This window comes from Peromyscus eremicus, chromosome 3 (genome assembly GCF_949786415.1).
Source record: "Peromyscus eremicus chromosome 3, PerEre_H2_v1, whole genome shotgun sequence".
Lineage (NCBI taxonomy): Eukaryota > Metazoa > Chordata > Mammalia > Rodentia > Cricetidae > Peromyscus > Peromyscus eremicus.
The window spans coordinates 148649786-148721536 of NC_081418.1; the positions used below are offsets into that span (position 1 = coordinate 148649786).

Below are 71751 nucleotides of genomic sequence, written 5' to 3' on the forward strand. Positions count from 1 at the left end.
CCAAGTGTGTACCGTGGCACATGGATGGATGGTCACACACACACACACACACACACACACACACACACACACAAATAAATAAATACATGTTTAAAAAGAAATTGTATCTGCTATATAGTAGACACTAAAGATACCCAATGTATGGGGAACATGCTGCTTGAGACTCGGGCTGAGTCCCCAGTATCAACCTCTGCTCCCAGGCAGTGACAGGCCTTCAGAAGAGGGTGGCTGCTGCTGTTGCTGCTTAGGTGACACTCTAAACTGTTTTTCTTACTCAGATACTTTGGAGACAAGCCTGGGGACAGTGAGCAGATTTTTTTTTTTTTTTTTTTTTTTTTTTGTTGGTTTTTGGTTTTTCATCGAGACAGGGTTTCTCTGTGTAGCTTTGCACCTTTCCTGGAACTCATTTGGTAGCCCAGGCTGGCCTCAAACTCACAGAGATCCGCTTGCCTCTGCCTCCCGAGTGCTGGGATTAAAGGCATGCGCCACCACCGCCCGGCTTAGCAGGTTCTTAACCTTGCACAAACAGCTGTTATTTTTTAACATTTTGTTAATAAAATCTGGGGGAATTTTCTTTTTCTTTCTTTCTTTTTTCCCCCGAGACAGGGTTTCTCTGTATAACAGCCCTGGCTGTCCTAGAACTCACTCTGTAGACCAGGCTGGCCTCAAACTCACTGAGATCTGCCCATGTCTGCCTCCTGAGTGCTGAGATTAAAGACGTGTGCCACCACCATCTGCTTGGAAGAATTTTCTTTTCTTTTTTTTTCTTTTCTCTAGGAAGAATTTTCTAATCATTGAAATCTACTACTGATATGAGCATGGGGAGGAGAGCAGGGGCCTGTGGGCACAGACCTTTTTTGTTATCCTAGATGCTCTGGAGCCAGAGGCAGGAGGATTGAAAAGTCAGCGCTAACATGGGCTACAGAGCAAATTCAAAACTAGACTGGATAACTTCAGGAGGCCCCGTCTCCCACTGACAAGTTAAAGGGACAGGGAGGGCTTGTCAGTTAGTTGTGAAATGCAGATCCCCAGAACCGGAAAAGCCCTCCATGGTGCTTCCTATGAGCCCAGAACTCAGGCTGTGTGTGGAGACAGGAAAGGAATTCGTGGTCATCTCTGGCTACACTGGGCTTTCCAGGCCAGCCTGGGCTACGGAAGCCTTATCTAAAAGAAGCAAGGAAGGTAAAGGCTGGCTAATCTGGGTAAAGGGTGACGTGTCTTTAGGGGAGGGAGGAATGGGGAGAAAAGAGAGTCACAGGATTAGAAGTTCAAGGTCATTTTAGCTACTCAGGGAGTTTGAGGCAAACTTGGGCTATAGGAGTTCTAAAAATAAAAAACAAACAAAAACAACCAAGGCAGGCTGGGCAGTGGTGTCCCACACAGTTAACCTCAGCACTTAGGAGGCAGAGGCAGGTGGATCATTGAGTTTGAGGCCAGCCTGGTCGACGGAGTGAGTTCCAGGACAGCCAGGGCTACACAGAGAAACCCTATCTCAAAAACAAACGAACAAAAAAACCAAAAAAAAAAAAAAAAAAAAAAAAAAAACAGAAAAATCGAAACAAACCCAAAAAACAAAACAAATCAAACAAAAGCCAAGGCAAACCTAATCAGACAAGGTGGTGAGACAAGCCTGTGATGTTAGCACTTTCTGGGGGAGGGGACCAAAAGTTTAAGGTCAGGACTGGAGAGATGGCTCAATGGTTAAGAGTATGCTGTATTGCTTTTACAGAAGACCCGAGTTCAATTCCTACATCCACACTGGGTGACTCACAACTGCCTGTACCTCCAGCTCCAGGAGGATTCGACACCCTGTTCTGGACTCCACAAGCACCTGTACTCAAATTAAATAAAACCTTTAAAATGAGAATTCAAGGTATTTTCAGCTATCAAATTCAAGGTCATTTTGAGTCACATATGCCTCTGTCTCAAACAACAACAACACTCCAGTTCCAGGGGATTTGATACCCTCTTCTGGCCTCTGTGGATACCATATATAAATGTGATGCATAGATATACACACAGGCAAAATACCAGGACACATAAAATAAAACAAATAACAACAAAAATTAAACAACCTGGGCATGTAGCGTACATCTTTAATGGAGGCCAGCCTGGTCTACATGTCAGGTTCCAGGCTAGCCTGCCAGTGGTATATAGCGAGACCCTGTTTTAAAAAAATGAAAAGAAAAATTAAATGAGAGATAGAGATAGGCAGACAGAAAGAAGGACAGGCAGACAGACAGATAGAGGGAAACAGGGAGAAGTTCAACACTACACTCAGGACAAAAATTCTGCCTATACATATAACCTTTTTATATGACCTCTTTTTTCTGTTTGTTTTTTTTTGAGACAAGGTTTCTTCTCTGTGTAACAGTCCTGTCTGTCCTGGAACTCCACCAGGCCTGTGCCACCACAGCCCGGCTTAATATGACCTCTTAATGGGGTTCCGGTGGATGTAGTCTCAAAGTAGTCAGGTTATGCTGATGGACTTCAACTCCAAAACTATAATCATATGAAAGATGGCTCAGAATTTTTGTCATTGTTTCTAGCTTTAACATCTGTAAGATGCTGTCTTTCCTCATGCATATTTCCTTTCAACGCCAAGTCACTCAGGGGATGAGGTCATCCTGGAACTATTGATCTTGCTCACTGGGGCAGTATCCACGCAGAAACTAAATAAAGGGACATCAGACCAAGGTGCAAAATGTAACCCAGCTGCCAATTTTAGAGAACTTTTAGAAGCATCTAATTTGCAGTGTGGCAGGAATCCCAGTTTACAGCCGAAGTAGGTCTGTCGCTCTGTGGTCAGCACGCCTGGGCTTGTCTGGTGACCTGCTGAGGCAAGACTGAGAGACACGCTGACTGATACAGGCTGGAGGCTGCTTCTTAGAACAGGACTCATTTTGGTTAAGAGGCAACGAGAGAAGCTGTGTAAGAAAGACTTAGTCACTCAATGGAGAGTCATAAATGCAGCTTGGGGTAGCTGTGACTCAAATCTGTCGCAAGTCTAGGCCCATGAAAACCTATCCGAGTCTCTAAAGGAAACAGAACTCAGAGCAAAAGCATAAAGAACAGTTTCACAGAAAGCCTGGTACACTGGGCACAGCAGCCCACTCCAGGTTTCTCCTAACAGTGCTGGTTAACACAGTTATCTCAATTTCTCCAGAGTGTATCTTGGCTTTGCCTGTTTGGTTTGCCTTTCAGATCATGGTAGGTTGGTGCCTAGAACAGCAGTCAAGTGTAGGAAGGCAATGGGATGGAGCGTTAGGAGACTTTCCACACCCTTCACCCCAAGGGTCCCACAGTGTCTTAACTTAGGTGCGAGGGGTAGGAGAATCAGTGAGATCCAAGCCAGTGATACTAACTGGACCCCATTTGTACTGTGGTTGGTGTGTTTGAATACAGTGTCTAATCCTATGTATCTTATGAAGTGGTGTGCTCTGGGGCAATTGATAATTATGCTTGTTAGAAGTTTGGGGTCACAAAGCAAGGGACCACCATTGTAACCGCAGGGACTGGATTAGGCAACCACCTTTGATCAAGAGGGTGTGCTCATGAGGTCAAGCACAAGGAGACAAGAAGTACATTTGGTTTTTATTCTAACTCAGGTAGTGGCTGTGGCTTTTCCTCATTGGCTGGGGTCTGACCTCACTATCTTTTTCATCTGGCTAGTCTGAAAAAGATTCACGACACAGGACTGAGGAAGGCAGTCACTGCACCCAGGAGGAAAGGATGACTGTTCCAGGCCATCAAATTCCTGGAATAGAGCTTCATACAAACGCACGTCTTATTGGGTGAGGAGGATTAAAATATTCACATAAAGTTCTTAGAAGGTGGGGGAGAGAAAAAGATTTGAATTTTCTCTGTCAGCCACAATGAATCCTGATCTTCCATGTGGGACAGAGCAACTGGCACATACTGTATGCATTTCAATCTAATTCTGGTAATTGTTGGCATACAATCCAAGACGATAACACATTCCTGATTCATCTGGAAGAACAACTTCGAAGGTTAGTGTTTAGGGTTAGCACTCTGCACTGTAGAAGCATTTAGAAACCATAAGTGTTCCCTATTACTATTTTATTTTTTGCTTTCCCTTGAGGCAATATTTTTTGAGGATGTTTCCTTCCACTGGAGGAACACTTTTGGCGTGAACACATTACATATAATAGGATCCAAAGGTTAGGACTGCGGCCATAGTAATGGGGTATTTGTGGTGATGTAGGCGTTTACCTTGTGGCCCACACTAGTTGGCCTTAAAATTGCAGTAATCCTCCTGTCTCACACTTGAGTGCAGCAGATACCTTGGTAGGCTACTTGTTACTTCTGTTTTTTTTGTTGTTGTTGTTTTTCGAGACAGGGTTTCTCTGTGTAGCTTTGTGCCTTTCCTGGAACTCGCTTTGGAGACCAGGCTGGCCTCGAACTCACAGAGATCCGCTTGCCTCTGCCTCCGGAGTGCTGGGATTAAAGGCGTGCGCCACCACCGCCCGGCTTTTTTTTTTTTTTTAAATTAGCACAGTGAATTCTAGAAAAGTGAAAGGGCTCTACCCTACCTGAGAGCTGTCCGGGGCGTGTGGGAGGAGCTAAGAATGTCGGAGGGAATGCTCATTGTCTTTGAGAATGCCTCCCTTCTCCAGAGCACTAGGAGATGTGCCTTCCTCATACTGTTAATGAAAATTTTGGGAAGGTGCAGTGTATCCCTTAAAGTCCTTCGGCATGAACGAAAGGGACTCTCGGCCCAGCAAGGGGAAGAGCCTTTCCCCTAGTTTGCGTGGTAATCTTTCCTTCCAGGCTTTCTTTCCTCTTCTTCACACCCTCCCGTTGTTTTTGAGACAGGGTTTCACTGTGTATCAGTGCCAACCTAGAACTCACTCTGCAGATCAGGCTGGTCTCAGAGACCCTCCCGCCTCTCCCACCCCAGGGCTGGGATTAAAGGCACACCCATTTGAGGTCAGTGTTCTGCCTGCAGGTACGGATGTGCACCACCCACGTGACCGATGACCGAGCCCAGGAGAGGGCGTCGGCTCTTCTGGGCAGTGCATTTAGACAGTTGTGAGCCGCCATGTGGGTGCTGGGAACCGAGTGCCGAGTCCTCCGGAGGAGCGGCCGCAGCGCTTAGTGGCGGGACCATCGCTCTACCCCCAAGAAGTCACCGAAAATCTTATCAGCGGCTCCTGAACTCGATCCCTGCCGGCTTCGTCGGAGCTGCCCTTCCTGGAACGCTGGGACACCGGGACAGGTAAGCAGGCCGGGCTGAGGGTGAGGCCTGGGGCACCGTGTTGTGGACGCGGGCTCGATCCCTCAAACAAACCAAACCAAACCAAACCAAACACTGCCGGGCTATGGTGGCGCACACACGCCTTTAATCCCAGCACTCGGGAGGCAGAGGCAGGTGGATCTCTGTGAGTTCGAGGCCAGCCTGGGCTACCAAGTGAGTTCCAGGAAAGGCGCCGAAGCTACACAGAGAAACCCTGTCTCGAAAAACCAAACCAGACCAACCCCAAACTGATTTATTTCACTTTCTGCACGTTTTCGTGGGCTGTCTTTGAGTAAGGCAAGCGCTCAGACGGCCAGACACTTGCTCCATTTATGGCTCCCTTCTTCAGGTCACTCGCCCCAGACTCTCTGAGAGGGTGGTTTTCTCTAGAGAAGTACGGGGCTGTGAAAAATCCCCCACTGGCTTCGGGTTTCGGTGGCTCGTCCCGCCGCCACCGGGCTGGGGAAGGCGTGGGAAGGCCGCGAGAAACTCCGAGGGGCCCGGGCGGGCAGGGGGCGGGGCCGCCGCGGGGCCGCCGCGCAGGCGCGCTGCCGCCTCCGCGTGAGTGCGCGCGTTCCGGCGCGTGTCCCCGCGCGGGCTCCGTAGCGCGTGTGCCGCCTGACGCAGCCCCGCGGGCCCTCCTCCCGCTCTGCGGCGGCCGCGGCCGAGAGGAGTTCGGGGCGGGCGTGCGGGCGAGGGCGGGGGGAGGCGAGGCGGCGCGCCGCGAGAGGAGGCGGCGGCGGCGGCGGCGGCGGCGGCGAGAGGAGGCGGAGGAGCAGCAGGCGCCGCCATGGCCGCGGCGCTCACCGACATGGCCGACCTGGAGGAGCTCTCCCGCCTCAGCCCGCTGCCCCCCGGCAGCCCCGGGCCCGCGGCGCGGGGCCGGGCCGAGCCGCCCGAGGAGGAGGAGGACGACGACGACGACGAGGCGGAGGCGGAGGCGGTGGCCGCGCTGCTGCTGAACGGCGGAGCGGGCGGCGGCGGCGCGGGGGGCGGCGAGGCGGAGACCATGTCGGAGCCGAGCCCCGAGAGCGCCAGCCAGGCGGGCGGGGACGAGGACGACGAGGAGGAGGACGACGAGGACGGCGGCAGCAGCAGCGGCGGCGCCGAGGAGGAGAGCAGCGCCGAGAGCCTGGTGGGCAGCAGCAGCGGCGGCTGCAGCGGCGACGAGACGCGCTCGCTGAGCCCCGGCGCGGCGAGCAGCAGCAGCGGCGATGGGGACGGGAAGGAGGGCCTGGAGGAGCCCAAGGGACCGCGGGGCGGCCCGGGCGGCCCGGGCAGTGGCGGCGGGAGTAGCAGCAGTAGCGTGGTGTCGAGCGGCGGCGACGAGGGCTATGGCACCGGGGGAGGCGGGAGCAGCGCGACCTCCGGGGGCCGGCGGGGCAGCCTGGAGATGTCGTCCGACGGGGAACCGCTGAGCCGCATGGACTCGGAGGACAGGTCAGTGCGCCGCCAAGGGGGCTCCTCCGGGACCTGACCCGTCGAGGGGACTCGGGGGACCCCTTCCTGACTCTCTCTCTCGAGGGGACTCTGCGTGGATCCCGTCTAGGGGGCTCCTCCCGGACCCCATCGAGGCGGCTCCCTTGCCCGATCCCCTCCCACCTCCTGGACCCATGGCCCAGCCTGGGGCCCTCGTTGCGGCGATCCTTCGTCCTATCTAGACTCCCCGGCTCCGCCGGGGGGTCCAAGGGGACTTTCTCGCCGCAGTCCTTTCCGTCCCGTGCCCCTCCTTCCCCACTCCGCTCGCCCTGGGAACGTCTTCGTCGCGATCTCCCTTGCCCCCTGACACTGGGACCCCAGACCCGGAATACTTTCCCTCCGCGATCTCCCGCCCCCTGAATTCTCGGCCCCTCCCCCAGATCTCAACTCGGAAATCCCTGGCGGCCGCCGCGCCCCTCTCTCGCCACTGAGCGGCTTCCAACTCCTCACCATCCCCCTCAACTCTCCTTTCCCCACCCTCCTTCCCTCGGCGCGGCTCTCCTTTTGGATCGAAGGACGACTCTACCCCGGAGACAGCCCCCCAAAGTGGTCCAGATGCCCCAGCCGAGCTCCAGAGGCCCTTGATGTACACCTCGGTACACAAGGTTAGCTTCGTGCATCGGTGTTCAGGAACACTTGTCAGAACTGTAATTGACAAGTGTTTTCCAATATGGCTGGTCTCCTGGATCCCACAGAACTAACTTGTGCAGGGAGGAGACCCCAACCCTGGCTTTTCTTTACTTTTAAAAAGACTGTTGGTTTGTTATATGTAGTGACTGCTCCCCAAATCCCCCATGTATGTCAGTTGTATCATCTCTAAGGGGATTTGAATCTTGGTCATCAAATCTGAGCGAAAGTTTAAAACACAGAAAAACCATTGTGAAAAGGAACAGTGTGAGTTGATGCCCTTTACAGTAACTTCGCCGAATCAGAAAGAATTGGAGTCACAAGATGCAGCCACGGACGTTTTAAAAAATTAGGATGTGGCTTTTAAAACGGCACTACATAGTGATACTTTAATGTGGGAGTCATGTCCCCCTTGATGATTTTTTTTTTTTAAAGTCACGTATAAGGGAGGTGTCTGGAGGAATTAGCTCTTTAAGTAACAATGCACTACCATTTTTCTAGATAGAATATTTAAGAAATGCAGTATGCTTCGGTTGCTGCTCTAATTTTTGATTGCTTTGTAGAATTTCATAATCGAAGTGGTCGATTTTTAATATACTTTTAAAAGAATCTCATGTTCATTATGTTCCTAAAGTACATTAGCTTGCTCATCTGCTAGTGTTTTGATGAGGGATTTATAAGTCCATAGTGATTTCTCTCCTTAGGTTGTATTTTGGGGGCCTGGGGGCATTGTCTGGCTAATAACATTAACCCAGTGGCTGTCACTTGAGAATAGAATCTTTTCTACCTACCTTAGCCTCTTGAATACTGGGTTCAAACCCACCAGCATGCCTGGATTTTGATTTGATTTTAAGTTTAAGCATTCTGAAGTCTTCAGGAATTCTGGTTGCTAACTAATAAAGATGAACATGTTATAGTTAATGATACGGGAATATTCTGAAAAAAATTTCAGGAATTCTTTTTGACACTTTAAAACCTAGACAAGTAAATACTTGTTCTCTCTCCTCCAACATTCTTTACAACGGGGTTTCACTCTGTAGCCCAGGATAGTCTGGAATTCACAAAAATCCTTAGTCTCCCAAATGCACGAACCACCATAGATGTAGCTCAAGAAATGGATCTTGAATGGGTGTAAAACAGACTGCTCCTTAGGAAAACATAGAAAATTGTGCTGAACTGGGTGGATGTAGTTGGAGATAGCATCTTCAAAAAAAATTAGAAGCTTATGTGGGGCAGCCTATTTTGGGGGTTGCTCTCTGCTGCAGGAAGCTGTTACTCGGTAAAAACTTGTCTGCCCTTGAGAAACACTAGTTGATTCAAAACTACACAATGAAGCATGTGCTATTATTCACTGTTGTGTATGTTTCATTGATGACATCTACCATCTCTTCTTTGCTTTTAGTGCACACATGTGCACATTCATGTTTCCATGTTCCCATTTCATTCTCACATTTATGATGCACAAGAGGGGTTATTTTAACTTCATTTAGCAGATGGGGAAGCAAATTGAGTGTCTCACTGAAAACAGTATTTGTGAAGATGCAGCTGGATGTGAAACAAGGTTCGCAATGCTTTCTCCCTCACAAGAGTTGGAGTAATTCACTTTTTTAGATTTTAAGGAAGAGATTTTTTTGGTTTGCAGTTCTGGGGCGGGGAGGGTGATACGACTCATCATGGCAGGGAATACAAGGCAGCGTGCAGGGAAGGCATTGGGGCGTGAGAGGAACCTGGTCACAATATGTTCACACTATGAGATTGGGTCTGAGAAGAGCCTGTGGCTTGGTTTTTTTAGACAAGGTCTCTGTAGTTCTGGCTGTCTTGGAACTCTCTATGCAGACCAGGCCGGCCTCAAACTCAGTGTCTTTCCACTGGACAACACTTGGCTGAGAGAAAGCCTGGATTGGGTCACACGGACTGCTAGACCTTAGAGATGTTCCCGAGGGAGCTGTCCACCCATAATTTGTGGGAGGTGGGAATAAAGTCCATCATGGCTCAGGAAGGTGTGGCTGGAGTGGCTTACAGTGCTGGCCTAAACAAGTGGTGTTATAGTGTCTTAGGTGTCGCTGCCCTCCCCATTACTTCCTTTCAGGAGACAGGGAATTTCTGCTTAAGTTTCATTTGGTATTGTGAATATCCAATTTTGTTATAACTCAGTGAAGAGTAACATTGCCATCAAAAGACCAGATAAGGTTAAAACAATAATCAAACATACTTCCTTTTTCAACATTGGTGGGTGTGGGTGTGGGTGTGTATGTATGCATGCATGTATACCATAACACCGCACTTGTGGACTTTAAGGAGGTCTTGCCAGTTCTCTCCTTCCATCTTGTATGATCTGTGGGAATCAAACTCAGGTCAGCTGGCTTTCAGCAAATTCATTTACCTCCTGAGCTACCTCATTGACCATTCTTACTTTCATAATGCTTTTAAGCATTGGTGACTGAAAAAAAATGCTATTGTGGTGATCATTTCAGGGTAGTAGCTTTATCACCTGTGTGAGGAATCCTTACTAGTGAAATTGGATTGTAGCCTTGATGGTTTTGAAATACAAGCTGTTGGCTTTGAGTTTTATATTTCAGAGTTGGTTTAAGTTTGGAAAAGATCCACTTTGGTTTTGACAGTCTGACTGGTTTAGACTGGCCTGGTGTTCACTGTGTAACCTAGGCACTTAGTCTCCAACTCATGGCAGTTTTCCTGCTTTAACTTTAGTCTCCTAAATGTTGGGATTACAGGTGAGCTATCATGCTGCCTTGCATCCAAAGTTCTTGATTTCCTCTTTAGATTGCACCAATCTGTGGACTCATAGTTGATTTCATGGAAGGGAGTTTTGTAATGGATGGAAAGGTATGATAGTTTAAAAATTATTTTAAAAGGTCGAGACTTGTGGTATCAAGTCCTACCACACATGGCTCAGCGAACCTGATTAATCAAAAGTGAAAAATGTTAGATTTTATACTTTGCCTGTCACATTTGTTATGGTTGAAGTTGCAGTGGAGAATTTGATGGTAGTGCATCAAATGGACCGTAAGTGCCATTTCAGCATGGGCCACTTAGGCAGTTTGGCAGGAGCTTCAGTTAGCTCAGGGCCTCAACACTTCCATAGGACAGTTTGTATGGCATCAGTGTGGACTCGATAGTTTTACCTAGATTGGTCTGGGAAGGAGCAGAGGGGAAGCCACAGAGCTCTTTGACCCAGATAGACCTCTGATAAGTGTTTTATTTAGTTTATGTATTGGTGTTTTGTCTGCAGTTATGTCTGTACATGTGCGTGCTTGGTGCAATTGGAAGCTCTGGAACTAGAGTTTTAGATGGTTATGAGACACCATGTGGTTTTGGGAATTGAATCCAGGTCCTGTGGAAGAATAGCTCTTGTTCTTACCAACCGAGTGATCTGCAGCTCCTCTAAGCTTTTTCTGTTTCTATTTTAGTCTCTGATACATTTAATTGCTTGTTCACTTATGAGTGAAACAAGCTTTTAAACCCTCAAAACCCTACAGGTTACCTGGGGAGTGTGGTGCCGTCCTGTAATCTCATCACTGATAGGCAGAAGCAGGAAGATCATGACCAGCAAGTATGAGGTTGGCTTACCTTATCCTACATGAGTTCCAGGTCAGCCAAGGCTTATATCCAGATCTTGTCTCAAAGCAGTCACCTCAAACCAACCCCCCCCCCCCAATGAAACCAAATGCAAACATAACAGTTACTGCTTTTCTGGCCACTTTGGGGTGTGTATGTGCTTTGGGGTGGCCTGGAACTTACTCTTTAGCTCAGGCTACCCTTGAACCCATGTTAATCCACCTGCCTTGGCCTCCCTTATGCTGGAATCACAGGCATGAGCCACCACTCCCTTACATTTTTCCACTACATTTGTTTGTTTGTTTATTTTGGGGTGTGTGTGTGTGTGTGTGTGTGTGTGTGTGTGTGTGTGTTGAAATCAGAGGACAGCTTGTGGGAGTTGGGTTTTTCCTTCCATCATGTTAGTACTTGGGATTGAACTCATTATCTGGATCCAGTTCTGGATCCCCTGAAACTGACGTGTTATAGGCAGTTGTGAGACACCAACAAATGTGGGTGATGGGACTCGAACCTGGATCATTTTCACTGCCGAGCCATCTCTCCAGTCCCCTACCCTCTTTTTTTTTTTTTTTTTTTTTTTTTTTTAAAGCCAAGGTCTCATCTAGTCAAAGCTAACCTGGAACTTACTTTGTAGACTAGGCTGGCCTCAAACAAATTGGGTGCTGGGATCATAGGCATGATCACTTACACTTGGCAGCAGTTTTTAAAGGGAATTTCTTTTCTTCTTGCTGCTTTTTTGTATGTGTATTTGTGTGTGGAGATCAGATGACAGCTTGTAGGAGTCAGTTCTCTCCTTTAACTTTCATGTGGTTGGGGGATTGAACTCAGGTATCCAGGCTTTGGGAGCAAGTGCCTTTACCCCCTAAGCCATGTCACTGGCCTGGCAGCAGATAATCATATCATCCCCCACCCCCCAGACAGTGTTTCTCTCTGTAGCCCTGTCTGTCCAGGAACTCCATTTCTAGACCAGGTTAGCCTAGAATTCACATAGATCTGACTCTTTTTTTTTTTTTTTTAATGTCAATTTGGATTACATTTTTTTTTCTGGAATTTATAAAAATAATTTTGTTTTTGTTGTTTGTGTATTTGGGTCTGTGTGAGTGTAGGTGCTGAGAGGCCAGGGACATCGGATCCCTTGGAGTTTCTTGTGGACCAGTCACTCGCTTGGGTCCTATGCAAGAGCTGTCTTCAGCCCCCTGGAAATGTTTTTAACAAAGTCAGAGGTCACACTTTATTGTATAATTGTGTTAAAGTTAGGTGTTTACTCAGTTAGTCTGAGCATGATTGTGATCGCTTCTGTCTCCAGCTAGATGAGAACTGGATGGAGTCATGTGAAGGGCTGTGTTACTTCAGAAACAAACCCAGTGTGAAATGTGGAGTGAGAGTGGCCATAGAATAAAGTAGCTTGCTTGTTTTCCACAGACTGCATTTCATCATTGTTGCATAAAGTCCCTTTTGACCAATTTAGTGAATGCTGCTGGGTCTTGGGGAGAAAAATCCTTTGTCTTTCTCTAGAGAAGTCATTGTGGGGATAGACAGTAAACTTTTTTTTTAATTTTGATTAGAAAAACCCATTTTGACTGTTTGGTTTACTGTGATAATGAGTTGTAATTAGGGTAATAATAGTAATACTGTCTTGGTTTTGGTTAATGATTTTTAATGTGCCTCTAATTTATTGTGATCAGCTGTGTGACAGAGTCATGTCTTTTACTTACCTTAAGCTATCTCCAACCCCTCATCCCGAGTTTTTAATCTTTTTTTTTTTTTGAGATGGGGTCTCCCGCTATGTACCTCTGGCTGGTTTGGAACTGACAGGGATCTGTCTGCCTTTGTCTCCCAAGTGCTGATATTAAAGGCTTGCACCTTTGCCTAGCTAGAGCAATCCTTCTAGTAAGTGGCAGTATTATAGGTGGAAAGAGAACCACCTGTTATTGTTTACAGTTAAATTCAATCTTTTGTATGATCTTAAGATCATCAACAATTTGCAAAATAGGTTACTCTTTATTACTCACAAAGTTGAAGGTTTTCTAGACATGGCTCATCCTTTTGTAATTTCAGAGCCAGCCTGGGACACATAGCAAGACCATGAGTCAAAAACAACCCAACCGAACCCAACCAGAAACTTAAGGTTATAGTGTTCACTATGATCCTATTAAATTCTCTTAGAGCTATAATTTTTCCCTCCATTTTAAGCAGTTTTCATCCCATGTGTATGGTCATATGTTTGTGTTTTTTGTTTCTCTCTCCTCTCCCTTTTGTTTGCTCAAACTAGCCTGGAATTGACTGTGGTTCAAGCTGCTGTCCCCAGCTGAGATTCCCTCAGGTAACTTGAGGTTGTGTCCAGTAGACAGCAGAAGCTAACTAGGAGACTACCCTTGAACTTTGTACAATCTTCCTGCCTCCCTCTGAAGCTCAGGGTTCCCAGGTGTGAGCCATGCTCCTGGCATCTTGAGACCGACCACTTAGTGCTGCTAGGTCAAAACTTCTGGGGATTCTCCTCCTCTGAGGGATACAGACATGTCACACCAGGTGACTGGCCCATGGTCTATCCTGAGAAAAATGGGAATTTTGGAATACTTGTTCTATAGGCTATAGAAGTACCATACTTGCATGAGTCCTCAGGTTCTGTCCCTAACTCCCTACAGCCATGAGGGGTTTGTAATAATTACATGACTTGAAGAGGTCCTAAAGATCCTGTTTTTCTTTCTTTTTTTTTTTTTTCCCCTCCGGTTTTTCAAGACAGAGTTTCTCTGTGTAGCTTTGTGCCTTTCCTGGAACTCGCTTTGGAGACCTGGCTGGCCTCGAACTCACAGAGGTCCGCCTGGCTCTGCCTCCCGAGTGCTGGGATTAAAGGTGTGTGCCACCACCGCCTGGCAAGATCCTGTTTTTCATTAATAAGGGGAAGAGCCTGATCTGGTAGAGATTAGGGAAGTTTTTATGGGAAGCCTCGAATCAGAACCTTCATTTCTTGAAGGGTTGGGAGTGTGCATTCTCTTAGTTCATGGTACCTTAATCCTTTTCTGTTACGAGCTAAGAGCTCAGTGGTTTCCAGCCCTTTAATAGAAAAGTGCTGTTATCACAGTAGTGGACATTTTGATGTCTGTTGTTGAGAAAATAGAATTTAAAAACAATTTACAGGGTACAATGCTGCAGTTAGAATAAATTCTGGTGTTCTCTACTGCCCAGCAGGGCAATTATTGTAAATAACAGAATAGCTAGGAGAGTTTTGGGTGTACTACAACAGATGATAAATGTTTAATGTTATGGGATGTTCATTAGCCTAGTTTACTCATCATCCATTTTACAGTTATTGAAACATCACTTTACCTATTGTACAGACAGCTATGTATTGATCAAAATTTAAACAAAAATTAAGAATTTCTAGTAGTGGTTGAAATTTTTTCCTTAGATGAAATTTTATATATACACATAAAAGTTAAAATGATATTTGATTAGAATTGATTGGGGAGGCAGTCTTTAGACTTGTTTATGTTACGTTTTAATTTATTTCATGTGCATGTAGGCATGCGTGTCAAGGCATGGGTGTGGAGGTCAGAACAGCTTTGCAGGCGTCTGTTCTCTTTCATGGTAGGTCTTGAGCATGCTGAACAGAGTGCCTCCTCACTGAGCTGTACCCCTCTTAGTTCTCATTGTTGGTTTGTTTGGTTTTTGAGACTGTCTCAGACTATAACCCAGGTTGGCCATGAACTCACGGTGATCCTCTGCTCAGCCTCTTAGTGTGGGGATCAGAGATGTAAACTACCATGTCCAGTTCCAAAGTGAGTGTGTTCTTTTGCAGCTGAGGGTGATCTTGCTTTCGTATCTTTCTGCCTTCACCTGCCAAGTACTGAGATTATAGGCATACCACCATGCCTGTTTTATGTAGCTTGAGTTTTCCTGCCTGGCTCACGGTCAGGGCAAATCTCTCTCACCCGCCAGTCCCACAGCCACTCAGACCCAACCAAGTAAACACGGAGACTTATATTGGTTACAAACTGTATGGCCGTGGCAGGCTTCTTGCTAACTGTTCTTACAGCTTAAATTAGTCCATTTCCATTAATCTATACCTTGCCACATGGCTCGTGGCTTACCGGGATCTTCACATGCTGCTTGTCATGGTGGCGGCTGGCAGTGTCTCCCTCCCCCAGCTTCCTGTTCTCTCAATTCTCCTCTCCGTTAGTCCCACCTATACTTCCTGCCTGGCCACTGGCCAATCAGTGATTTATTTATTGACCAATCAGCAACACATTTGACATACAGACCATCCCACAGCAGTTTTATATGGTGCTAGAGGTTGAACCCAGGAGTTCTGTGCATGCTAGGTAAGCCATCTTAGTGTGCCCCTAGCTCTTTTTTTTTCTTTTTCCTCTCCAAACTAGGCTTCACTTTGAAGCCCTGGCTCTCCCGGAACTCACTCTGTAGACCAGGTTGGCCTCGAACTCACAGAGATCCTTCTGTCTCTGTCCCAAGTGCTAGGATTAAAGGTGTATGCCACCACTCTTCTTTCTTTTTCTTAAAAAATTATTACATTTTATTTTGTGAATGTGCCTGTGTGTGTGTGTGTGTACACGCGTGTGTACGCATGTGTGTATTGTGTGCATTCACATAACACATTTGTGTATGCATGCATATGTACTAGCATACTTGGGTGTGTGGGCACGAATGTGGAGGGAGGTCAGAGTGACAACTTGCTGGAGTTGGTTCTCTCTACCACGTGGGTCCTGGGATTGAACTCAGGTCATCAGGTTTGGTGACAAGTGCTTCTATAACCATTTTGAGCTTTTTCATAATAAAAATGTGAGGAACCAGGTGTGATGGTGTAACTGGAATCCTAGCACTTAGAGGAGGGGCATAAGTTCAAGGCCTGGGCCAATAAGACCATCTCAAAACAAAACCAAACCAGTTACCACTACCCACAAACTGAAAACATACATCTTAAAAGTTGTGACTAGGCTGGGTATGGTAGTATACACCTGTAATTCTGAGGCAGAAGAGCTTGAGCTACCTAGCAAGATCTCACAAAGGAAAATGGATGGGCATTTCAGTCTTTTTGTTGGATAGAGATTAAAATGAAAGTGTAATCAGCACCAGCCTGGGTAGCATGACAAGACTGTCTCAGTTGGGGGGTGGAGGCTGTCAAGGTGGCTCAGCAGGTGAAAGTGCCTCCCCCAAGCTGATGATCCGAGCTGGTGGGAGGACAGAAACAACCCTGCAAGTTGTGTCTCCCCCAAATAAATGTATATTGTTTCTATCAATACCTTCATTGTAGTACCTGCCATTCAGAGATCTGGAAACTCAAGCAAGTTCCTGAGAAGTCACTTCAAAAGCCATAGAATATCTGGGAGTTATGGGCGTGGAACTCAGCCTGAAAAACAACAAAACCAAAAAAACATGCTACAGGCACAAAATGAGTGGTAAATAAATCTCCATCCCTAGAGGCAAAAGCCAGTTAATTTCAACACCAGGGAGACTGAGACAGGATGGCCTCTGAGTTACAGGTCAGATTGGTTGCAGAGTGCGACCTTGTATCAGAAAACAAAAACAAAATTTACCCCCCCCCCCCCCCCCCACGGTTTCTCTGTGTAGCCATGACTGTCCTGGCTGGAACTTGCTCTATAGACCATGCTGGCCTGGAACTCAGAGATCCACCTGCCTCTGCCTCCCAAAGTGCTGAGATTAATGGTGCGCTCCACTGATGCCTGGCAAAAATCAAAATTTAAAAAGGGACTGAAAACCAATGCTCTTAAGAGCATTGGTTTGTACTCTTAGAGGACCTGGTTCAGTTCTCAGGACCAACATGGTAACTTACAACCACCTATAACTCCAGTTCCCTCCACTAGTGTCCTTGGGCACCAAGTGGTGCACAGACAGGCAAAAAGTAAAAAATAAAAAACTTGCATACAGTAAAAAAAAAAAAAAAAGAAAGAAAAAAGAAAAAAAGAAAAGGTGTGATGGCACACTTAATCCAGCACTTGGGAGGCAGAGACAGGAGTATCTTTGATTTATCGGGCCAGCCTGGTCTACATGGACAACCAGGACTATATAGAGAGACCCTGTCTCAAAAAAATAAAGGTGTAAAAAATAAAAGGACGAATGTTCATGGTAGGCAGTGCCAGTTACCCAGCACTAGTTGGGTGCAGGCCAAAGAGTCATGAAAAGTTTAATTTTAAGGTCATGCTGTACTACATATTGATCTGATAGCTAGCCTGGTTTACAGGTGACCAGGAAAAAGGCCAAAATTGCTACCGCTCACCTCCATCTGATTTCGCTGGTCAGTGCCGACAGGCAGAAATCACTCAGCTGGAGCCCCCTAGGATGCATTTCTGCAGGTGTAATGGATGCCTTCCCTATAGATTAAAAAATCTTTAGGGCTTGGTTATCTGCCATACCATCCTTGTCTTGGTACCCAGGTGTCAAAGCAGAGAATGAGTCCCTGGAAGGCCTTCAGCATTGTGGAGAGCTGCCCTGCTGTACCCACAGTGCTTGGGGTCACAGGACTCCTTGCAGTTCATGGAAGTGAACCTGACGGCACCCTTAAAAATGTCAGCAATGGGTACTGGTATTGGTAGAAATCCAGGCTGAGCTGGTGGGCTGGGCCACACAGCTCTTCCCCCTGCTCCATTTCCAGCTTCTGTCAGTGGGTGAATGGAGCCTCAATTCCCTCCTTTTGGTCAGGTTTGGCTAGTGCCTTGCATGCCTCCTGATCAGGAGGGTCCATCTGGGAGTGTGTCTGCCTCCTAGGTCTTAAGGCCTTGAGGACTCAGGATGTGGGAGGTTCAGGGGATGCTGAAGGCCTTCTCTCCTGACTGCAGCTTAGTTCAGGAGTTTCAGTAAGTGCAGTTTTTAAAATTCCATTTTCTTAGTTTGCTCAAGGACCAGAGAAGATTTATTTAGGTTTTGATAACTTCAGTTCTCGTTCTCTCTCTCTCTCTCTCTCTCTCTCTCTCTCTCTCTCTCTCTGCGCGCGCATGCGTGTGCAGGGTTTTGACTTGTAGGGTCTAGCTTATGCTAAGAAATGTTCTCCCATTACTTATGCGTCCAGACCCTGTTGACTCCTTTAAGATTTATTCACAGTGGATCTCATTCTCACTCTCCCAAAGCTGTCCTCAAATTCTTGCAGTCCTGCTTCAGCCTCCCAAGTGCTAGGATTGTGGTTAGTACCCATGGCACCTAGCTTTGTATTTGATTTTGAGGCCATGTTGTGTTTTTACCTTGTACTTCATTGCCAGCTAGTTTCAAAGCAATGCAGTTGAATGGAGAAATTTGTTTGGTCAGTATACATTATTTGTATAGATCAGAATATCGTATGTAATTCAGTATTTGTAAGATCATACTTAACGTTGGTAAATTTCTAGGAGTAACAGCCTTTTTCTTCTCTTGTAGCATAAGCAGTACTCTAATGGACGTAGACAGCACAATTTCCAGTGGGCGTTCAACTCCAGCAATGATGAATGGACAAGGGAGCACTACTTCTTCAAGCAAACACATTGCCTATAATTGTTGTTGGGACCAGTGCCAGGCGTGCTTCAACTCTAGCCCAGACCTGGCAGACCACATCCGTTCCATACACGTAGATGGTCAGCGTGGAGGGGTTGGTTTTACCATTTTTTTTCATTCTGTTTTGGTTGTATTCATTTATAATTAATTGCTAGTAGAATTTTATTTTTCTCTTCATGAAAGGAATTGGGAATTCCCCCTCATTTTCTATTCTCTTCCTGTCTGCTTGCTAGGATTATATGAAAGTAGGATATATAATTTTTTGGGTTTCAGTTTGCTCCTAGATAATATTTTGAAGAAATGAGCCCTTTAAAGCTGTAGTTCTTAGAAATATAAATTGACACAGTGAGTTCCCAGGTTCTGGCACTGAAGGGGAAAGCATCTGGGAATGGGCAGCATCCCTGTGACTCTTGGTCGAAGCCTCAGTTACCATGACGGACTTGGCCAGCCTCAGAGATGATGCCAGGGTTGGTACATGTGGCTCCTGTAATGCAAAGGGAGCTCATCATCTATGATCAATGACTGGACATCTTTTCTAGGGTCAGAAGTTCATGTAAGAAGATGTTCTGATTGGTCAGTGTTAACCTATATACCCTTGCAGAGTTGGCTTAGTAAAAGGCTCACTTTGGAGCCTTGCCTGGAGCTCATTTAATTTTGTCGTCTAATATCTTGTGATGTAATATCTAGAGCCAACCAAGTTAGGTCAGTCAAAGTACATCAACTATTGTTTTGTTTTCATGTAGGGTCTTACTCTGTAGCCCAGGATAGCCTTCCTGAGTAATTATTTATTCTTAACTGTATCTAGTTGACCATAGTTAGTACATTTTTCAGAAACTAATATTACCTTGTAAATACAGATAATACTAGGCCATGCCTTCACTGTTTTTGTTTGTTTGAGACAGGGTTTCATTCATTGTGTATCTCTGGCTGGCCTAGAGCCTGCTAATATCTTCAGGTAATCTGGTTAAAATTGCCGAAGATAGTTTAAGCGAGTTAAACTTTCTGGAGTCAGATTGCTACTTAAAATACTGGATGCAGTATGTAGCTGTGAGAGAATGCTTGGGTAGGATGCAGGAGACTGACCCTGTGTTGAATCACAGGGACTAGAATAGGCAACTGTGGAAGTGTTTTTTTATCATTTTGATCAGTGGGGTTGCCTTTCAACTTTCCTTTAAAGCTGGGCACAGTGGCACACATCTTTAATCCCAGCATTTGGGAGACAGGCAGACTGATTTCTGAGTTTGAGGCCTGCCTGGTCTACATAATGTGTTCTGAGACAGCCAGAACTACACATAGTGATACCCTATCAAAAACAAAACAAAACAACAACAACAAACCCCACCAATCAAAATATCTTTAAGAAATAATTGTCTTTAAAATGATGCAATATGTCAGCAGTCTTTTCTTATACCTGAGGAATAATTGGATGTCTTAAGTTTCGTATGTCTGAGTAGCCAGTCAATCAAGTAGCATACTTCCACTTGGTCTACTGGTGAACTCTGTTCACCTTACGTCTTTCACTGGAGTGAAATCCAGTCCCCCATCCAGTAAAGCAGATACTAGTATCTTACCATATTTTAACCATATTGGTTTCCTGTTACAGATATGCCCTTTTTAAGACACAAGTCTCACTGTGTAGCCCAGGCTCTCCTTAATTTACAATCCTGCCTTAACTTTATGCTCAAATTGCAGTTGGGTACCACCATACTGCCTTTTGTGAGCTTGTGCCTGATGCTACTTACATTCTACTGTGGCATAAGCTTTTTTGGCACTTGACTTAGCTACTATATATAGGATTAGGATCAATGTTTACATAGAGATCACTTGGCATTTCGTAGTAGGTTTGAGAGAATTGAATCTTGGATCCTATGAATTAAATTGGCACACATCCTATGTGAATATTCTCAGCTATTTAAAGGCATGTAGAAAAAAATGAAGTTAGACTAAGTTTCCTTTTTATGGAACAAAGTTGAAGTTTATCATTAAAAAGTTCTGTGTGCTGGTGAAATGGCTCAGGGGTGAAGGGGCTTGCTCAACAAAGTTGTCCTGTGTCGTCCTCATGAGTGTTGTGTCTCAGAAGCCCACATACCACACAATAATAATTTAAACAGGGCTGGAGAGATGGCTCAGTGGTTAAGAACACTGACTGCTCTTGTGAAGGACCTGGGTTTAGTTCCCAGCACTACATGGTGGCCCACAGCCATGCATAATGCCTTCTTCTGACCTCTGAGGGTACCAGGCATGCACATGGTGCACATACATATATGAAGGTAAAACATTAATGCACATAAGATAAAAGTAAATAAAATCTAAAAAATAAACAATAGTTTCGTGTGTGTGTGTGTGTGTGTGTGTGTGTGTGTGTGTGTGTGTGTATTTTTCTTTGAGACAGGCTTTCTCTGTGTGGCCTTTCCTAGAACTCACTCTGTAGCCTAGGCTGGCCTCGAACTCACAGTGATCTGCCTGTCTCTGCCTCCCAAGTACTGGGACTAAAGGCGTGCGCCACCACCGCCTGGCTAATAATAATAATTTAAAGAGTTTTGGGACTGGAGAGTTGGCTTAGTGTGTAAGAGTGTTTGTTGCTTTTCCAGTGGACCTAGGTTTGATCCCCAAGACACATATAGTGTTCATACCCATCAATAACTCCACTTTCAGAGGATCCAGCACCCTCTTCTGACTACAGGAACTGGATGTGCAAGTGGTACACAGACATATGCATAGAGAAAACACTTACACACGTAAAATAAACCTAAAAAACAGCAGTTTTAGTATAGACTTAAACACATGCAGTAAAGAAGAGAAGTAGTGACCAATCATGAGCCTAACTACCTGTGTACAAATCCAAAGATTTTGGGCAAAGGTAGAAGGGCTGACTCTGCAAAATTATCTTCATGCTTGTCAAACACACACACACACACACACACACACACAGAGGGAGAGCAAGAGCGGGAGAGAGGGAGGGAATAAAAGTTAAAGCAGGCTGGGCGGTGGTGGCACACGCCTTTAGTCCCAGCACTCGGGAGGCAGAGCCAGGCGGATCTCTTTGAGTTCGAGGCTAGCCTGGGCTACCAAGTGAGTTCCAGGAAAGGCGCAAAGCTACACAGAGAAACCCTGTCTCAAAAAACCAAAAAAAAAAAAAAAAAAAAGTTAAAGCAGGAACAGAGGTAGAGTTCCTTAAAGAAACAGTACATACTACTTGGGTGTGGACTTCCAATAAGGAGGGGAAGGGAAAAAGGAATATAGATATAGATATGGGAGAAGGCTTGAGGTTTTTTTTTTTTTTAATATTTATTTATCGTGTATACAGAGTTGCCTACAGGCCAGAAGAGGGCACCTGATCTCATTATAGATGGTTGTGAGCCACCATGTGGTTACTGGGAATGGAACTCAGGACCTCTGGAAGAACAGCCAGTTCTCTTAACCTGAGCCATCTCTCCAGCCCCAAGGCCTGAGTTTCTTAACAGTAGCCATATATATAAATTTTAGTGACTCAAGATATTTCATTTTTATTTATTTATTATTATTATTAGTTTGTTTGTTTTGAGACAGGATTTCTCCTTGGCTGTCCTGGAACTTTCTGTGAGATCAGGGTGGCCTTAAACTCAAAGAGATCCACCTGCTTCTGCCTCCTGAATGCTAAGATTAAAGATGTACACCACCACTGCCTGGCTTTTTTTTTTTTTTTTTTTTTTTTTTTTAAGATTTATTTTATATATGTGTGAGTGTTTGGCCTGAAAGTATGTATGTGTACCATGTGTTGAGAACAGAATTCAGGTCTTCTGCAGGAGCCAAAAAACACTCTTACCTCTTGAGCCATCTCTGTAGCTCTCTCATTAGATGGAACTTTCTAAATTATGTTCACTTGATATATCATTTGATGGCAGTTGTTGGTACAGGTGTCTTAATGGTATTACAGAGCTTGTCATGAAACCTTGGAATTTCTATAATCTAAGTAAAATGAACCTGACTCGGTATATTACTTTATTGTAGATAAGACTATTAAACAGTCAATCCATGTGAGTCTATTTAATGGGTAACAATTTATTATTAAGATACAAATTGAGGAAATACACTCACAAGTACAGATTGGAGTAGAGAGTTGAAGTCATCTTCTGATCTGACCAGGAGTAAATCCACATCGCAGGCAGTAGCAAGAAGAAGGCATGTGACCCTTCTCCCTTCCCTTGTTAAGAGGTAACCATACCAACAGCAGGAAGCACTGCCTCCTTTGGCCATGTAGTCCAAGGTCATGGGTGGAGCAAATACCACTACATTTCCCCTTTCTGTCTAAATAAGAAGGTTCTAAACTTAATGCAGATTGTATACAATAACAATAATTGTCAAGTATTGTCCAGGAAAAACAAAGGGTAATGTTATAAACAAAAGTGGAACTACAACCAACAAGAATAACATCAAACAAGAAAGACATGCTAAATGTCCAGAACATGGATAAATGGCAAATTATGGAGATTATTCCAATAGCTGTCCTGTCTTTGAAGATTCTAAGTCTATTACTAATATGTTCTAGCTAAGATAAGAGAAGATTGTAACCATAACTATCTAGTCTTCAACTCCATCAAAAACCTGAGAAGCAAAATAATGATACCTGAGAAAACGGAAAATGCAAGCAGCAATTTCCGAAATTCTTGCGAGGATAGAGACAGCTGGCAGCTTGGACAGTCACCTAAAAGTTACTCAACACCGTTGGGGCATCTAATTTGGCTACAGGATATCTGACAGACCATTTTCAGAAGCAGGAATTTTGAAAGACCGTCTTACCCTGCCTTGGCAAGGTTTAGTAGTCGCTTTTCCTTGTGTCCTGCTTGTCCTGAAATGACAGTGTTCATACTGTCAGCAGTTGAGGCAAGGGCAGTTCTTTGCCCAGCAGGCCATTTTGTGCCAAGAAGACAACAAACTTCCAAATGGAAATGTCTTCGATGCCTGTCTTCCTCTTTGAAGTAAATTGGTGCTGCCAGGAGCAGACGTGTCTCATTGTCCAGAAAGTCTTAAGTTTTAAAAACATTTTAAATGCCGTATTCTGTAAGTCTTTGAAGTGTCTGAAGATTACCTACCTAATTGAAATATACCTTTATATACCTAAAAAACTTAACTAACATGACTAGGTTTGATTATCCTAGATGACTATTAATCTGTATTTCTTAATTATATATTAACAATTTTTTTTAAAGATTTATTTATTTATTATGTATACAGTGTTCTGCCTGCATGAATCCCTACAGGCCCAACGAGGGAACCAGATCGCATTACAAATGGTTTTCAGCCACCATGTGGTTGCTGGGGATTGAACTCAGGACCTTTGGAAGAACAGCCAGTGCTCTTAACCTCTGAGCCATCTCTCCAGCCCTATATATTACAATTTTAAATGAGCTATATAGATATAATAGTAGAAATATACATACATTATAACAAAGTTAAATTTGTAATAAACTGAAATCTATAGAAATGTGAAACATTTTAAACAAGTTGTTGCTCTTTAAAAGTAGATTCAATAATCTACCCTTTCATCCTATCATATCTATAATATCCCCTTTTCTTCTTTAGAAAGAGATTGTGTTTATAATCAACCCCCTTTAAATAAAAAAGCATTTATAAACAATATTTTGGGAATTTGGGTGTAACTTCTCATGCTACTTCCTACTGATTTGGGGCGCTGACAATCTTGTGGGGATCCTGAGAAAATGAAGAATTATAGTTAAATCTTGGATGTAGTAGTCTGTGAGGCTTTATCAACCTTTCAGGGGGTCTTGGTTGATCAAACCATATTAGCCTGGAAGCAATCCACAGGTTCTCATCTTCTGTGGAAACAAAAGCAGAACCTCTTTTCCAAAGCAACATATCCTTAGACACAAATTTTGAAGTCATGATACCTTTACAATATACATATTGGTTTAACTCAGCAGCCTTTACAATCAGATGTCTCTCTCCAGTTAAAAATCCCAAAGACAAGGGGTTGGGGATTTAGCTCAGCAGTAGAGCGCTTGCTTAAGGCCTTGGGTTCGGTCTTCAATTCTGGAGGGAAAAATATTAAAAAAAGAAAACAACAAAAATCCCAAAGACAACACAATCCAGACTGTGTAATTTCCATCTTTATGTGGCTTATTATATTTTTTATAAGACTTTATTTTTATGACTATCTATATCCTTTCTCTTTCTCTCAAGCCTACATACTTTTTCACACACAGTGTAAACTGTTCAGAGTTTTATTCTATCTGAATCTGTTTTATTGTGAATCTATAATCCTTCTCTGACCAGGAGAGATTTTAAACTGTTAAGCTAACTGTTAAGCTGCTTGGTGACTTTGGCTGTTGACCTCCCCCACCCCCCACCCCAAACTTCCCAACATGGTGGAGGTATGTTTACTACCAGCTCTGGGATCCATGCTCACGGCTGAGTCTGGGAAGCAGTGGGTTTATGCCTCCACCCAGCATCGTGTAGCCCCAACACTTTTTTTTTGTACTAGCAAAAGTTAAATCCACCATACAGTATGCTGCATGGCTTGGAAACACCTTCGTGTACCGTGGCAAGAATCAGCCATACTGTAGGTAAAGCCCACACACTGTGAACCCACCACCATACTATAGCTCAAGCCCGCATGCCATGGTGCCTCTGTATCACGGCTTGCCTAAGAGAACCAACTAGGAAGCTTCTCTTGGCTCCATTTTAGAACCCTTTTTAAAAGCTTTCTCAAGTTTTGGATGATAATTCTTGTCCATTACATTGGATGCCACTTACGATCAATCCATGTGAATCTATTAAATGGGTAACAGAATTTATTAAGATATAAATTGAAGAAATACACTCACGAATACAGAATGGAGTAGACAGCTGAAGTAGTCCTCGGATCTGACCAGGAGGGAATCCCAGGAAGGGGCAGGGAGAAAAAGGCATGTGACCCTTCTCCCTTCCCTTGTAAGAGGTCACCTACAATGGCAGGAAGAACAGCCTCCTTTGGGCCCTATAGCCCAAAGTCATGAGCAGAGCAAATACCACTACATAAAATCTTCCTAATGCTACAACTCTAATACAGTTCCTCATATTGTGGTGACCCCCAACCATATGTATGTAAATAGCTAATATTCAGTCCCCAACCTACAGATTGGGAACCAGTGCTACCATGGTTTTTACAATGTAGAATCCTTGTCCAGAATGTGAAAGGCACTAGGTTTAATCCTCAACACCATCCTACCCCACCCCACCCTTTGTCCTGTTGCCAAAAAAAGGAGTGATCCTGTTTTGACCAAAAAAGATGTACTGATCTTTGAGGAATTGTTAGCTGCTATGCCAAATGAAAGGATTAAAGAAATGTAGAAATGTACATCATGGTTTTGCATACCAGTCATTGGTGTATAAGCCTTTATTTATTTGTTTGTTTGTTTGTTTGTTTTTTAAGACAGGGTTTCTCTGTGTAGCTTTGGAGCCTGTCCTGGAACTCACTCTGTAGCCCAGGCTGGCCTCGAACTCACAGAGATCTGCCTGCCTCTGTGGGATTAAAGGCGTGCGCCACCACCACCCGGCAGACATTTTTTTTTTTAAAGATTTATTTATTATGTATATATACAATGTTCTGCTTTGCATGTATTTCTGCAGGCCAGAAGAGGGAGCCAGATCTCATTACAGATGGTTGTGAGCCACCATGCGGGTGCTGGGAATTGAACTCAGGACCTCTGGAAGAACAGCCAGTGTTCTTAACATCTGAGCTATCGCTCCAGCCCATAAGCTTTTTTTTTCCTTTAAAAATGGGGTTTTACTATGTTTTGTGCTCTCTGAGAATGTTCTGTGACTATCCTTCAGAGAGAGAGAGAGAGAGAGAGAAAGAGAGAGAGAGAGCGAGAGAGCGAGCGAGCGAGAGAGCGAGAGCGTACGCTGTACATCTCCTTGGCCCCTCACAAATGTCGTGATCTGGCACCATGAAGCCCAGGCTGGTCTCAAACTCTTTGCAGTTATTCTTCCTCAGCCTGTTTAGTTCTGGAATCAAGTCTTGGTCTGGTTGAGTTTTTGTCTTGAAGAATGAATACTTGTTGGTTGAAATAATATGTTTTGCAATGACCTTTTTAAGGGTAACATAAACCATTTTAACTATTTAATTTTATGTATGTGTTTTGTCTTCATGTAAGTCTGTGAATCACATGTGTGCAGTGTCCCATGGATACTAGAAGAAGGCATCTATCCCCTGAGACTCTGGGGGGTTACAGATGATTGTGAGCCACCAAGTGGGTGCTAGGAATTGAGCCCAGGTACTCTGGAAGAGCCCTCAGTGTTCTTTGGTTGTTGATTGATTGGTTGGTTTTGTTTTGTTTTGTTTTCTTTTGAAACAGAAATTCTCTGTGTAGCCCTGGCTGTCCTGGAACTCACTCTGTAGACCAGGCTGGCCTCCCGAATGCTGGGATTAAAGGCATGAGCCATAACTGCCGTTTCCCAGTGTTCTGGGGAGCCACGTCTCCAGCCTCAGGAAACTTATTTAACTGTTTTAAAGTGTTTAATTCAGTGGCACCCTGTAAATTTTACACCATTGTGTAGTTTTCATTATCTGTCTCTATGGCTTTTCCATTATCTCAAGATGCAATCTGGACCCCTTGAGATCACCCCCTTATCAGTGGATAGCTGTTTTGGTGACCACTTTCTGTATCAAAGTTGTCTACATATCTTCTACAAGGACTTCTGTTTTCTCCCAGTGCTGGAACTAGAACCTAGGTCTTTGTGCATGCTTGACAAGAAACTTGACACTGAGCCTATAGCCTCATAAGAGTACACGGGGAATATCTGACTTTGATTGCCTAATGATGTTTTTAGATTTCTTGTTTCTTTAAATATTAAAATGCCATCATGAAACAGAAAAAGATGAGTTTTATTGGAGCAGTAAGTTAGCAGGATCTAAATACTAAATTATCACCTGTTCTTTTTTTTCTCTTCCTCTGTAATCCTTACCCTGGGAGAAGTAAGAGCCCATGGATAGTGTAGAGACATCTCCACCTCTACCAGCTTCAAGTTGTCTGTATTGTCATGTCCATGTGAGATTTAATTTTAGTTGGCTGTTGAACAGTAGCTTTTCCTTACGTTTTCTTTTTAAAAAATGTTTTTAAGCCGGGCATTGGTGATGCATACTTTTGATCCCAGCATGTGGGAGGCAGAGGAGGTGGATCTCTGAGTTTGAGGCCGGCCTGTGAGTTCCAGAACAGTCAGAGCTGTTACACAGAGAAACCCTGTCTCCCAAACAAAACCCCCCAAAATTAAAGATTTATTTTATTTGTATGGATATTTTGCTTATGTATCTGTGTATATTTTTTGCATGCCTATGATGGCTGTTACCCCCTTGTGGATGCTGGGAACTAAAAACAGGTCCTCTGCAAGAGTAGCAAGTATTCTTAACTGCTGAGCCATCTTTCCAACCCCCTTAAAATGATTATTTTTATGTGTTTTGCTGTTGCACTCTGTGCATGCCTGGTGCCTGCAGAGACTGGAGATATAGACAGCCGTGAGCTGCCATTTGAGTGCTGGGAATTGAACTCTGTCTTCTGGAAGAGTTCTTAACCAGTGCTCTTAACTGCTGAGCCATCTGTTTAGCACCCGTCCTGACCTTTTCATATGCAAGTGTGGTTGAGCATATGAGAGATTAAATTACTTAAACAATAAATTATGAGTATACTTTAGAGAGTTATGAGGCAACCTGAGTGTTATATAATCCTAGCACTCAGGCTGAGGTAGGGATATATAGGCTGCCCTGGACTATTAGTATCAAAGAATAACCACAATGATTAAAAAAACTAAACAAAACAAAACATGAGTGTTCTGTATAATTAAAAAAAGCGGTAAAACTTTTGTATTACATATAATAAAATTACATATAACAAAAATAAATTTATGTACAGACATAAAGTGTCTGTACTTTGGATTCTCTATAGTGGCATGGGTGTTTTTTGAGATAGTGGCCTTGAACTTTTTGGTTAATCATGCTGTCCTTGACTTTGTGTCACTTTCTTCCCTTCTTGTCTCCTGAATTCTGAGAATATAGGCATGTATAGTTGGTTACTATATTTGTTTTGTCCAGTATTCCCTAATAATACATAAGCTTTTCCATATCACATGAGACTGGACTGTGAATTTATTAAAATAGCTAAACCTTAATTGATTTATAGGTTGAATATGGTGAGGCTAACCTTTAATCCCAGCACTGGGGAGGCAGTGAGAGTTGGATCTTTGTGAATGTGAGGTCAGCCTTGTCTGCATAGCAAGTTCCAGCCAAGGCTACATAGTGAGACCCTGCTTCAGAACAACAACCACAGAAAAATAAAATCATTTTATACTAGAAGTGTTTCTAAAAATCAAGTATAAAAATGTTTTTCAAGGTCAGAAATAGTGGCATTTGCCTGCTCGGGAGGCTGAGACAGGATGATGCCTAGTTAGGTTCTAAGGTTACATGTGAGATCTTACCTCAAAACCAAATAACTGGGGCTGGAGAGGGGTCTCAGTGATTGAGAGCACAGGCTGCTCTTCCGGAGGACTCAGGTTCTGGTCCTAGCACTTAACTTGGCGGCTAGCGTCTGTCTGTAAAACTCCAGGTTCAAGGGCATACAGTGCTCATTTCTGCCCTCCAAAGGCAGTATATAGATGTGGTGCACAGACAGATTCAGGCGAAATACATAAACGTTTAAAAAAGAGTATTAAAAAAAATAACAAAGCAAACCATAGCCACGTGTGAACAGCTACAATTGTGTATCCAAAGTCTTAGGTTCTGCCTTGTCCTTTTCTTTTGTGTCTCATTCTTCTCCCTCTTCCCCTCTCCTGATTCCTTGTTTTGAGACAGGGTCCCTCTAAAAGCCCTACATTTCCTTTAATTAAGAGTAGTCACTGCCGGGCGGTGGTGGCGCTCGCCTTTAATCCCAGCACTTGGGAGGCAGAGCCAGGCGGATCTCTGTGAGTTCCAGGCCAGCCTGGGCTACCAAGTGAGTTCCAGGAAAAGGCGCAAAGCTACACAGAGAAACCCTGTTTTGGGGAAGGAAAAAAAAAAAGTCACTTGAGATTTTAGATTAATAGAGCAGATCTGTAAAAATCTTGCCACATGAGAACTTGACTTAGGAGGATCATGGAGGTCAGCCTGGCTACATTGAGGATACTTATCTCAAACAACCAAGCCATCCAAGCAATTTTTTTATTTTTTATTTTTTTGGTTTTTCGAGACAGGGTTTCCCTGTGTAGGTAGCTTTGTACCTTTCCTGGATCTCGCTCTTAGACCAGGCCAGCCTCGAACTCACAAAGATCGGCCTGCCTCTGCCTCCCAGGTGCTGGGATTAAAGGTGTATGCCACCACCGCCCGGCTCTATCCAAACAATTTTGAGATAGGGTTTCAGTATGTAGACCAGGCTGGCCTTAAATTCACAGATCTACCTGCTTCTGCCTCTTCAGTGATGGGTTTAAAGGCATGTCACTCACTATATACCCAGTAGATTTATTTTCTTTAAGTAACCTTTTAAATATCTGTTTAAATATGTTTATATGAAATTTATCCACTGTTTATTGTGTGTGTGTGTACAGGCGGGGGAGTGTAGAGATCAGATAGCAGTTTGCCAGAATTGGCTTTTCCACTATGTGTGTCTGGGATTGAACTCGGGTTTTCAGGCTTGGCAGCAAGTGCCTTTACCTACTGAGCCACCTCACCAATCGAAAAGTAATCTTGGAAACATTTTTGTGGTGGGTGTATTGAATGGGAGTCCTCTGTGATTTATTTCTTGAACTTTGATTGTAGCCCAAGCAGGCTTTGTACTCATCTTCCTGCTTCATCTTGCTGAACAGCTGCAATTACAGGTCTGCTCTGCCAGGCCGGTTTAATAGCTTTTAAAACTTGGACTATGAAACATAGGGTGAATATAGGATGAATATGCAAGGACCAGAATCAGTGAGGAGGAAGAGGAAGTGTTTTTAAAATGCAGTGTCTGCCTAACTGACATTATGTGCATTACCATTGGCTAGGTCATTTAGATGGTCAACAGTGATGCTGCCTTGTTAGAATAAGTTCTGTTTTGAGATCAGATCTTATGTAGCCCAGGCTGGCCTCAGATTTGCTCTGTAGCCAAGGATGACTTTGAATTTCAAATCCCCTTGCTTCTATTTCTCAGTTGCTGAGATTACAGGCATGGGTCATTATGCCTAGTTTCTCCAGGTTTTGTGAATGTTAGGCAAGTACTCTACCAACTGCTGGGTCACACAGCAGTCCCAGACCTTGCAATATCTGCTAAGGAGCTGGAGTTAGGCTTGTGTCACTAGGTCCAGCTTGCATTAGAATTGGCACTCAACTCCATCTGAGAAAACCAAAAGCCAGAGTGGATCACAGAGTCCATTTTGACTTCTGTTATTAGTTCATAGACAGAGATGCTTGCTGCACACTGGATGTTAAATTCATGCTGATTCCCAAGAAGGATAGAAGAAAATGTCACATTCCCTGAAGCCACCAAGTAGATGCTGTGAATTTAAGGCCGGTCTCAGTGAGAGTGCCAGTGTTCTTGGATACTGAACTGTCTTTCCAGCCTGTGTTTTATGTTTTTGTTTATTTTCTTGGTGCTCCCTGGGATTCAGCCCTAGGCTTTGTGCATTATCTCTGCAGAGCTGCATTCTCAGCCCTTAATGGATTTTCTTCAGTCTGCATATATTTTTGGTGTGTTCTATATGTATGGCTCTGTAGTACGGAGTGATTATGTATGTAATTGTTCTTAGGAAGAAGATTCTCAAAAGTAGCTTTGTTTTTGTTTTGAGGCAAGGTGTGCCAGTTCTTTCAGGGGAAGACTGCAGTGTGTGGGACAGTTGCCAGTGTTTGGAATACTCAGAAATTGCACTGAGTAAGGGAAGAGTAGGCTGCTAGTGCTGGACATTTCCAGACTTAGTCAGATTTGGTTTCCTGAGGCTGAGAATGTACTTCTTACAGTGATAGATCAGTCTTCATCCCTTAACTCTTGTATTCGCTTCAGAAGAAAGATAGCTGAAAATATTCTCAATGGGAAGAACAGTCTAAGAATACAGAATGTTAATAAAAATAAGCATGTGAGAACAGGAATCCATGAGTAGAAACACTTGATAACAAAATTTTTATTTCTTATAAAAGTTGAACACCTTTAATCCCAGCACTTGGGAGACAGAGCCAGACGAATCTCTGTAAGTTTAAGGCTAGCCTGGTCTACAGAGTGAGATCCAGGACAGGCACCAAAAGCTACACAGAGAAACCTTGTCTTGAAAAACAAAACAAAACAAAAAACAACCCAGAAAGTTGAATGTGACTTATGTAAAGTGTAATTTTTGACTTGTTCTTTTGATGTTAAAAGCTTATCTACTAGTTAATGTCTATTGACCATTTTCATATTTTCCTAGTATTGAGAAGTAGCAAATTCTTTATATCTTCATCTTGAGGAGTCTGTTAGTTTCTTACTGAGGGAAAAGGACCTAGCATTGAGAGTAGGGCAGAACTACTCCCTATTGGGAAACTAGAGTTGAATTGTTATTGAGTGCATAGTCAGTGGCTTTTTATCAGTTGAAGATTTTCATGATATTTGAAATTATGAGTGACCGGAGTCTTTACTGAGATAAATGATGACCCTTGTTCTCCTTTTAACAGGTGTTTGTTTGCTTGTGGAAAGGTTGTAAGGTGTATAACACCCCGTCAACCAGTCAGAGTTGGTTACAGCGGCACATGCTGACACACAGTGGAGACAAACCTTTTAAGGTATGTGTGAGCGAGCCTTATAAGGCCACACTGGGAACTCATCTCCCTTCTTTTTATATAGGTAAGGGCTCACTGTAATCTTAGTTCTTGTGATCCTGGAATTCCTAATGTAGGCCAAGCTGGCTTTGACGTTGGCAACCCTGCTGCCTTGGCCTCCAGTTTTTGGGATTACAGGCTGAGCCACCATGCCTGGCTGATCTGTATAATGAGCATGTTTTGACCCTTCTAAACATTTCTTTTCAGTGCTGAGGTACAAACACAGGGTTCTGCAAGCATTTTCCCACAGACTTGTCCCCAGTGTGTTCTAAAGAATGAAAAAGATCCCTTTGTTTTAACATTTTTATTGATGCTTAGATACCAAAAGTAGCTGGAGATAAAGGTAATAAAATTCAGTTTGAAGAACAGCAAATTCACTGTTAGGTGAGGATCCTTTAAAACAGCAAATGCGGTAGAGGTGCAAGCCTTTTTTTTTTTTTTTTTTTTTTTTTTGGTTTTTCCAGACAGGGTTTCTCTGTGTAGCTTGCAAGCCTTTTTTAATTCCAGCACTTGGGAGGCAAAGCCAGGTGGATCTCTGAGTTCAAGGCCAACCTGGTCTACAGAGTGAGATCCAGGACAGGCACCAAAACTACACAGAGAAACCCTGTCTCGAAAAAACAAACAAACAAACAAACCCCTACTATAAAACAGCAAATGCCAGATAATGTTAAGCCATGTATATAGCCAATTCCACCTTGTGGTCTGACTGTTGTCTCTTGTCTCTCTGTCAGAGGCATAAGCCTTATTAGCAAGGTAATACTAATATGGAATAAAGAAACTATAGAATATAAATGGATTTTTTAAAATTCAGTTTTGAGATTGAAAGTCATTGTCAAAAAGATGTGTTCTAGGAAATCTTTTTATTTTTCTCTTGGGACAGGGTTTCATTATAGCCCTAGCTGTCCTTGAACTCATTCTGTAGACCAGGCTGGCCTCTTAACTCACAGATATCCTCCTGTCTCTGCCTGGGATTAAAGGTATGCACCACTACCACCTGGCATGTTCTGGGATATCTTTAAAGAGTTAAGTTTCTAGAAGAATTCTTTTGACTTTTGAAATATAACAAAATACTTTGTTTTCTAATTATGGCATGCATATGTCACAGAATTTAAAGGATCACTATTAAGAAGTTCAATAATTGTTAAAACCATAATGAAAGTGAGTATCATGCAAGAAATTTCCTTTGAGTTTTGTCAAAGAATGTAGTCATTCTTGAGTTATTTTAAAAAGAGAAACATGAATAAGTTGAAGGTATTAGAAACATTCAGAGACAGAGGCACATGTCTACAGGCCTGGGGAATTGGGAAGAAGAAGCAGAAGTATTGTGTGTGAAACTAGGAATTTGAAGCTGGTCTGGGCAACATGGTGAGGACCCCTCCTCCTGTCCTGGCTGTGTTATCTTTAGGAATCTTGTTCCACTCTGCTGATTCTGTACTGTCTTCTTCCTGCATATATAATTACTAGTATTGTTTCATTAATGTCTCAAAAATTCAGCTTTTTTAATTTTTTTTTTTTTTTTTTTTTAAATGGAAGAACAGGTAAATGCGATTCCTTCCCTCCTCCTCCTTTACTTCTTGTGAGTGGGTCTTGCTGTATAGTCCATTGACCTGAAACTCGCAATATAGTCCAGGCTACTCTCAAAACTCCTGCCTCAGCCTCAGTGTCAATAACAGACATGTACTCCATGCCTTGCCCTTACAGAAAATTGAGTATGAACTATATATATATATATTTTTTTTTTTGGTTTTCGAGACAGGGTTTCTCTGTGTAGCTTTGTGCCTTTCCTGGAACTCACTTGGTAGCCCAGGCTGGCCTCGAACTCACAGAGATCCGCCTGGCTCTGCCTCCCGAGTGCTGGGATTAAAGGCGTGCGCCACCACCGCCCGGCCTATATTATGTTTTTCTTCTGAGCTGTTTTAAATACAGTGTTCTAATTTGTGCTGTAACAAATTATCCTATTAATATCCTATATTAAGTTAATGTATGTCTCTTTTGATTGGGAAATGTTTACTTATTTATTAATAGCATATATATTTTTTAATGGTCTTACCATATAACTGACTGGCATGAAACTTGGTATGTAGACTAAGCTCGCCTTGAACTCACAAGAGATCTGATTGGCATGTGCCACCATGCCCAACTCCCACTGGAGATAGGCAAGGTGCTGTTTTTATTTTTATTTATTTATTTTATTTATTTTTTCTTTGGTTTTTTGAGACAGGGTTTCTCTGTATAACAACAGCTCTGGCTGAGCTGGAATTCACTTTGTAGACCAGGCTTGCCTCGAATTCACTGAACTCTGTCTGCCTCTGCCTCCCAAGGTCTGGGATTAAATGCATGAAAGGGACACACACTACCATGACCTGGCTAAGGTACTGTTTTTAAAGGTGTTAGGAATGTGTTATAGAGTATAACTTGGAAGTTTTTCTGTGTTACAGAAATCTGTATTTTCGTTATTATAATATATTCTCTTTTGATTGAGTTCAGCTTGATAATTAAACACATGTATATAGCATGTACTCATCAAATCAAGCTCTCTTTTCCTGGTCCTTCCTTAGGAATTATATAAATGAGTAAAACAGTGCTATCTAAATAGTGCATATAACAGGCACTGTGAAGAAAAGTGAATAAGGAAAAAGAGATTTTCCGCTTTAGGAAATTGGCCTTTTAAAAAATTGTTATTATTTTGTATTTTATGAGATAGTCTCCATGTAGAGCAGGCTGACCTTAACTCAGAAATCTGTCTGCTTCTGCTTCCTGAGTGCTAGGATTAAAGGTGTGTGCCACCACATCCCCCCACCCCCACCCCGGTGTGTGTGTGTGTGTGTGTGTGTGTGTGTGTGTGTGTGTGTAAAATCAGTGAACCTGAGTGCAGTTGCCCTTGGAGACCAGAAGGAGTTGGATTTCCACAGGAGCTCTAGCTACAGATGTTGAGAGTGGAATTCCACTCTCTTAACCACCCAACTCTGTTCCCTTTCTGCGTCTGACTGTCACCTGTCCTAGGTCACTGTCCTATGCTGGTGTCTGCTAACGTGCCACAGTTGTGTGAGCCCTCGGCTTTCTTTCAGTCATTTTCTTTTCTTTGACTCAGTCAGTCATTGGTAAGATTAATCGAAACTTTATGAAGCAGCATTTTTTTTTCTTTCTGTAAAATTGTTGTGTTAGGTTCCACAGAAGGGTTAAACGACAGTGTTTCTGTTTGTTCCTGTTTCTCATTGTCTGTAGATTGTTTCTGATCTTTACTTGCTATTAATTAAGCTGCCTATGGACATCTTCTACCCACCTTTGGATTATACACATGCACTTGGTTTTTTTTTTTGTTTGTTTGTTTTTTTGTTTTTTTGCTACACAGTATCTTGATATTACCAGCATTTGTGATTTGGCTAAGAAGTTTGAGTAATCTTACCTCATTGTAGCTTTAAATTTTGATCTTTCCAGAGGTATGACCCCATGACCTGTGCGTGTGAGGCAAGTCTGGCTCTCTTTTCATTTCTATGTCTCCCATGAGTCATGCTACTGAATATTTTCATGTGCTCTGTCTCTGTCCTGTTTTTTAAGTCTTTAGCCATTTAAAATTTTTGTTGATTTCTATTAGATGGTTTGTTAATTAATGCGTAATATTATTGAGTCAACTGTAGTGGCTCTCTTCTGTACTTCAGCATTTTGAAGCTGAAAACAGGAAAATCAGCATGAGATTGAGGCCACTCTGAGATTATTATTGAGATGGGGTCTTGCTGTGTAGCCCTGGATGGCCTGGAACTATATAAAATCAGGCTGTCCTCAAATTCATAGAGCTGCTCCTTCTAACCTCAAGTGCTAGGATTAAAAGCATGTACCACCAAGCCTCACGAAAGCTTTGTGTTTATTATTTTTGTCTGTGGCTACACCCGTGTACTTGCCTATAGGTTCCTGTGGAGGTCAGAAGAGGACATTGGATCTCTTGAAGCTGTCCAATGTGGGTGCTAGTCAGTTGTTGCATTGAGACATCTCTCCAGACAGGAACATTTTTAAAATTTTATGTGTATATAAGTATGTCTGTGTATATATTTTATGTAGCATGTGTGGAGGATACAGTTCATTATCTTATTTTCCTGATTGTCAGGGTTTTTATTTTTCCAGACAGGGGTTTCTCAGTGTCGTTGGAGCCTGTCCTGGAACTTGCTCTGTAGACCAGGCTGTACTTGAACAAAAAAAGAGATCTCTGCCTGTCTCTGCCTGAGATTAAAGGCATGTACCTCCACCACGTGGTGGTGTTTAATTTTTATAGTTTTTGATATATCCTAGATTTTTTTTGATATAACCTGCTGTGCTGAAGCATTTTGATTTCCTGTAATTCTTGGCATTATATCCTGTGTTAATTAGAGTCTTGTTCAGAAAAAAAATGACTCTGCCTATATCATATATGTGTGTGGGTGAGGGGCATATATGTTCATATCTAGGCCAGAGTTTGATAATGGGTGTTTTTCTTGATTGCTTTTCATCCCCACTTCTTCCTTGAGTTAGTGTCTCATAGCTCAGTTGTAGCTCAGAACTCCTAGTGCTGGTGACCTTGAATGCCTGATCCTACTTCTCTTTTAGAAGTGAGATGCTAGGGGTTGAACCAAGGCCTTGTGTGCAGTGTAACCACTCTGCTTACTGAGCTACATCCCTAAGTCTCCATCGACCTAGGGTCTCTAATTGAACCTCATCTCACCAGTTTGGTTACTCTGCTCCATGAGCTCCAGGGATCCTTTTTGTCTGTGTCTGCATGTTAGGATTATAGATGTATGCCTTCATGCCTGGTGTGTATCGGTGGGCCAGGGTCCAAACTGAGGTCTTCATGCTTGTGTAGTCAGATTTAACCAACTGACCCACCTTTCCACCTCCCATGCTTATTTTGAAGTGCTTTCTCCTAGCAGTTTTGAATTTCAGGTGTAAATGAAGGTCTTTTGAATTTTTGCCAGGGAAGACATCTGATCTAATTTCATTCCTGCAAGGGAATATCCTGCTTTGCTAAAATCATATCTTGAATAGGTTAGTTTTTCTTTTCTTTTCTTTTTTTTTTTATAATTTTTTTAAATTTTATGTGCATTGGTGTTTTGCTTGCATGTATATCTGTGAGGTTGTCAGATCCTCTGGAACTGGAGTTACAAACAGTTGTGAGCTGTCATGTGGGTGCTGGGAATTGAACCTGGCTCCTGGAAGAGTAACCAGTGCTTAACCACTGAGCCATCTCTTCAGCTCCATGCTATCTTTTCTTAATTATATGTTGTTGACACCTTTGAAAATTTAAATTTACTAACTGATTACATTTAACACAAAGTTATTTAAGGATAACCCCATTGATAAGATTGTTCTACTATTTTTATTTATTTTATTTTTGTTTTTAGTTTTTCGAGACAGAGTTTTTCTGAGTAGCTCTGGCTGTCTTGGAACTAGCTCTGTAGACCAGGCTCTCTTGAACTCAGAGAACTGCTTGCCTATATCCCCCGAGTGCTGGGATTAAAGGCGTGGACCACTCCTGCCAGGCTGGTTTTATTTTTCTTTTTGCAATATTGAGGATAGAACTCAAAGCTTTTGTGCTTGGATCTATCACTGACCTGTACACCCAGCCCATTACACGAATGTAGCTCTGCTGCTGTTGCAGTTATCATTTTTTTTTGTGTGTCTTGCTGAATTCATAGATCTCCTTTCTGGGCAGGAAGTTGGTTTTATTCGTCCCTGTTCTTGTACCTTGTATGATTGTGGATCCTGGGATGTGTTTGCACTGATATCTCAAGTCATTCTTCTTTCTCACTTACTGAGCACCCAGCAAGTGAGTGTAGACTCCTATGATAACATTAGGTGCCATTCTTATTAGCACTGTATAGGTAGCTTGTTGAATGTTTGGGCTGCCCCTAATTTTATAGGACTCTAAGTACTCATCTGCTCATTCCCACTACTGTACACAGACATGTCTGTGGTTCACAAGATGTTCTGGGCTTAATATATATGCATAAGGGTATTCATATTTCCAGGAGACATTGAAAGTGTGAATTGGGGTATGTACGCACTGAAGGTATGATGGCAGGCCCAGGTGAGAACCCATCTTGGTACTTTGTGAAGGAAATTAGCAGACTGTGCTGAAAATTTTCCCGAAGTTAGGGTTGGTAGTATATTGGATAGAAGAGCCTGGAGGCATGTAGGGTGGTATTTTGGATGTTTAGCATTGAACTTTACTAATTGCATATTTATAGTTTATTTTCAAGTCAAAAACTAAGGAGATTGGATCTATGAGAATGTCCTCCAACAGAGATTAGATATAGAAGTCTACAAATGCATAAAGCTTTTAAAATTCTATTTTCAAATGTCTTTTCTACTTGTTAAAACAGTATAGAAAAGTAGGGAGGCATCTGAAGATTCTGTGGATAGATGGGAATATATATATCAGATCATCCTTCCTCAAGTGTTGGGATTAAAGGCGTGTGCCACGGCTGCCCAGCTGGTTAGTTTATATATTTGATGGTGTTGCATGGCTTTAATCCTGGTGCTCTGGTGGGAGAGGCAGGAGGATCTCTGAATTTGAGGCCAACCTGGTCTAAATAGTAAGTTCTAGTCCAGCTAGGGCTTCATAGGGAGATCCAATATAAATAACAGTATCTAGAAACTGGAGTAACCATCAGGGAGTCAGTTTCCTGCCCTGCTTATAAACATGGTTTATTCAAAATCATCTCTTGTTGGAAGATGATCCTGTAGGTTATGTCTTGGTATAGTGGAGAAAGCAGAGAAATTAAATTTGGAAACAGCCAAGCCACTGCTAAGTGGTGTACTTGTTGGATAATTTGTTTTTAAAGTGAACTTGTAAAAGAAATGCTTCATGTATCTGTCTAGAATCAGTAGTTCTCTTGTGCCGTAGTTTACTGCTGAAAACGTCCTTGGCCTTCAGTTCTGATCATGTCTATGTGGTAACCCTGACAGCCTTTTCTTTCTTCTTTTTAGTGTGTAGTTGGTGGCTGCAATGCCAGCTTTGCTTCTCAGGGAGGGCTAGCTCGCCATGTGCCCACACACTTCAGTCAGCAGAACTCCTCAAAAGTTTCTAGCCAGCCAAAGGCCAAAGAAGAATCTCCTTCTAAAGCTGGAATGAACAAGAGGAGGAAACTAAAGAACAAAAGACGGCGCTCATTACGTAAGTGTTCACTTGGAAAGCGTCTGTGTAGAAAAGGCCTTTCAGCAAGTCCAGTTTGACTAGTATTGAGTTTGGCTTGTTGATATCTATGGGAAATAAAATACGGCACCTGCCTGTCAGCATGAGTATCTAGTGAGAAATGTTTGTAGAAGCTAAAGGAGTATTAATATTAAGTGTATGTGATCTTAGAATATAAACTATATGTTTAGAGAATTAGATACTAGGGGTACTTTGATTTGTTATAAATTAGGAAAGTTTAAAACATGACAATGTTTGTTTCTACAAATACTTGAGAAAAATTTGAGCATGTCAGAAGTAAATATCAACCAAAGTGTAGAATATGTGTGAACTGTATGTTTGCAGCATGAACATGAAGATGATATTCTTAATTACTGGGTTATAAAATACTCCTTTGATGTTTAGGGTTAAAATAATTAGATGATAGTCATACAGAACTGAAGGTAGGAAACTCTGGAGACTGTAGGGCACCATGCTTGATTCTTTGGGTCTACTGGTCGATAAATCTGGACTGATGAAATGTGAGTGGAGTGCATTGGGTGAGTGAGTGAGCGAAGGAAGGAATGAAGGAATACTGTTGTGAAAGGGAGTCCTGCAAGGGTGAAATAGGAAGCCAATGAGTTCTCCTCACTTTACTCTTGGTTGATTGGGGTATAGAAAAGGCAGATGCAAGTCTCAGCCCATAAGCTGGTCTCTAAAACACTGAAATAGTTCTGTTAGTACAAAGTTACACTCAACAAATGAATTGATCACAAAGGAAGAAAAAAAAATTTGTTTTTACTAAATTGTTTCCTACTGTTAAAGTAAAAATATCTTTGCATGCTGTCTTAGTTGGGTTCTAAACACCACGACCATAAGTTACTTGAAGAATTTATTTCCACTTACAGTTTCATAACACAGTCTGTCACTGAGAGAAGTTAGGCCAGTAACCTGGAGGCAGGAGCTGATGCAGAGGTCATCCTGCCACCAGTTTGATGGTATAAGTTTGATCCCTGGAGCCCACATGGTGGAAGGAGAGAATTAATTAGACGTCTCTCTGACCTCTACATGCACCGAGGCAGTGATATGTACCTCCCTCCACCATGAATGTAAAGCAACAAAAAAAAAGAAAACTGCTTCCTTCATATTGTATTGGAAACCCAGGGGAGCTTGCCTACTCATTTCACACTGTATCATCATTTAAATCTATTCACTACTCCTGTTACTTAGCAATGCTTACACAATTTTGCTACTTTAGACAAGGTCTCACTGTAAACCAGGCTGGCCTAGAACTCACCGAGATCCCCAGTGCTGGGATTATAGGTGTGTGCCACCAATCCAGGTCCCTTTTCTGCTTCTTTTTAAGGCATTCTCAGCCTAGCCCAGGCTGGCCTCAAACTCTTAATCTCCTGATTCCATTTCCTGCCTGCTCAGCATTCTTAGAAAGTGAAGGTGGATGCAGTTTAGTTTCCAGATGTGTTTAGGATTGGCATATATGCTGCTTGAGGAGAAACTGCTCTGACCTGCAGTCTCTGCTAAGGCCAGCTTCTGAGATGGGTTGAGTACCAGTCACAGGTGTGGATGGAAGGAAGCACTGCTTACTGTTTTGCATTTTGTTTGTTTGAAGAGAATGAATGCATGTTGTGCAATTTTTCTTAAATTGTTCATAAACTTAGGACATTTATTTGTAATCAAGAAAATACTGGTTGAAAGCTTGGACATAATATTGCCTCTATTGCAAATTTGGAAAGATTTTGATAGCAAATAAAAATAGAATGTTGATGAAATCACATGGTAAGTTTGAAATCTCCTTATTGCACAGGTGGAGATATAGCAAATAAAAATAGAATGTTCATGAAATCACATGGTAAGTTGAAAAAGTAAAGCTGCTGGAGTGTGGAATGGTGGCGTGAGTGTGAGGCTGAGAAGCTGGGGTGATGGAATTGTTGTGTTCATTGGTAATTGGAATTCTGCCTGTCCTCACCTTATCAGAGCTCTACCCTGAACACAAAGACACATGCAGTTAGACACCGGGCAGGACTTGCTAATCCCTCCAGTTAAAGCACTCCTTTCCTGGGTTTGGGAAATACCTGAGCATTTAACAGACTGTTGAAGTTTTCTAAACGGCCCTTAACTTTTCTTTTTGTTGTTGACTTTTAGCACGACCACATGATTTCTTCGATGCACAAACACTGGATGCCATAAGACACCGAGCCATATGCTTTAACCTCTCGGCTCATATAGAAAGTTTAGGGAAGGGACACAGTGTTGTTTTTCATAGTACTGTAAGTATTCTGTTTTTCTTTCAAATTATATAGATTTTGGGGGAAAAAGTATATGTTTGTTTTTCACAATTATATTTCTAAATTGCTCAAAATTTAGGAAATTTTGTTACAGTCACAAAATTTGTTGGATGTGGTGGTGCATGCTTATGATTCCAACACTGCAGGCTAAAGCAGGAAGATCTTGGGTTCAAAGCCTGCCTGGGCTACAGATTAAGTATAACGCCAGCCCAGGCAGCAGAGTTACTCAAAATGAAGAATAGGGATATAGCTCAGTGATAGAACATGTTTCTAACATACATGAGGCCCTAGATTCAATCCTCAGTCCCTAGTACCAAAAGCCAAAAACAGGCAGGGTTGGGGGTGGGGGTATAATGGAGGTCATCAAATCACCAGGCGGGAAGAGATAATTAAATGTGCTTTGTTTCACAAGTATAACCCAGTTTCAAGAACTGTGGCTGGCTACCACACTATAGAGAGCCGTTATTTCTTGGGGCTAGGTTTTCAACCCAGAAAAAGCTGAATGCCAGCCAGTTTGGAAAAGCAAAGCTATAAGATCAGTTTAGTTTGTGGTTAGCTAGGAACTCATTTTATTGTCCATTCTTTCTTTTTCTTTTCTTTTTTTTTTTTTTTTTTAATCTTATGTGTGTATGTGTGTGCGCCTGCATGTACATCTCTGGACCATGTGTATCTGGTATCTGAGAAGTTCAGATATCCTGAAACTAGATTTACAAACAAAACACTTGTGACTGCCACCTGGTTGTTGGTATCTGAACTCAGGTTCTCTTCAAGGGCAGCAAATACTCTTAACCACTGAGCCAGTAGCCAAAGAGGCTCTCTAGTCTTTTTCCAGTCACTTTTTTTTTTTGAATTTTTTTTTTTTTAAGTTTTATGTACATTGGTGTTTTGCCAGTTCCCTAGAACTGGAATATAGACAGTTGTGAGCTGCCATGTGGGTGCTGGGAATTGAACCCGGGTCCTCTGGAAGAGGAGTCAGTGCTCTTAACCACTGAACCATTTTTCCAGCCCTCCAGTCACTTTCAAATTGGTGTAGTTTTGCAAAGTTTTGCAAAGCAGTCTCTAGATAAGACTTCTGGCATTTTGAATTCTTGGGAAAATGAATGTGTAGTTTGGCTTTTAAAATTATTATTGGTGCTGGAGAGATGGCTCAGTAGTTAAGAATGCTTGCTGCTTTGTGGAGGACCTGGCACCATGTCAGGTGGCTCATAGCCATCTGGAACTCCCAACTCTGTGGGAGCCAACACCCTCTTGCGGTTTGTGGGCATATTCTCTCTCTCCCTCTCCCTCTCCCTCTCCCTCCCCCCCCTCTCTCCCTCCCCCTCCCCCAACACCCTCTTGTGGTTTGTGGGTATTCTCATTCTCTCTCTCTCTCTCTCTCTCTCTCTCTCTCTCTCTCTCTCACACACACACACACACACACACACACACACACACACACACACACACATCATGATATGTGTATGAGTGCATGTGAGGAGGTCAGAGTACAACTTTGGGGTCAGTTCTTTCCTCTACCCTTATGGTTTCTAGGGATTGCATTCAGATCTCTAGGCTTATGCAGCAAGTGTCTTTACCAATTGCCATTTCTCTAGCCTAGTTTTCATTTTGAAATATGAAATATGCTATTGAAATTAGAAATTTTGCTTTCTATTTCAACAAAATAGAGGTTTGAATTATTCATTGTTGGAATTGATCATAGATTGGCATCTCACTTCATTCATCTCCTATAATGAGATTCCTTGCCTTCAGTTTTTGAAAGGTTAAGTAAGGAAAACACTTTGTTTATAGTATTTCAGGTTCGACTGTGCTTGTAAAATCAAGGTAGTGAGTATAGATGGAGGAGATGAAGTCAGAGATACACGACATGAGAGGCAAGTGGGAAAGTCAGTGAGGTTGAGTACTTACCGAGTGATGTAACTACTCAATGAAATCATCGCCAGAACATGCTGTCACCTTTCTAACTCACCCGTGCTTCTGTGCCCATCCTATGGAACCTACTGGGTTTTGTTTTTGGAGACAGAGTTTCTCTGTGTAGCCCTGGCTGTCCTGGAATTAGCTCTGTAGACCAGGCTGGCCTCACTCACAGAGATCTACCTGCCTCTGTCTCCCCAGTGTGCCACCACTGCCCCACTTAATTTTTTTTTTTTTAAAGATTTATTTATTTATTATGTATACAGTGTTCTGTCTGCACATATCCCTGCAGGCCAGAAGAGGGTGCCAGATCTCATTACAGATGGTTGTGAGCCACCATGTGGTTGCTGGGAATTGAACTCAGGACCCTTGGAAGAACAAACAGTGCTCTTAACCTCTGAGCCATCTCTCCAGCCCTAATTTTTTTTTTTTAATTTGTGTAGATTTATAACTTTGGTTTATATGCTGATTGTAAGGATTGTAAGGAGAGAAAAGGAACCTGGGGTCAGTAAGATGGTTCACTGACTAAAGGTGCTTGCCACCAAGCTTGACAACCTGACAACAACAACAAAACCAAACAAAGTTGTGCTTTACCAAGCCTGGCCTTAAAAAATTATTTAAAAATAATATGGTAAGCAGTTGAGGAAGAGACCTTATATTGAGTGTGTGTGAGGTATGTGGTGTTGAACACATGCATGCCCCCATCGTTTTTTGTTTTTTCCCCTTCGGTTAATGGGTTTGTTTTTTTGTTTTTTTGAATATGTATTGTGCGTGTAAATAACCCCAATTAGATTAAATGAAATATCCTTATCATTTTGTTGATAATATTTAGGCTCACTATAGAAGAGAATATGAGTCCTCCTCCTTCAAAAGAAAGGTTAAGAATGTGGGAAAATTAAGGACATTCTAGTGTATGTTGTATGCTTAGTGATTGAGGAATGAGTGATACAAACCAGTAAGTATGTGAGCAGAAGGGCCTAGACTGAGAAGAGGGTGATGGACAGGTGTAAGCTGAGGAACCTTGCCTGGGAAAGCTAAGTGAGTTAGAGAGGAGGTCAGCCAGGTACAATCAACCTTTAAATAATAATAATAAATAATAAAGATAGTTTGGGACACAGTCTACACAGGCTGGCTTCAAACTCCAGACTTTAGTTTCCTGCTAACACACACATGATGTGCTCACTTATGCACATACCCAGTGCACAGGTGACCATACACACGTCAGACTTAGTGAAGCACATATTTAGTCACAGTCTACACAGGCTGGCTTCAAACTCCAGGCTTCAGCTTCCTGCTAAAACACACACGCATGCAGGCTTGCGCCAATCTTATATTGAAGCACACATTTAATCTCAGCATTAGGGAGACAGAGGCAAGTGAATCTCTGAGTTCTGGGTCAGCCAGGTCTACATAGTGAGATAACTATCTCAAAACATATCTTAAACTTCTACTTTAAGCAGAAATGCTTAATACAAACTGCAAATGTAAGTTTGCCTGTTGTTAACTGTTGAAGGAAATAACCTCAATGGTCATGAAACAGTTTAGACTGCTTACATGATATGCTAATGCATGTCTTAAAAGAAGTTTTCTCCAGAAGAGGTCAGCAGAACCCCAGTTTCCAGTTGGGTTACTGTGCCTGCTTGTTCTGTCATTTGTAGCGTTTTAGTATCCCCAAATCTACTTTTTTGAGTTTATCATTGATTGCCAAGTCTAAAATTAGGGCATTTATTCAACTACAAGCTTGTATATAACAGAGGAAGTAACTTTTTTTTGTTTCAGGTTCTGTTTTTAGTTGTGGTATGTTTTCAGAATAACATTACAGTATTTGGGAATTTGTAACTTGAATTTGGTACATGGTACAGAGATTGACAGCACACTAAAGCATCAATGTCATTGTGCATGGATGTTGGAGAGCTGTTCAACACCAGGTGTCACCTTGGTTTTCAGACTGCTAATATGACAGTGGTTTGATGCACTGTCTAGATAGGTAGTCCTAAAGATGAATTGGCCCACCAAGTACAGCAGTAGAAACCCAGGCAGACAGATGTCTCAGTTGTGAAGTAGATCTTTTTCTTTGCAGAGAGAGGTTTTGGGTCTCCTGTAGCCCAGGTTATTTAGGAGCTAACCATGTAGTCAAGGATAGCATTGAACTCCTTGACCCTCCTGCCTGGGATTATAGGCCAGCCTGGTTTCTGGCTTTACTTATTGTTTGTTTCTTCTTTGTTCTATCCGTCCACACTTGTAGAGATCAGAAGACACTTGGGAGTTGGTTCTCTTTCTTCCATGGAGATCAAGGGTCAAACTCAGCCTTTGTAGAAAGTGCTTTTAACAGCCATTAGTTAATGACCATCTTGACAGCCATTAGTTGCTCTAACATTTAAACAAGATTTATTTATTTTTAATTATGAGTATATGTTTTGGTATTTTCAAGTAAGTGCAGGCCATGTGGGGATTTCAGTGTAGTGGGAAGAGGTTGGAGTCTGAAAAGCAGGAATCGCCGGGCGGTGGTGGCGCACGCCTTTAGTCCCAGCACTCGGGAGGCAGAGCCAGGCGGATCTCTGTGAGTTCGAGGCCAGCCTGGTCTCCAAAGCGAGTTCCAGGAAAGGCGCAAAGCTACACCGAGAAACCCTGTCTCAAAAAACCAAAAAAAAAAAAAAAAAAGAAAAAAAAAGAAAAAAAAAAAAAAAGAAAAGCAGGAATGATACAAATTTTGGGGTAACAGTGCCTTTCCTGTGTAGGGTATGGCCATTTCAGGTTCTTAATAGTATAGAAAAATGGTGTTTTATAGTTTTTTTTTATCCTTTCTTTTGTAATGTTACTAGGTAATAGCTAAGAGAAAAGAAGAATCTGGAAAGATAAAGCTTTTGCTTCATTGGATGCCTGAAGACATGTAAGTATTTGAAATACTGTGTGTAAGAAATTTTATTTTGCCAAGCGTTAGTGGTGTACACCTTTAATTCTAGCACTTGGGAGGTAGAGACAGGGAGATCTCTGTGAGTTCAAGGCCAGCCTGGTCTACAAAGTGAGTCCCAGGACAACCAGGGCTGTTACACAGAGAAACCCTACCTCTTAAAGTCTTGAGTGTAAAAATTATTTAACTTATTAAAATAAGGAATCTTAAGAGAAATTGAATTGTACTGTACTGTTTGGGTTGTCAAGTTGGCAACTGAACGTTCTAGGAGCTTTTTATACTTTTTAACTGCCCCTACCTCATCAGGAAGCTTCTGGTGAGGGCTTAGAGGAGCACTCATCAATGTGTGTGACTTTCGGGGCAGCTTGATAGATGTCCCTTCAGTAAATGGTAGCAGTAGGTTCTCCTGTGCAGCCTCTGACCACCTGCCATGGTTGCTTGGCCGTGCTACGAAGCCAGCATGACTGTCTTTGTGGAGTGGGTCAAGTTCATTTAGAAAGCTGTTCCTGGATAACACCCATGCAACTATGAGGGAAGATTTTTGTTTTAGATGAGGTTTCTTCATATAACCCAATGTCGGTGAACTCATAATCTTCCTGCCTCCACCTCTGGGAGTGATGGGATTATAGATGTGAGCTACTATGTCTGTCTTACACTAATTTTTTTTTTTTTTTGAAGGAGGGTAGGGATTTTGAGACCAGGTTTCATGGAGCCCATGCAGATTTTGAGTTCTGACTCTTCTGTTTTCTGTGTCAAGGCTTGTATGTAGTACCATTCCTTGCTTGATACTGATTTTAAAAAATATATTTTAAAATTTATTCTTTGTTGATTTTGATCTTTGAGGAGATGTTGTTGATTTCCAACACCCACATGGCACCTCACACTGTTTATAACTCCAGACACCCTCTTTTGGCCTCTTAGGGCACTAGGCACATGCATAGTACACAGACATACATGCAGATAGAACACTTATACACATAAAATAAAAACAAATCTTTAAAAGAATGTCAAATTTAAATGCCTTTATAATCCTACTATTGTGGAAATTGTCCAATACAGATATATCATAGTACTTTGAATGTTCTGTAGGATTAAATGTCTTCAAATTCAGAATTTGGTCACATACATGCATTTTGTTTTCTTTCATGTGGGCTCAGTCGCATGAGAGGCCCCTTGGTACTCTTGATATTCGCTGTATTCCTGAGCTCATGGATTGATGGAGTTTTCCTTTGCTAGTAAGAAACAGTTAGCTTTTTGTTAATTTCATTTAGTTAGAAGCCAGGCTATACAAATTCCCAGTCCACCCTACACCCCAAATTGAACGTGCTGCAATCTGTGTCTGGCTCCTGAATAGATGGCCTGACACATCTGTCTTTGCGGAAGCATATAGGTGTCCCCGTCAGAAAAGGCCGGGGAGTGTGAAGACGGGAACAATAAGTCTAGGATAACTATAAATTATTGGCGTTTCTTTTCTTTAATTCATAGTCTGCCAGATGTGTGGGTGAATGAAAGTGAACGACATCAGTTAAAAACTAAAGTAGTTCATTTATCAAAGCTACCCAAAGATACTGCCTTGCTGTTGGACCCAAACATTTACAGGTAATTTATTTCATGACAGTATACTTTCCAGTTTGAATTGCTATCTTGAAATTTTCTAAATTTTGGGTAAGTTGGGATTTATTTTTCAGTACATATTGACTACTCTTTATCCAAAATGCTGGGGTTTTTTTTTTTTGTTGTTTTGTTTTTTTGCCTAGACATGACTAATTGAGCATTCTTGATCACAATGCTCAAAATTATGTTGAGTCTACCTTCAGAATTACCTAGATTGCTGGACTTGAGACAATCAACTTGTGCTGGATTTCTCTGTCCAATAGACTTTCTAGTATGTTTTTTTTTTTGTTTGTTTGTTTGTTTGTTTTTGTTTTTTGTTTTGAGGGGCTTGTGGGAACAGGATCTTCTGTAGCTCAAGTTACCCAGACTTGCTGTGTGGTCAGTGCTGCCTCACCACCTGGCTTTGGGGCATTATAGCACATTGGCACTCTATGCTTTTTAAATGTGTGGATATAATGTCACAAAGAGCTAAGTCTTAGGATCCGGAAACAATATTTGATAAAGTTTATATGCAAGTTTAGTTCTAGATTTATTTTGGATTGCTTAAATTATGAAACACAAATATTTTAAATTATTTTAAAATGTGATTCTGAGGCTGGAGAAATGGCTTGGGAGTTAAGAGAAGTTGCTGCTTTTGCAGAGGACCTGAGGTTAGTTCTGAGCACCCACATGAGCTTGTAACTCTAGCTATAGGGGATCTGACACGTCCTGGCTTCATAGGCACCAGTACACATGTGCTATTCATTCACTCAGGTATGTACACATACATGTTAATGAACATAAACCTAAATTTAAGAAGATGCCATTATCTGTATTTAAATCAGACTTTTGTGGGTCTGAGAATAAACTGAATGTGTTCTAAATACCATGTACTTCAGTAACTTCCTCCCCAAATTTTCCGTAAGAGCAGTTTAAGTAGCAGTGTGCTTGTTAAGTACTTCAGAGACTGCAATTTCTAAGCTTGGTTGACCTGGCTGTTCTAGACAGTTGTGCTAGGAAGAGGAGCAGCCATTAGTTTTTCTTAGATGAGCAGTCACTTTCGTGATTGCTTCATATACACCATAGCAGCCTCTCTGGGGTCATTGTCTCTGCACATAGATTGGAAACTGCAGTGGGATTCCACTTCATCTGTCCAAGGTCACAGTGTTATATTCGAATAACATAGACTACTCGGGTGATTAAACCAGTGACTGCTGCCGGGTGGTGGTGGCTCACGTCTTTAATCCCATCACTCGGGAGGCAGAGCCAGGCGGGTCTCTGTGAGTTCGAGGCCAGCCTGGGCTACCAAGTGAGTTCCAGGAAAGGCACAAAGCTACACAGAGAAACCTTGTCTCGAAAAACCAAAAATAAATAAATAAATAAAAATAAAAAAGGCACTGGACTTTATACTTTTAGAGTGAAGATACATTTAATGTATTTCTCATGAGAGTGGGTTGGCCAGAATTAAGATGATACTGATAATCCCTGGATCTTTTTTGTTTGTTTTTTGAGACAGGGTTTCTCTCTCTAGCCTTGGCTGACCGGGAACTCACTCTGTAGATCAGGCTGGCCTTCTATTCAGAGATCCACTTGCCTCCTGGGACTAAAGGTGTTCGCCACCACTGCTACCACCACCCAGCTTATTTTTCATTGTCATAAAATGAGCTAATTTGGAGTGGTGTAGGTTGGAGTAGTGGGGATCAAACTGAGGGGCTCCGGCATCCTACCAGCTGATTTATATCCCTATCCCTAAGATGGGTTCATTTTGTAGTAATGAAAAACACCTTCCAAGGCTCTGCTCCTTCTGTGACACTGCTGTTTGTGGTGCCATTCAGTTTGTCAAGATTCTTGAGACATTCTTTTTTGGTTTTTCGAGACAGGGTTTCTCTGTGTAGCTTTGCGCCTTTCCTGGAACTTGCTTTGTAGACCAGTCTGGCCTCGAACTCACAGAGATCCGCCTGGCTCTGCCTCCCAAGTGCTGGGATTAAAGGCGTGCGCCACCACCGCCTGGCTCTTTTTTTTTTTTTTAAAGATTCATTTATTTATTATGTATACAGAATAGGGTGCCAGATCTTATTACAGATGGTTGTGAACCACAATGTGGGTGCTGGGAATTGAACTCAGGACCTCTGGAAGAGCAGTTGGTGCTCTTAACCTCTGAGCCATCTCTCCAGCCCGAGACATTCTTTTGAGAGCAAAGTTTTAACACTCATGGGCCTTGCCATGAGGAGATAGCTGGACTCTTGAGCCTTCCCTACTCCCCATGAATGAAATGTCTTTTGTGGAAGGTGCTGTATTGCAGTGGTCATATTCTCTGAAGATGGGATAGACTATAAAGGGGAGAAGACTGAGAAAAATCAGACCAAGAATACGGAATGCCATACTTCAAAGGATCATTGGGTGTTTATTTACTAATACCTAACTTAGATTTGATCCTGCTTACTCTGTGGGGAGATAATTGAAACTGGCATCCTAGCAGAGCAGTATTCTGGGAGAGCTAGTCTGCTTGTAGAACTGGTTATGAATGTCTTCAGAATTGACAGTTGGGATGAGTCTCCATACTTCTGTTCTCTTTTCTTTCTCCCTCTTCTTTTCTCACACAACTTATTTTTGTGCTATTGTGCTTTGTAGGAAGTAGTTTAGATATCATAGTGAAAATGATTTAAAATATTCTTCATGTTTAGAATTTATTTATTTGTTTGTTTGTTTGTTTGTTTGTTTTTTTGAGTTGAGGATTGAACCTAGGGCCTTGCGCTTGCTAGGCAAGCGCTCTACCACTGAGCTAAATCCCCCACCTTAGAATTTATTTTTAGAAGTACTGATAGAACCGAGGTTGGCTAGTTCAAGATATGTGATTCTTCTGTTTTTTTTTTTTTTTTTTTTTTTTTTTTTTAACTAAAAGTTTCTTGGGAAACGAGGATGTTCTTGGGTGCTTTTGTGTAGCCCAGACTATCTTGGAATTCCACATTGTCCTGCTTCAGTCTCCCAAGTACTTGGTTTATAGGCATGCCTCATCACATTTGGCTTGTATGTTAACTGTTAAAACAACCAGTCAAAATGAAACATACCCCAAAACCTTAACATTGAATTTTGTCTTAGGTGCTTCTTCTCTTCTGGTGCAGTCATAAAGCCTTGACGGTTTGTTGGTGTGAGATTAGGGTTTAAGTGTCTGGATTTTGACTGGGAAAACAGTTATTTCCACTTTCTTTTTGAGGAATGATGGCTTGCTAATATACATGTCAAAATGAAGTATTACTGTTCCACTAGAAGATACATACTTCACTTAACAAATGAGACTATAGGCCGGGCGGTGGTGGCGCATGCCTTTAATCCCAGCACTTGGGAGGCAGAGCCAGGCGGATCTCTGTGAGTTCGAGGCCAGCCTGGGTTACCAAGTGAGTCCCAGGAAAGGCACAAAGCTACACAGAGAAACCCTGTCTTGAAAAACCAAAAAAAAAAAAAAAAAAAAAAAAAAGAGACTATAAAGAACATTTCTTTGAAATTTAAATATACATTTAAAAGTAGTAGTTGAGGCCTGGAGAGATGGCTCAGAGGTTAAGAGCACCGACTGCTCTTCCAGAGGTCCTGAGTTCAATTCCCAGCACCCATATGGTGGCTCACAACCATCTGTAATGAGATCTGGCATCCTCTTCTGTATACATAATAAATAAATAAATAAATAAATAAATCTTTAAAAAAAAAAAAAAAAAGTAGTAGTTGAAAATGCATGTTAGATGTGGAACTCTTGATAAATAGAAATGTTATCACATTACAGATTTTTATTAAAAGTCATGTAAATAAATTTGTATTCATTATATCTGTATATTTTAGGAATAATTATTTTTGCTTTCAATATACATATTTGTTTCCTGGGACAGGGTTTTTCTGTGTTGCCCCAGATATTCTGGAACTCCTAGGCTCAAGCAATACCCCTGCCTCAAGTCTTGAGTAGTTGGGACTAAAGACATGCAGCAGCACTTGGAAATACCTTGTTATGATGGCCTGTCACCACCACTGTGTTCAAGTCTTTAATGTTTCTTTTGAAGTGCTCAGTGTTTTTTTGATTCAACTGAATAAAGAATTTCTTTTCTTTTTCTTTTTCTAGAACAATGCCGCAGAAGAGGTTGAAGAGGTAAAACATACATAAATACATAAAAGCAAACAAGCGGGGCCACCTGCAGTCTTAGTCACTGACAATGGGCTTAGGGAAAGTTGCACATTAGAGTCAACCCCTTCCTCTTTTATTTTTAAATCCAGTATTTAGAGTAATATTTATGCTTAGTGTGGACATTCTGTGAATGAAGTAGGTCTTCTGTGGAATATATTAATATATTACTGTAGTCCACATGTTATGGAATGGCGCTGTGGGAGACTGCGCAGACACTCTCTGGCAACTCAGTTGAACAGCTTCTGAAAGGCTTTGCATGCTCGCTGCTTAAGCTGCTTTTTTTCTTTTCCTTAGTGATTACAATAGTTTTATTGGAAAGACAAACAATTGCCCTTAAAAATACCGAAAGCACTGTAAGATATTCTTCTTGACAGTGTGTATTGATTGGAAGTCCTAATAGAAAGTATTTAGACAGTGAAAATTATCAGGAGATAATTAATCTTTCAGTTATGATAAATAGATGTGATTGGTTGCCATTTGTGTTCTTTTGCAGAACTCTGATAAGAAAAATGTTCAATTTGTATTTAAGCAAACAGTGAACGACATTTGCAATCAACTAAAAATTCGTCTATCGAATTAGGTCTGAGAATTACTGTTAAAGAGTGTTGCCGTATGTCTGTTGGCTCCCTTTTCAGGACTAGGGTCTTTTATTGGGTACAGTGTGTTATATTTACCTACATAACTACTCTTGTCAATGGTTTTTGAAAAAAACCTCAAATTCAGCTTATTTGAATAATCTTCATATTTTCATTTAACCTGTGACTCTAATTTTTTTCCTGAGGAAAGTGTTGGTTTTTGAGTTTTTTTTAATGTAAAAAAAAATGTATTTTTTTTAAAGTATCTTCAAACTGAATCTTTTATGCACCAAAGTTGGTTTTGAAAAGGAAAATAAAATCACTTTCTTGCTTGGCACGCAAGAAGCCATATGGAATTTTTTAACTTTACAGAAATGGAAATATGTGTAACTTGTCAGTACTGTATCAAACAAATGTCGCATAGAAATAATAGAGTGTTGCTTGTAAATAATTCAGCAGATTTGTAATATATTTTTCTATTATGAAATGTACTGTAGATGTTTTCTAGAGGCATGAAAGTCAATGTATATATTATGGTAGAAATAATATTGAAGGAAATTGTAACTCACTAGTGCTGCCAGAGGGATTGCTAACAAAGCACCTTTAACAAGAGATGTCTTTGCAGACTGAAGGGACTGTATACTACTGTTAGTGTCTAAGAACAAAGCATTGGACATCCTTCCAGAAAGTCTTTGAGGGAAGACCTAGACCCATAATGGAAGTTTATGGCACACCCCTCTGACAGTGACTGAGGTAGTTGTTCCTTACTGTTGGGAGCACGTACTGGAAAGCATGTGCTGTGCAGTCAGACTGCAGAAAGCACTCCTCACTCGGGAGTTCTCACTTCCTACAATGACAGGAAAACCAGCAGTTTTTACACTAAATTTTTTAAAGAAAGATAGACAAAATATAAAACTAAGCCTTTGGTTTCAAAATGGGAAAGGTTCCATGATGCATAGATCATTTCTCATTTGCTTAAAAAAGAAAAACCACACACACAGAAAGTACTGAAAGTATTGGAGGTTGAACAGGGCAGTGGGTAAAGAGGTAGACATGGAGTGAGTCATGGACGCTGAGGGATGAGGGAAAGCACTGCCAATGAGGACATTCTGGAATGGCCGTCTAATGTGCTCTGTAGCAAACGGAATCTATTTTCAAAAGAAGAAAAGCGGTGTGTTCTTAATCTTTTTTTCCTTTGCTTAAGCACTTCATCATTTGTTTTATTCTATATCTGCGAAGTACTCTGCAATCTCCTTTGTTCCTTTTAAATTTTGGTTTGTTATAACATTGCCAAATAGAAGTGTTTCAGACATAGAGTTTGTATTTTTATTTTACTGTCTTATGTTCTTGTAAGTCATTCTTAATTGACCAATGATTGTAGACTTTGCTTGAATATTTTTTCTAATAAAACAAAACAAATCACATTTAGCTTCAAATTGTAACAATTCAATTTAATTTTTAAGATGACATCTGGAAATAAATACGCATCCAACATTTTCTGTAGGTGTGCAGATAACAAATTGGTCATTGTCACTGTATAGAAACCTTTAGATGTCAAAACCATCCATCCACATTGCTGCTTGTTGATTAGCCTCGGAGTACTCAGTTGTTCCTGGTCCCTTTACTTCTGGTGTGACTTGGGTTTGACATTGTTACTAGCACACCAAAAAGAATATGAAGTAAAGCAAGCTAGTTTTATAACTTGTATGTATACATATTTAAACATTCAAATCTGATTGGATAGTAACTTTGGACATTTTAGGCTGTAATGTTCATTAATGTTTCTTCTTACTCTGCTCTTCCTGTGCCCACATATGACATATTTTGTAGTGGGCCTAGGATTATGTTTCTTTTTCCAAATCTATGTCTAGCACTGGACAGCCTGCAGCCCATAGGCACACTTAGTCATTTTTGTATCTGTTACTTGATTTTCCCCTGCAGTGGCATATTGGAATTGTCAGACCTTAGGGGTCTGCAAGCCTGAGGTATTTAGTGTCTGCTTTATAAAAAGATGTTTGTTCTTTCCTTGTATAGCTAATAAAAATTTTGGAGTAGTAAACATAGACCACATAATTCGCACTTAATATGGTAGTGCACACAGTGCTAAATTTCCGAGAAGGTCATTTCCTACACTTTGCAGGAGGCACTCCCACAGGCATCTGAGGTGTTTGGGTGGAACTTTCATGTTGGATTGCTTATATTGTTGAGGACCTACCATTTTATCAAGTGTGTTTTGTCTTACAGGGATTAAATGAGAATCTGTTAAATCAGATTCTGTGTTTGAACCACAAGTAACATTGATTTTATCTAAAAGAATCTTGGAATATGAAATATTGTAAAATTTTAAAGTTCTTTATTTTTCTAGTAAACCTTTTCATACATTAATGTGGCTACACATTAATTCTGAATTTCAGATGAAAGGAAAATAAAGTGGACAATAATTAACTCTCAAGTATTTTCAAATGTGTCTAACTCATTGACAGTAGAAAGCTGAGTGCGCTGACTAAGCCTGCTGTTGGGAGGCCGAAGCAGGAGGATTACCAAGAGTTCAAGGCCAGAGTGGGACCCTGAGTCAGAACAAACCAAAAAGGAAAGAAGAAGTGTTCATAGCTATAATTTCTGTCTCTCTTTTATACATATTAATAAAGTAGGGCCATTGAAGTGGCTCAGCAGTACCGTGCTTGTTATCAGCCTGATGGCCTGAGTTCCATCCCTGGATCCATATGGTGTGAGGAGAACTGACTCTGTGAAATTGTCCTGTCTCCCCCCCCACCCCCACGTAAATAGACATATTAATAAAATTTTAAATATGCAAATACTCAAGGTAGAATTTGCCATAGTTTAAATCATGTTCTGTTTGCTTTTGAATTGTTTTCTTGATTCATGGTTAACAAGAGATGTGAGATAATATTTATATCGAGTGACTATCAAAATGGGTAAATGCGGCTGAAGTAGTTTAAGCACCCTCGAGTAGTTATGTAGTCACAGCTTTGATTTTTTTTTTTTATTTTTATAATACCCTTGTATAAGTTCTAAATGTAAACCAAATTTTAGTCTTTGGAGATTTGTAATGCAAAACCTGACATGTTGATGTATCTATCGAGGCCTCAGGTGGCAGAAATATATATACATAATATATACATATATAAAGAGAGTTTATTTATAAAGAGTAATAAAAACCATATATTACTTGGAAGGGTTTTTTTTTTTTTTAAGAGGAGTGGCACTTTGTGGAGTTTTAATTTAAGATATTTTTCTATTTCATAAAAGGATAAAAAATTGGAAAATTTTGTGCATAAATGTTTTTCTTTAATTGTTGAATCTTGTGACCTGGTGTAGGGCATTTCGTAATTATAACATTGCAGCTTTAATATAAATACCCTTTGCAAGAGTTTTTCTTTATAATAAAAAGTGAGAATATTTTGTAATTTCTAATGTTTCCTTTTGAGCCTCAATAGCCTTAAAATATAGGCATGAAATATTGTATCCTTTTTTTTTTGGGGGGGGGGAGGGTTGGTTTTTCAAGACAGGGTTTCCTCTGTGTAGCCCTGGCTGTCCTCGAAATCACTATAGACCATGCTGGCCTCAAACTCAGAGATCTGCCTGCTTCTGCCTTCCGAGTGCTGGGATTAAAGGCGTGCAGTTTAGTTAGAGCAGGAATTTTTTTCTAGGTCAGTATTCTTCCCACTATACCAAATTGCTTCTCACAGAGTGAGCAAGATGATGATAAATGGGTATTTAATATCACCATGAAGTCCTCAGTGTTTGTCCTTCACAGTCTGTGCCAGAATTATACTCAACAAAAAATAATTTGAAGTGCTTGTCATTTAATGAGTTGTGAAGAGGAAAATTCTTGTTGTAGTGAGATACTGTGGGGAGCTATAGGGCAGAAGACACTAGGGTTGAGGTTAGGGATGATTGATGTCTTTCTTTACATACAAACTTTATAAAGGGACCTGTGCTTGGATATCTAAACATCCTCAATGTGATGGGTTATTGATGTTGCATTTCATAAACTCAGGTGTAATGTAATTATTTTGATTTATTTAATCTCATTAAAAATACTTGTTTTTGGCAGAACCCTTTAAGAGTAGTAGGACCTTGATGAAATTGCTGTGAATGGTGTTTTCAGTAACCCTATCCTGAGAACCTGCCTGGCCTGTAGCTTCTCTAACTAGTGTCATGGCTGCAGAGCCTTGCTGTCCTCTATTGCGATGTTCTTTTCCTTCATTGTTTACATTCTTTGGCTGAAGAAAACTTGTTTTTAAAATTTTACAACTTTATAATGATTTCTATGTTTCTTGTAAAGAAAAATTTCACAAATTTATATTCGGATGCTGTGGTTCTTGTGTGTGCTTAAGATGATTACATTTGGGGGGGGGGTCTTAAAGAATCGTGTTTTGGGGAATTTATATAGCTACGGAATACTAATAGAGTCTAAAACATGAGGACTTGTGCTTTTGATGCATGTACACTCAGAGTGGAACCCAGTGTCTTACTTGTGACTAGGTAAGCCATCTCCCAGTGAGTTATCTCCAGCCCCGAGTCTGCTCTGGGTTGCTGCTAAACAATGCAGATAGTTTAGCTGGGAACACCATTGGATGTTGCGCAGAAAGGTTGTAAGGTCCTCAGTGTGTATCCTCTTGCATTGTCTTTGAACACCGGGAAGCCTCATTGATGACCACTGGTGCAAGCATGGTGGATGCCAGCTTGTAGACATTAGTGTGTCCCATTTGTCTGTCTCAAAGCATATGCCCTCTGCTAGGTCATCTCAGAGTGACCTGACTTCTGAACAAAAGGATATGGTTGAAACTGCAATTAAGGAGTACACACACTTAATAACAAGTGGCTCTGAACTGAGTAAAAAAATGAACAATGCAGTCAAAAAATAGACAAGTATCAGAAATGCTGAAAACATGAAAATATATGAAGTTTTTAAAAATGAGAGGGTTGGAGGGTTGGACATTGGTTAAAGGTGTGTACTGTTGCAGAAGACCTGATTTCAGTTCCCAGTGCCTATTATGGCTGCACAGGATCCGCCACTCCATGGACTCTTGCACTTAACCTATACAAATACATTTAAAAAAAGAATTTGCTGTTGCTCATCATTAATGAAAACTAAGCTGTTACTAGGGTGTAAGCTACAATTAGGACTGAGAATGGTATGACAAACCAACCTTGTCTTTAAAGAACTATCTTGGTTAATATACAGAGAAACAGATTTCATTGTGATTTCATTCATGTACATCATAATTCCATTTGCCCTCCCTTGTTCTTTGCTCCCCCACATTCCCTGCCTTCTGCTTTCATGATTTAGGTCATGTTTCCTTTCCAAGTTCTAGAATAGCAGCTCTTTCAAAAAGTGTTTTAAACATCAGTATTGTTTTTGTCACTCAAGTGTAATTACCAAATTGAGAAAAGTTGACAATAGAGAAAACTGGACTTTCTGCTTTTCCCTCTTAGCCATTTGTAGTTGAAGTAGGTATCAGGAACATTAAAGAGCAGCTGATCTTTCATGACTTGAGACTTAAAAACAGAAGAGGTATGAATTGGGTGACTTGTCATTTTTCATTGTTTGGGCCCTGTGCATTTGAGGCTACTATTACCACTGAGCTATACCCCAAGTTCTTGGTTTTCTGCCATCCGGGTTCACTGTAGTTCAAGCTGTCCAATCCCTTGCTGGCTGTAACACCACTCCGACTTGTCAGATTTTGGGTGCTTTGTGATTTGGAGTGGGTTTCCATATACTCCAACACAGGAGATAATTAGGCCAAATAATTCTTGGAAGAAACTTGTTGAATTAGCAGTGCTATGAGATGATGTCTATAGACTCCACAGAATTAAAACAGTATGTTTTGCAGGTTTTTGTAATACTTCATTCATTCGTACCTACCCAAAGCCTCACCTCAAATACTTGTACAACACAAATTAGGAAAGTTTTCAAGAAAGGAACTCTGGGAGGATGAATTCAAACCATGGCGTTTTCTAAATCTTAGTGAAGAACGAATTCTCAAGTCTCTCAGCCTTTCCGTCAGAGCTTGCTAAGCACACCCCCTCACCCCTAGCTCTTTTTGTGAAGCCAAAAGGCACTTGAAGAATATTCTGCAGTGGGGATGACTTCCAGGTGACAATGATGAGTTTGAGATTTGTGGCCAGTTGCAGATCTGAGACTAGTGCCTGCCATGGTGGTGGTGAGTTCAGGCCAGAAGGGCAGCCGGTACTGTATGAGAGAACAAGCCCTTTTGGTGCTTTGTGTATTTTTTCTAAACTGCATTTGTTACTTTTGTTGTGTCAAAATGCTTGGGGAAAAAAAAAAAAAACTACCAGGGAGGAAGGGAGACGGACGGGTAAGGCAGGCAGAGTAAGGCAGGCAGAGTGAAGAAGGGAGGGTTTATATTTTGGCTGACAGTTGAAGATGCAGCCTGTCATTGTAAGGAAGGCAGAGTGGAAGGGTCATGAGGCAGCTGATCACATTGCAACCAGTCAGAAAGCAAAGAGATAAATGCTGGTGCTCGGCCCTCTCACCCTTTTAATTAGTTGATTAAAAAATACGGGGTCGGGAGAGATGGCTCAGTGGTTAAGAGTCCTGATTGGTCTTCCAGAGGACAAGGGTTCAATTCCCAGTACCCACATGGTACAGCTAATGACTAACTCTAAAACCCTCTTCTGGTCTCTGCAGACACTGCCTGCACATGGTGTACAGACATACACACAGGCAAAACACTATACACATTAAATTTAAAAAAAAATCGAAATTATTTAAATATTTTATGTATGTGTGTGTACCTGGGTGCAGGTATGTGCATGACATCCATGCAGGAACCTGCAGAGGTCAGATCCCCTGGAACTGCAGTTACTTGTGTTTGTGAGTCACTACATGGGTGCTGGGAACCTAGAGTCTGCTGCAAGAGCCGCCAGTACTCTTAACCACTCAGTTGTCCCTCCAGCCCCCAGCTCTTCTTCTGTTTCATGCAGTCCAGTACCCCAGCCAATGGCGTGATGTTACTTATGTTCAAAGTGGGATTTCCCTCAGAGTTCTCTGGAAATGCCCTTGACATAACTATAAGGTAGATCTCAGTCCAGGTCAAATTAACCATGAAGATGAACCTTCACAATAACCAAGTATTGGACTTTTCCCTTTGTGCATTCTTGGTCTCCCCTAGTGTGTGTGTGTGTGTGTGTGTGTGTGTGTGTGTGTGTGTGTGTGTGTGTGTGTAAACAAGCATGCTTGTGCATACATGCGTGTACTTTTTTTTTGGTTTTCGAGACAGCATTTCTCTGTGTAGTCCTGGCTGTCTTAGAACTCACTCTGTAGACCAGGCTGACCTTGAACTCAGAGATCCTCCTGCCTCTTGAGTGCTGGGATTAAAGATGTGCACCTCCACCGCTTGTTGGGTGCATGCTTCTTAAGCAGTAGGCCCATTTGCTAGGAATGTCTTAACATTTCTTGATGCTGCTGGCAGCTCAAAGCATTCAGACTCCAACTTTCTGGTCTCAGCAAAGCTTTATTCTTCTTAACATTTGCACATTTTCTCAGGTTGCTGACATTTCTTTAAAGATGGAAACACTGTTCCCATCTCACCCCTGTGTGATTGACTTCCGTATTGTTGATGATTTCTGACTTGAAATCCTCTCTTAGCTTGGAAATAAAGCTGCCTATGTGTCATTAGTGTTGACCCTGACTGCTGGAGAGATTGCAGTGAATGCAAAGCCCAACAGTTAAACTGGATCAAATCCCTGAGGGGGGGGAAGGTCCCAAATCACCCCCGACATTTACTTTCCTTAGCTACAGAAACAAGATATATAGGGATCTTACTACTTTTACCTTATTTATTTTTTAAAATAATTTTAGTAGTTAAGAGTGGGTATTGCTCTTGCAGAAGACCCTCCTTCAGTTCAAAGCATCAATGTTAGATGGCTCACAATCACCTGTAACTCGGATATTCACTATATCTGGCCCCCACAGGTTCTGGTACTTATGACCACATGTACATGATTAAAAATAAAACTAAAATAATTTTCTTGTATGTGTGTATGGGTGACCACATGTCATGGTGCCAGTGTGGAGGTCAGAAGACAACATTCAGGGGTTGGTTCTCTTTCCACCTTTATGTGGGTTCAGGGGATTGCACTCAGGTTTCTAGGCTTGTGCAGCAAGCACTTTTATCCCTGAGCCCTCTTGTTATCCCACTTTCCTTTTGGTGAGTAAGATCCTTTGCTGAAGAGAAGAGATGGCAAGAAATAAACTCAGGGCTGAGATCAATAGAATAGAAACAAACAATACAAAGAATGAAGAGTTGGTTCTTTGAGAAAATCAGTAGGTTCCTCCTTTCCTTACTCCTTCCCAAAAGGCCTTGCCTTCAGTATATGACCTTGGTGTTTTCTTTTGCCATGGAGAACATGGCCAAGGCATCTTATAAAGAAAGCGTTTGATTGGGGGCTTGCTTATGTTTTTAGAGTGTGAGTCCATGACCATCATAGTGGGGAACATGGTGGCAGGCATGGTGCTGGAGCAGCAGCTGAGAGCTCACATGTTGAAGCAACAGTCATGAGGCAGAGAGGGAGGGAGGGAGGGAAAATGAGAAGGAGAATGTTGAGGCCAAACCTAATCCTTTGCAAACAGTTCCATCAACTGGAGACCAAGCTTTCAAATATATATGAGCCTAAGGTGGCCATTCTTATTCATATCACCACAACCTTATATAATTCATTCAGTGCATTACCCCTGTAAAATGGTGGTGGTGGTGTGTGTGTGTGCGCCTGTGTGAACTTTTCTAGATTAATGTGGCTATTGATTTCTGCACAATGCCAACTCAAAATAGTAAACAGGGTGCTCCACCCCTCCCCACCAAGCTGACAGCAGAGCTAGCTAGTTTCCAAAAATTCTGAAATGTAGATTATAAGATAGCTCAGTGGATAGAGCCCTGTCCAGCACAAAGCCCTGAGTTTGATCCTCAGTTCCATATAAACCTGTAGATGCCTATAATCCCAGAATTTAGGAAGCAGGAGGATTAGGAGTTCAAGGTCATTCTTGATTACATAGCAAGTCAGAGCTCAGCCTTGGATATATGAGGGACTATCTAAAATTTAGAAAATACTTTCCAAATTTTATATATAATATATATGAAATACATATGTGAAAAAATTTTAGCAAAGACATTGAGATTTGGGAAGGAAAAACATCCTGAATGGTTATATTGGAATTGAAAAAGTCAGTGAAGCAAAACACAGAACCAGCAAACAGTACCAAACTGATGAGAACATCAGGGATGGGGGACAAGGTTGAGGGAATTCTGCATTCCCAAGTCAGCAAGAAAAAAAGCCCATAAGCTCTGTGGGGTGTGACAAAGAGAACACACTTAAGAACTGATGGGACAGAAGAAGGAGCTAAGATAAAAACCAAGCAGAGAATTCAGTTCATAAAATTACTGAAAATCCCACACAGAGAAAGAAATGGGTAGCTTCTCCAAAGCAGCTAGTTAGAATCCCAAACGTGTGTGAACAGAGATGAGCCTCCCCATGATTTATAGACAATATGTTCAAAAATATAAAACAATATTAAAACCAGAAAGAAAAACACAACTCACTACAAAGGCAAACCCATTGAGATCACATCAGCTCTTTCTTCAGCAGCCCTCGAAGCCGGAACAGTCCTGGGCGATCTGTTTCCAAGTGCTGAGAGAAATGACGGCCAGAGAAGATGACTCTTGCCAAACTCTCCTTTGACTGATGGAGAGAGAAGGATGCTGCGAGACAAGCACTAAGAATCCCAGCATGTGGGAGGCAGATGCAGGAGGAACTCTGTGAGTTGGAAGCCAGCCAGGACCACATGGTGAGACCTGTTTTTAAAAATAAGAACACCAGTTAAGGCAGCTCATGACCAGTCAGCCAGAATTTCAGAAGATACTAAAAGGAATAATACATGCTAAGGAGGAAGAAAGTCTCAATCCCACGGTCGCAGGCAAAAATAATTTTTGTGGGAGGAAAAGATGAATGAAGAATGTGTACCATCGCCAGGAAACCTCTAACACTACAGGAAAGAAAGAAAGGAATAAACAATAACCCAAACAACCAACTAAAACCAAGACCCAACAAAATCACAGGAATTAGTATGTGTATTTCTCAATAATAACTTCAGATGTAAATGGACTTAACTCTCTAATAAATAGACACAGACTAGCTGACTGGATTAAGAAAACTAAATCCAACAACTCCACATCTCCAAGAAATACACTTCATTGGCAAAGGCCCTCACAGACTGAGTCAGTGTGGGGTCAGCCAAGTGAATGGAAGTTGAAAACAGGCTGGCCTGGCTGTTCTGATGGCTGATCAGATGAAGTTCAAATCAAAGCCAGTGGAAAGGCCAGTACATACTAATAAGGGAATAATTAGCTAACTCGCAACAATTGTAAACTTGACATTAACCACCTGGTGGGGCTCCAGATTTCATAAAGCAAACACTCTGTGTGTGGAAAGCCACATATACCCTGACCCAATAATAGCAGGCGATGCCATCATTGGCCATGCCACCCAAGATAACAGTCAGACTCCATGTAGGAGAAATGAAATAAACTCTAAAATAAATCATGTTCCGAGCTGAGTGTGGTGATGGTACCTGAAATCTCAGCACTGGGGAGGTGAAGGCAGGAGAATCAAGCAAGAGTTCAAAGCCACTCTAAGCTACACAGTGTGTTTGAGGCCAGCCTAGGCTGAACTATATAAAACCCTGTCTCCAAAAGCAACCAAAAGCCAGGTGTGGTAGCACATGCTTTTGATCCTAGCACTTGGGTGTAGCTAGAGTTTTCCTGCCTGGCCCACAGTCAGGGCAAATCTCTCTCACCTGTCAGTCCCACAGCTTCTCAGACCCGACCAAGTAAACACAGAGACTTATATTGCTTTCAAACTTATGGCCATGGCAGGCTTCTTGCTAACTGTTCTTACAGCCTAAAATAATCCATTTCCATTAATTTATACCTTGCCACATGGCTCGTGGCTTACCGGCATCTTCACACGCTGTTTCTCATCGTGGTGGCTGGCAGTGTCTCTCAGCCTTCCACTTCCCAGCTTTATTCTCCTCCTTGTCCCGCCTACACTTCCTGCCTAGCCAATGGCCAATCAGTGCTTTATTTATTGACTAATTAGCAACACATTTGCCATATAGAACATCCCACAGCACTTGGGATTCAGAGGCAGGCAGATCTCTTTGAGCAGTGTGATCTACACAGTGAGTTGGAGGCCAGTCAGGGGCACAGAGGGACTCAACCCTGACTTGAAAAGCAGACTGACATTCTAGATCATAAAGCAATTACAAAATACAAAAATAAAGGTGTGGGCTGGAGAGATGGCTCAGCAGTTAAGGGCACCTGTTGCTCGTACAGAGGACTGAGGTTTGGTTCCCAGCACCCACACTGTGGCTCACAACTCTCCCTAGCTCCAGTTCCAAGGGATCTGATGCAGTCTTCTGACCTCCACAGGCACCAGGCACACATGCAGTCACCATTCCCTGGGCAGCGGTCTCCTGGACTGTGTAATACTGGAGAACGTGAGCTGAGCATTGTCGTGCAAACATCCATCACTGCTCTCTGTGTCGTGACCATGGATGGATGCGGTGTGACCAGCTCTCTTGAGCTTCTGTGGCCGCGACCTGCCACACCACGAGGGACTACAGCTTGTAACTGGGGACCAGTATAACCCCTTTCCCCCTAAGTTGCTTTTGTCAAGGTATTGTATCAAAGCAAAACAGAGGCTAAGATACCAGTGAATGGCCATCACATGACTACTACTCTGTTTCCTCCTTTGAAACTCCTTTTTCTTTTTCGCCGTGAGAGCTGTAGTGGTATTTTTTTTTGTCAGGACCACCAGCCTGCAAATAATGACATGGAGACTTATTATTAATAAATCTAAACTTGGCCTTAGCTTAGGCTTTTTTCTAACTAGCTCTTATAACTTAATTAAGCTTTTTCTATTAATCTATGTTCTATCACATGGCTTGGTTACCTTTCCTCTGTCCCGTGTGTCCAGCTTGTTCTGCTTCCCATTGGTGTCTCCTGCGAGCCTAGATTCCTCCTCCTCTTCCTTTCTCTCCCTGAAAATCCCACCTATCTCTCCTGCCTAGCTATTGGCCATTCAGCTTTTGATTACACCAATCACAGCAGTGCATCTTCACACAGTGTACAAATACCCTACAACAGAGAGCTTTGTTCTATTTTTAACCATTTAACAATTTATTTGTTTGTGACAAAGTTTCACCCTATAGCTCGGGCTAGCCTGGAACTCACCATGTAAACCAGACTGGCCTGCAACGTGTAGTAGGCTCCTTTCTCAGCCTCTGGAGTGTTGGGATTACAGGTGTCCATCACATTGAAGTAGGGTCCTTTGCTGAACCTGGAGCTCCTGATTGGCTGGGCTGGCTGAACTTGGGATCCATCTGTTTCTGCCTCCCCAGTGCTGGGGTTATAGGTGTGTGCTGCCACACTTGCTTTTTCTTTACATGGGTGCTGGGGATTCGAACCAACGTCCTACCAACTTAGCCACCTCGTGTGTGTATGCATGTATATACATATAAAATATATATACATATTTTAATCTAGGTTCTTGGGGCTGGCGAGATGGCTCAGCGGTCAAGAGCACTTGTTGTTCTTTAAAAGACCCAAGTTCAATTCCCATCACCCACTTGGTGGCTCACAGCTGTCTGTCGTTCCAGATTTTGAGGATTGACATCCTTATTGGTCTCTGCAGGCACTGCATGGATGTAGTGTGCAGGCATACATGCAGGCAAAACACCTATATACATACAATAAAATTTGAATATAGATTCTGCATATGAGAAAACATGATAGTTTGCCTTTCTTCTTCCAACCAATGCTTGTATACACACACACACACACACACACACACACACACACACACACACACACGTTAGGAGATGGGGGCTGCAGGCATCAGTGCAGAAGTCATACCTTGAGAAAGAATGACAGTGTCCTTCCAGCTGCTCTCTTGGGGAGACTAGAGGTGGATGTCTGGGATAGGGAGGTTGGAACTTTACTTTAGGAACTCAGAATTAGGGGGTGCTCAGTACTCTTGGGAAGAGAGGGGCAAGCCTTGGGGTCAACAGTAGGAGCCTGGTGAGTTTCCTGGAGGCTAATGAGTTTGTGGAAGAGAAGGTAAAGCTGTCGCTCCTAGACCACCCCTCATTCCTCAGGGCCCCAGCCATGCACTGTGTGGTCTGACTAGCCCACGCACTAAGATGCCAAACTCTGGCAACATTTCCAGCCTGCGTATTTCAAGGCCCATCAGCTTCTCTGCAGGAGAATCTTAGGATTCAGATCTTGTTTTACCCCGAGGGGAGCAGCATTCTCAACATTGGCAGGATCCATTCCTTCTCCATTACTTGATGGGTATATCACATTTCCAAATCCAGGGGAATCCACCTGTGGTAGCTCATTATGTAGGATAAGAGCCCTCACACTCCCCCCAGCTGTCCATGAAAGATGACGGCAGTGAATGTTGATGGGAGGGAAGGAGCCACACCCACACACTGCTGCTGGCAGGTCCGTGCTGGAGTGAGCCGGCGACTCAGTTGAGCCTCATCTGCTTTCCATGTCTGGCAGATTGAACATAGGAGAATTTGTAAGTGTGAGTGAAGAGTGTTGAAGAGTATGGAAAAATGAGATCTTATGTACTCCAGTCCATTAAAAAAAATCAACGGGGTTAATCACAGCACTCGGGAGGCAGAGGCAGATGGATCTCTGTGAGTTCGAGGCCAGCCTGGTCTACAGAGCAAGTTCCAGGGCAGCCAGAGCTACACAGAGAAACCCTGTCTCAAAAAAAAGAAAAAAAAAAATCAAAGGGGAAAATTGAGAACATATTAGGTGACTTACATAGACTTTTCTGGGGTATTCCAAGAATTCTGTGGGTTAAATAGGATTTTATAAACTCCACTGGGAAACTACTGATTGTTTCTGTAGGAAAGTGTGTTCTGTCTTTCAACTCTGGATGTCTGGAACATGTCTCCACCTGTCACAATTCCAGAAGGACTCACAGGAATTTCGCTGTTTGATGGGAGCAGTACTCCCTTTTCCCAGGGGCTCCACAGAGTAAGAACACATGGTGGGTATGAGCATTGATTTTTATCCCCATGGAGAAGGGAAATTTTCTAGTAATAAGAATAATGTTTCTAGTGCCAGAGTTCTATCCATACATATCTTATGGAAAGACAGGAAGCTTGGAAGCTGCTGGAACGGAGCCCAGAGCTCAGGACTTGAGGAAACAGCCAGAGTTCTCTTGCCTGTACGTGAGGTTTGGCTTCTTCCCATGTTGGTCAGGACTGTGCATGGCTGAGAATATCCCTGGATCTTGGCCTCTCTTCAAAGCCTATCTGGCACCAAGTGTGACATTGATGCAGTGTCTCATTTCCCCTTTCACTCTGGGGACAAGTGAAATTGGCTCCATGCCATGTCCTGTGAACTCATGGAAGGGGGTAAGGCGAAGCGTGGCCAGCACCTGGCAGGCTCTGTCTACGCTTTGAGAGAGCGTTATTTCTTAATGGCTTAATTGGTTAGAACTAGAAATGAAATCTTGCACAGATTTGGTTTACAAAAAGAATCTGAAAAGTATACCAATAGTGGCTAAACTTTTCTTGATACCACTTGATACAGTGGTTCACACACACACAGCATACACAGAGAACTGTGTGCTATGTGTTCCATAAGTATGTCTTACTGTGTCACCATGATGAAGTTACCTAATGATGCCTTTCTCAGCAAGCACCACAGTGGCCACGTGATTTGACTCTATGTATTTACATGCACACAGAAATGGAAGTGTTAGGTGCTACAGAAAAGTGAGTGGTCAGTCCCCGACCCCCAATTTCTCTTTAGAAATTTAATTTCCTAGGGGCTGGGCTCAAAGGTGAACATCCTCTAGCAGGTGTGAAGCCTTACATTTAATCCATAGCACTGCTTAAGACAAAACAAAAAGCCTCCCAAAACACCACCTCCCAAATTCTCTCAAAAAATAATGAAGTTAAAAAGTTAAGGGCTAAAAATGAATTGAATAGATTGAATATACCTTTAAATGGCTACAAACCTCATGGCATGTTTAGACAGCTTTCTTAACTGGGGTGCTGTTTAAAGCACCCCTCTCATGGCCTGCGCCGTTCATTTTACATTCAGAGGTGAGGGCACATGGGAGCCATCTGCCGAAAACATCTCTGATGGCCTCTTCAGTTGATGAAGTACAGAAAACAAGGGAGGAGGTCTTTCTAACTTGGGCTGTACATGCCTTTCTTTTATTACTATGGAATCAGGCACTCACCAGCAACAAAAAAGGAAGTTATGACATTAAATGAAGAGGTAAATGCATCCCATCTCAGGAAGTATGTAACGAGAATTGTTTTTGTTGGTTTGTTTTTTAATGGGCATGATGGCATCTAGCTGGGGTTGAGAATGCTGCTCACAGATGATTTTTCTTTTTTAGTGGACTAGAATAGATAAGGTGATAGGAACAGGAAGATATGAAATTTAACTGTGTAGTTATTCCAGTTAAGTTTGGGGCCAACTTGGGCTATATGAGACACTGTCTCAAAAGGAGGGGGTAAAAAAGATTTACAGAAATAAGAATATTTGCGGTGATTGTTTGGGACTGAATTTTGGTGAGAAATGATCAAGACAGTTTTGCTCCCTCTCCCCCCCAGGGTCTCACTGTGTAGACCAGTCTGACCTTAAACTCATGGAAAACCATCTAGCTCTGTCTCCCAAGTGCTGTGATTAAAGGTATGAAGTCACCGGCCTAGTTTTGCCCCTTTGCTCTACGAATTAATAATGGGCAGGAGATGGTAGGACATGCCATTAAACCTAGCACTTAGGAGGCAGAGACAGAAGCAGATGGATCGATGTGAGTTCAAGGCCAGACTGGGCTACTCAGATCCAGACTCAAAAACAATAAAAGGACAGTGAGAGTGTCGCAGATGAGAGTAGATGAGAGTAAACTCTCAGAACCCCCGCCAGCCCTGTATGTTTTTATTTAGTTCTTTTGAGACAAGGTCTTGCTATGTAGATCTGGTTGGCCTGGTACCCATTTGTGTAGCCTCCCTCCCCCTACACTGTTGGCCTCAAGGTTGTTATAGGCAGGACAAGGAGGAGAATAAAGCTGGGAAGTGGAAGGCTGAGTCAGAGACACTGCCAGGCACCATGATGACAAACAGCATGTGAAGATGCCGGTAAGCCACGAGCCACGTGACAAGGTATAAATTTATAGAAATGGATTAATTTAAGCTGTAAGAACAGTTAGCAAGAAGCCTGCCACGGCCATACAGTTTGTAAGTTTGTCTCTGTGTTTACTTGGTTGGGTCTGAGCGGCTGTGGGACTGGCAGGTGAGAGAGATTTGTCCTGGCTGTGGGCCAGGCGGGAAAACTCGAGCTACAGCTTGTAGCAGTCTTTCTTGAGGGCTGGGATTATGCCTGCTCCCAACTTTTCTCTCTCCATATTCTTCCTCTTCCCCTCAGTGCACTCTACTTCCTGAAGCTATCTGACTCAAAATGTGAAGATTTATTTCCATTTTTATGTGTGTGTGTGTGTGTGTGTGTGTGTGTGTGTGAGAGAGAGAGAGAGAGAGAGAGAGAGAGAGAGAGAGAGAGAGAGAGAAAGAAAGAAAGAAAGAAAGAAAGAAAGAAAGAGAGAGAGAGAATGAATGCAGGTGTCTACATAAAGGACATCAAATCCCCTGGAGCTGGAGTTACAGGTGATTGTGAGCTGCCTGATGTGGGTGCTGGAAACTGAACTCAAGTCCTCTGTAAGAACAGTACAGGCTCTTAACCACTGAGCTGTCTCTCCAGCCCACAGACATGAGGATGTTTGTTCCCTGTGTTTCCAGAAAAGAACCACAGGCTTGTAATCTGTTAGCCAAACACCAACTCCTGAATTTATATGTATAATTTTGGGCCCATACCTAGAGTCACCCTCTCACCCCAAAACAAAGCAAAATATGAGATTATTGCCAGCACTTAAGCACTGATGAATTTGACAGAAAAAAAAAACTGTGTAGTCTGCTGTTGTTACAATCTAGAGGCTCTGGCAACATTAGCTTTCCATTTTTTCATGGGAATAACTGGCTCTATTTGGAAGCAGATGACTGTCCAGATTCCCACAGCATCTGGACACACCCCACCTCTCATTGACATGCTTTCATTTTGCTTGTTTGTCTGACCCAGTCGGTTGTTTACAGGTGGTGTAGAGCACTATCCCCCCCACCCCCCAGAATGACATCAGAACAGCTGTGGCTGCTCAAGAGACTGTGGAGATGGGATCTGCGGACTTGGTGCTCCTTCACAGACATGGGTTGGGGAGTCACTGGAGCCTCTCCTGAATTCCAGCCTCTCCCTCCTGCATCTCCTGGCCAGCTGTGTATGGTCCTGCCCTAATTGCATGTGACTCGTGGGAGGTGCTGGAGTGTCAGCAGAAAGTTAGCAGAAGGGGCAGGCCTCCATCTCTGCGGCTTCAGGGAGATAGATCATCAACCATGTAGGGCTGAGAATTTCCATGGTGTGGCTGCTTTGCTGTCACCCCGCTCCACAAGAAACCTTTTATCTCTGTAAGTTAGCCCAATAAACTCATTGGTTCCCCAAGAAGGGTTTTGTGGAGCTAAACTTTGGTTTGTCATTGGTCCCTATAAGGAGGGCATAGATGTTTACTTATACCAAACCCCACCCCACCAGGGAAAGAGTTCTGGAGACAACAGGCATTTAAAATTTCATCTCTTGGAGTCCAGTTCCTCCCCTCCTGTCTGGAGACTGTGATTCTTACTAATGTTTTGGGGTTATCATTTTCTCCTTTTAAACCTTATGTCTGGAAAGTAATTTCTCCCAAGATCCTCAGGTGTCACTCCCAGGGCTTCAGGTACATTGGAAACTCATCTCCATTTACCAAACCATTTCTTCTCCTTTGATCTTTGTAGCTGTGGCTGAAGAAAGGCCTTGAGGATTAAGAAGGCTCACCTTAGGTGTGCCTGTGAGGACTCACCCTGCTGTGGGTGGTACCATTCCAAGGACTGGGATCCTAGGCTGAGTAAAAAGGAAAAAAGTAGAAAGCCAGTGGAGTGCTGAACCCCTTTCCTTTCCTGACACACTCAGGTGTTATTTCAGGAAGCATCCTCACATACCAATGGCCACGCCTTCCCCCATCATGGACCTTATCCTTTCTGTCAGTGAGCCCAAAGTGACTAACACAGGCGTCTTCCAAAATGGAATCCATCTTGCTTCTGCAAAAATTTCTTTTTTTCTGGGTTGTCTTCTTTGTTTTTGTTTTTATACCCACCTTCAGGTGTGTGTGTGTGTGTGTGTGTGTGTGTAGGTCAGGGGACAACATGCAACAGTCCGTTCTCTCCTTCTATTGTGTGTCCCCTGGGCATTGAAGTCAGGTTGTTAGACTTGGCAGCAAGTTCCCCTAAGATGCAGAGCCGTCTCAATACCCCCAACCCCCATCTTCTTCTTCTCTCTGTAAAGGGCATTTTCAACCACAAAAGCCCAGCTTTGAGTTATTTTCTCCAACTTGTTTGGCCTTATTCCTAATCATTGAGTCTTGTCAGTTTATTGCCCAGGGTCTCGGGGTCCTCGAAGCAGAACTCGGGTCCTGTGCAGGAGCTGTAAGTTCTGTTGACCACTGAGCCATCTCTTCACCCCCTGTTATTGCCTTTTGTGATTCCCTCCATCAGATCTGATGATGTTCTGTAGTTGCTGCAATGACCTCCTAGTTATCTCCCACGCTTCCTTCGTCTGCCTGCTGATCAGTAGGATGATTTTTAAAATTCTACAAAGTCAATCAGCTCAGCTGTCAGTGTTACATCCTTGAGTGGACAAAGATTGCTTAATTCTGTGGGCTCAGTCTAGAGTGGAGATGGGGAAGCATTGTTCAGCACATATCAGTGATTGACAGACGGTAGAGCAGAGAGGGCTG

The 71751-nt window shown here is 42.3% G+C and overlaps 2 protein-coding genes across 5 annotated transcripts in view; one reads left to right on the forward strand and one right to left on the reverse strand.

Annotated features, from left to right (window-relative positions):
• The first annotated feature begins 6020 nt into the window (after positions 1-6020).
• Aebp2 (AE binding protein 2) lies at positions 6021-57127 on the forward strand. 4 transcript variants are annotated; one of them, XM_059258738.1, is made up of 10 exons: positions 6021-6697; positions 18323-18530; positions 32055-32162; positions 39156-39342; positions 41162-41206; positions 41500-41624; positions 46376-46443; positions 47950-48063; positions 52163-52189; positions 55284-57127. In XM_059258738.1, the coding sequence occupies exons 1-10, from the start codon at positions 6048-6050 to the stop codon at positions 55369-55371; spliced, it is 1620 nt and encodes a 539-aa protein (XP_059114721.1). In that variant the 5' UTR covers positions 6021-6047; the 3' UTR covers positions 55372-57127. The 4 variants fall into 4 exon arrangements, with proteins under 4 accessions (XP_059114721.1, XP_059114722.1, XP_059114723.1 ...); XM_059258739.1 differs by having other exon boundaries at positions 52719-55649; XM_059258740.1 differs by lacking the exon at positions 41162-41206.
• A 5282-nt stretch (positions 57128-62409) lies between these two features.
• LOC131906563 (large ribosomal subunit protein eL27-like) overlaps positions 62410-71751 on the reverse strand; it is a 25220-nt gene continuing 15878 nt past the window's right edge. The window contains exon 2 of the mRNA XM_059257173.1: positions 62410-62475. Within this exon, the coding sequence (XP_059113156.1) occupies positions 62410-62475 (66 nt within the window). The remainder of the gene's footprint in view (positions 62476-71751) is intronic.

Bases quoted from the DNA above. Each gene is read 5' to 3' on its own strand.
- Aebp2 (XM_059258738.1), top strand. From the start codon at position 6,048: ATGGCCGCGGCGCTCACCGACATGGCCGACCTGGAGGAGCTCTCCCGC. The intron at 18,531-32,054 runs GTTGGTTTTACC...TCCTTTTAACAG, and splicing joins TAGATGGTCAGCGTGGAGGG to GTGTTTGTTTGCTTGTGGAA. The intron at 41,207-41,499 runs GTAAGTTGAAAA...GTTGACTTTTAG, and splicing joins AATGTTCATGAAATCACATG to CACGACCACATGATTTCTTC.